The sequence below is a fragment of the Notamacropus eugenii genome, chromosome 2 (assembly GCF_028372415.1).
Source record: "Notamacropus eugenii isolate mMacEug1 chromosome 2, mMacEug1.pri_v2, whole genome shotgun sequence".
NCBI lineage: Eukaryota > Metazoa > Chordata > Mammalia > Diprotodontia > Macropodidae > Notamacropus > Notamacropus eugenii.
The window spans coordinates 473,378,319-473,450,407 of NC_092873.1; the positions used below are offsets into that span (position 1 = coordinate 473,378,319).

At 37.0% G+C, this 72,089-nt stretch overlaps 2 pseudogenes; both read left to right on the forward strand.

The window, feature by feature from the left end:
• Nucleotides 1–12,882: 12,882 nt before the first annotated feature.
• LOC140523188 (probable ATP-dependent RNA helicase DDX52) lies at nt 12,883–25,323 on the forward strand (annotated as a pseudogene).
• Nucleotides 25,324–26,006: 683 nt separating this feature from the next.
• Nucleotides 26,007–29,483, forward strand: LOC140523189 (probable ATP-dependent RNA helicase DDX52; annotated as a pseudogene).
• The last annotated feature ends 42,606 nt before the right edge of the window (nt 29,484–72,089 follow it).

Consider the following 72,089-nt stretch of genomic DNA (forward strand, 5'->3'; position numbering starts at 1 on the left):
GGTGTTTGGGGGAACTGAACACTGGAAACAAGAGTGGTAGAAGTTGGGAGGTGGGGTCTACTGCTTGGTCTTGAGTCTCTTGTCAGCAAGGCACCATTCTGGAATCCAATGTTATCTACAGGTATTTGCATTAGTTCAGGTTGTGACTTATATTGCGCTGGAGTTCATATGCAGTGTGATCGAGACAGGGATCAAGTAAAGACAAAACTAGGAGATCTCATCCAGTATAGCTCCACTGATTTTATTTATACCATCTGTGCTTGGTACCTCTAGCTCAAACTGAGAGCAAAAGAGGCAGCACTGGGCATCAGAACCGTAAGTGGACATTTTGGCATCTTGACAAAATTCAGAGGCAGGGACAGAGACACAGGGATACCCTGAGGACAGGGAATTCTGCCATCACAATTGATGGGGAGAGTGCTGCTCCTGGAGTCAATAAGACCGGAGTTCAAAACCAACATTAGCCACTTACTAGCTATGTCCCTGAGTAAATCATTTAGACCTCTGTTTGCCTCAGTTTCCTGAAATGTAAAACAGAGATCACAATAGTACCTACTGTTCAGGGTTGCTGTGAGTTTAAAATGAGATAGTATTTGTAAAGTACTTAGCACAGTGCCTGGCATATAGAGGGTGTTTAATAAACTGTTACCCCCATCCTCTTTCACATCTCATAGAGACCAAGCCAGATGACAAAGGCAGTCTACCCCAGACAGGTAATGTTGGTACATTGACACTGGTAAGGACACAGAGGCAATGGGACACCTTATAACACAATGCCATGGCTGCTAATCTGTGGTGTCTTGGTTACCACAGGTCTCCAGGTCAAGTGTGTGGTGACAGTCTTCTTTGGACAAGTACAGTCATGCCAGAGGGGGAAGGCAAATCTGAAGAGACAAGTGTGAAGGTGATAGGGCAGGATAGGATAGGATCCTTAGGGGGCAATAGTCTCAGACTAGGCTGAGGGAAGAAAGAGCACTAACTCATAAGAGGTATATTCCTTACTGTACAATCCTTCACAGACCACTGACATTGACCAGTGGTAGAGTAATGAGCACTTAAGAGTGCGTGAACGCTTCATGTTGGTTCTCTGGGGTCCAGACACCTCAGAGATAGTTCAGGTTGAGGACCTGAAAGCTTTCAGTGATTCTGAAGGGATCTGATCCAGGGCAAAGTCTGATCCCATATCCCCATATTCCCACACCCCCACCCATCCCCACCTCAGTCTGAGCTCTGAAAGCTCCTAACTTATGTTGCATGAATTTTCTTATTAAGTCAACTATCTGATGCCAATAAACCAGAATAAATCAGAAGAATAGACTTTATGACACTCAGTATATCACAGTCTACCAGCAGTTGATGGGGTGTATCATTCACATTTTGGAAAGATGTATTTATACATTATGTGAAACAAACGAGAAGGTGGCTCCTCTTTAAAGGAAGGTCTTAGTGTAATGCATGCTCCTTGAGGGCAGGAACTTTCTCTCTTTTTTGATTTATATTTCTAGTACCTAATGTAGAACCTTGGTACATAGTAGTTACTTAATAAATGTTTACTCACGGTCAGGAGGGGAGGGGAATGAATATGGTGCCTACTACATGCCAGTCACTGTGCTAAGTGCTTTACAAATATTATCTCATGTGAGCCTCACAACAACCTATGAGATCGGGGTTATCATGACTCCCATTTTACAGTTGTGGAAACTGAGGCAGAGGTTAAGATGTTTGCCTGGGGTTACATAGCTAGCAAGTGTCTGAGGCTGGATTTGAACTTAGGTCTTCCTGATTCCAGGCACAGTGTTCTTTCCACTACACCACCTGTTGCCTGACAATAAGCATTTATTAATCACCTACTATGTGCAAGGCAAAGTCCTTGCTCTCAAGGAGCACTTGGTCTAATAGGGAGACAGTTTTAAAACAACTTATGCAAACAAGATATATACAGGATAAATTAGAGCTAATGAATGGAAGGAAGACACTAACATTTAGGGATATCAGGAAAGGCTTCTCATAGAAGATAGGGTTTTTTTTTAATTGATTGATTATAAAAGACAATCAAAAGATCCCCAGCCCCTACTATAAATCAGCTTTGTATATTTAGCTACTTCAGTGAAGTGACTCAGGGTTTGGGCACCATGCCTAGACTGTGATTACACCAGAATTCTGGCAGACTGACAGGAACCTTAGGAATTGTATTTAAACTATTAATGTTTTATGTGTTACGACCATAATGAGAATCTGAGGTTGTGTTTTCTGGTTCCCTGCACGTTTGAAGGATAGAGCCCCATTGCCGAGACTGACTGATCTAAATATAGTGACAACCCTCAGTAGTTCTCAGGGGTTACCCTTATAATAGGAAAGTAACCCTCTGGCTAGCTGAATGGGCTGATGCTTGTCTCATAGTCTCTTGCCTGAAATGGCAATCTGGGACCCCATTTTCATTTGAAAACAGGTGGAAACAATATAAAGGAACTCTCCAGTTCAGTCTGGTAGGGAGGCTGTGGAATATCCTGTGAAATTACCAAAATTATGAAGACTCTTTCTCTAAATTCCTCCATCCCACCTCAATTAGTAGGGGAGTTTTCTTCTCCCATTGCTTTGGAGTCCATATGCAGTATGTACAAGACAGGGAACAAGTCAAGATAAAACTAAGACTTTAGTATAGCTCTACTAATCTTATTTATACCAGCTGTGGTATCAATTTGTAGACTTCAAAAACATTAACATTAATGGCCATGTATTTTGTTAGCATTATCAAGTAATAATCAATAAATATAAATGAACATTTAAAAAAGTATAGAAGCTGTGATTAGGCTCATAGCTGAAGTAATGTCAGCTCTTGTAAAGCAGGGAAAAGATTTCCTGACTATACTGTACTCTGACCCATTGTCACAGTTTCTGGTTCTACTTGGTCCAGTCCACCCCTCTGTCATATGTCTGTGTCTTATTTTCTGGTTCATCTGCTCACTAGCTTTCATCTCACTTGTCCTCCCTTCCTCCTCTTCTTGAGGAAGCTGCCCTCAAACTTGGGAATCCCAGAACAAACTCAACTGTCCTGAACAAAAGTTTGTTTAAAGTTCATGAATTCTCTTTCATTTAAGTAAATCCCTCAAAGTCTCTGTGATCCTATCAAAGTTAAAGCTTCATTGTAGCCCAGGGCTATAATAATATAGACTAATCAAGAAAAAAAATCTGTTTCATCCCATAAATGTATAGAAAGGAAAAGAATGTCAGTTATTAGATCCAATTTACATCAACCGAGAGATTAGACCAATTGTAAGTCTGGTTTATATATGAATATAGCAGAAATGATTGATTGAAAACTGAAAATATGACTGAAAAATTCAGATATACCATTTCAACCTTGCCTGTTCTTCAGGGCTATGCTAATGGAATTATCAGTTTAAAACTTGTATGTTTTTCTTTAAGAGTACATCAAGATGACTGAGTCATTTACTCATTTATCATTTGGATACATCTGTGCAAATAAGTATATGGTGTCTTTGCCTAGTCCTGAGTATAAAGTCTGGCATTATTAACTTCACATCTGGGGTGGAATGGAAACAGAGAAAAGAACATGAACTTAGATTTCCCAGACATATTTGTACGGGTGTGGTCTCCTGCAAAAATTCATGTCTGAGGGAAACCCCCATCCTGCTACCCGTTAAGACATAGCAAGTCAGATCAATGGAATCCAGGACATTATTTAGACCTCAACAAAGAATGTCTTGTAGGGGTGGCCTTCTTTGATGGTGACTGTGAGAAGTTAGGGATATATTCTTATCATCCTTATCTTTCCTTAATAACCTTTTATAGATTGATTGTCCACTTTTTTTGGACGTCTGTGTGTTTTCAGCTGGCACAATGCTCTATGTGCATATAATCCTCTAAAGCAAAGTGGAGCTTCTTTTCTGTTGTCATAAAATGCCCAAAGGAGCTCTTTCATGCTTTAAGGAATAGGTCATTGCCATGACTGTGAGCAGATTCTTTCCATCCTGGTTAGCCTTTTATTTTTAGAGTCTCTGAGCAAGAGAGCCTGCTGCTTTGGTTTTTTTTCACTTGCCCCCATGTATATGGGGACACAAGAAACACATTGAGGGCAGTTTTAACTAAGGTCCTCTTCAAAACAGTACCAGAAAAAGGGTGTGGTTTACTGTCTGAAATGAGCATATGCATAGCCAAAAGAACAGACTCAGTTGCCAAAATTGACAGTTGTGTTTGATGTGGTTGTTTTGTCATTTCTGTTGTGTCTGACTCTTTGTGGCCCCTTTTTGGGGAGTTTTCTTGGCAGGGAGACTCAAGTGGCTTGTCATTTCCTTCTCCAGGTCATTTTACAGATGAGTAAACTGAGGCAAACAGGGTTAAGTAACTTGCTAAGAGTCACACAGCTAGTTAGTGTCTGAAGCTAAATTTGAACTCAGATCTTCCTGATTCCAGCCAGGCCTGGAACTCTATCCACTGCACCACCTTAGGCACATCCCTAGACACCATCATATCATGGGCCTCTTTTCCCCCTTTCTCTACACTATCTCACTTAATGATCTATCAGCTTCAATAGGTTCAATTATTTTCTCTGTGTTGATGATTCCCAAATCAATATATTCACCCCCAGTCTCTTTCTTGATCTACAGTCACACATCTCCAATAACTTTTTGGATATCTAAAACTGGATATTAATAGGTTATCTGTCTTTTTTTAATTTATGGAATAAAACAAACCTTTCCATAACATAGTAAAATTAAAAAAAGATGATTGAACATGAAACTGCAAATCTATTAGGTGCAACTTGCTATTTCTTTTAAATGTATGTTATCATGTAAATTTCTTTTTTCCCCCTATTTCTTCCCTCCCCCTTCCTCTGCCCTAGAGATGGCTACTCAAAACAAAGTCAAGCACAAGTCATGTCGTCATTTCTCTGATGGTCTCCTTCGGGAACAAAGGACGAACACAACACCCATTTGACACAAATATGTATATTTTTGCAAAATCATTCTATTCACACTTCTATTTATCAGTTCTTTCTCTGTCCAAAATGGAACTCATTACCTCTCCCTCCAAATTCTCTCCTCTTCTGAACTCCCCTATTACTGTTGAGGACACCACCATTCTCTCACTCACCATGGCTTACAAGCTCCATGTCATCTTTGAGTCCTCACTCTCACCCCATATATTCAATTAGCTATCATTTCTAGCTTTACTACATTTCTGGTTTGCAGTCTCCTTCTCTCCATGAATATCCACAACCCCTAGGTCAGTGCCTGATCACATGCTGCCTTGACTATTATAACTTTCTAACTGCTCTTTCTCTTTCACATCTTTCCAGACTCTCATCCATCTGCCACCCAGTTGCCAAAGTGATTTTTCTCAAACACTGGTCTGAACACATAGCTAACTTCTTGCTCAGTAAGCCCCAGTGACAGCCCATTACTTCTAATATCTTATAAAAATTCATTTCTTTGACATTTAGAGCTCTTCACAGCCTGGTCCCTTCTTATCTTTTCAGTCTTGTAATTTCATGCTCTGTATGTGTTCTATGATCCGGCTACTTTCGACTGCTTACAGTTCCTTGGACAGGTCTTCTCTCAATCTCTGGTCCCTGTGCCTTTGCCCTTCTGATTGTTTCCCATTCCTGGAATGCTCTGCCATCTCACTTCTATCTCCTGGCCTCCCTGGTTTCCTTCATGACTTAGGTCAAATCCCACCTTCTGCCAAAGACCATTCCTCCTCACTTACTATTCCCAGTTGCTAGTGGCTTCTCCCATTCAGATTATCTTACATCAATCCTACCCCCGCCACATGTATAATATATATTATCTCTCCATGTTATCGATATATATCATGTATACATACATATTATGTACCTAGTCATTTACATATTATCTTCTCCCTTAGAATTAGAGGAGAAGGATTGTTATGCTTTGTTTTTATCTTTATTTGCATCTAGTGTATAATATGGCACATAATACATGCTTAGTAAGTGCTTGCTGGTTGATTAATTTTTGCTAGACCAATCCAAAGTGTTTGTAAAAGTGCACTGAAAAGGAAAAGGAGATGGGGTAGGATGAGGAAATCTCATCATTAGACCACAAAGGAATGTGTCTCCAAGGTTCAACATATTCTTGTGAAAACTCTGGAGATGACTGTTAGTCTAGAGCAGAGAAATACTAAGTCAAAGAAAGACTTAGTGAGTAGTCTGATCAGATACCATTTTTTTGTGAACTTATGTCTCACATATTTTTTCCCCCATCAATTGATTGTGCTCTTTTCCTTAGAAAGAAATATCCTTCCAGAATGCAAGTTAACTCTACTGTGAGAGTTTGTCTTTGTAGCCCCAGCACCTAGAATTGTACTTAAAAGACAGAGAGAGTGCTTGGTAAATAATTACTGAGTGAATGAATGAGTGTGAGGAAGGGGCCTGAAGGGCTCACAAAAGAGAAGATAGATGCTAACAGCTATTAGCATCTGAAGATAGAATGTCATTTAGCTTAAGAAAGGTTGTTGGGTTTTTGTTTTGTTTTGAGGTTTTGTTTTTTGTGGGGGGAGGTGGCAAAATCCTGAGAATTATTTGGTTGGGAAATTGAGACACGTTTAAAAGACTAGGAAAGAAATAGCTCTAAGACAGGACTTTCCCCTTTAGGACAGATCCCATCTTGTTCTGTGACAATTAGGAAAGAACTAATGGAACAAAGGGTCCCAAGCAAGTTCTCTCTTGGAATCTAGAAAAGTATCAGAGAGGAGCAAATCAAACAATGTAGGAGTTTGAAGGAATTCCCTAAGTCAAGACCTGGGAGGGATCATCGTTAAAATCTTTGTAGTTGTGAAGTATGCAGTTTAGATTTAGCATTTAAATCTTGGAATACAATCCAGAACTCAAATTTTTACCTCTTCTGAAAAACTTTTGTGACTACCCCAGGGTGAAATAATCCATTTCTTTCTCGTTTTTCATGTCCCTTCTTCTTGCTATCTTTCATTGCATATTAGTACCTTGTAATATCTTTATTTCCCTGTCTCAAAGTGTGATTGAAATATTTTATTTTCTGCTTAATCTGCCAAGGTTATTCTTTACTTTTTGTTCCTGTTTTTTCTTTTCCAATAAGATTGTGAGCTTTTTCAGGGTAAGAACCTTGAAGTTGGAGAATAGGGTAGTAATTTTAGTTGATTTTATTAATCATTGAATTTATTCAATTGTTGACCCAGTTAATTTACCATGAACAGAATCTGTTCCAAGATACATATATTGCTGTAGCTGTTTTATGTCCGCAAATCATACTGTGGATAATAGATATTTTCATCCATGTGGTTTTATCTGTGTAGATTGTTTTGACTTATTGTTGGATTTCTGTAACTAAGAACTTCTGCAAAGTTTCAAAACTGATGCACGCAATAGAATGACATTCTCAAACAGGAGCATCTGGAGGATTCCACCACATAGAGGGAATTCCATTTCCATTTGGAGGGTCATGTATATTGTTTAATATTGAAAAAACTGTTCATGTAATTGTTGATGTAATGATAGAAAATTACTATAACTGGTTGTAATATGTACTGACTAAATCTTTTAGTCATCCAAAGTCATAATTACAGAAATATCCTTACTTTCCTACCCTTAAGATAATGAGGGTAGGTTGAATTTTATCACACCCTATATTTCCCATATTCCCCTACCCAGGGATGTTGCCTTGTGGGGAGCCCAGCTCAAGCTGGATCTCAGCTTATAACGTCCTTGCCCCTTTTCATTAGGATTCATGGCATGAAGGGTAAAATAGCCAGAATGAAGTGGTTTTCCTTGCCTAGATTGCCAAGGGTCACTTGTTTCCTCATAATGTCTCTTCCCCCTTTCCTCCTAAAACTATAAATAGTTTTTCATGGGAAATTCACTGGACATTTTCCAGGGTGGCAGATGTGCTCTCCTGTTATCTCAATTAAAGACTCTTTATTCCTCAATTCAGAGTTTTGATTTATTTCAGGACTTGACAATATTCATAATCAGACAATTGTCCAACAAAGTTGGGATTGAAAAGGAAAACAGTGTCTTGTATTGCTTTTGGAAAATTGCACATCAGTTTCAGTGAACTAGCTTTTCTTTGAAATAAAATGCTATTTTTTAATCCAGTATTATTCTAGTGATACTACATTGCTATGCCTCATGAAATACCATGAATTCACTTCACTAATGGGGTAATGGAGAAATTCATGGTGGACATAAATAACTAATAGTATTCTATGGAAGCTCAAATGGATGCAAGAAAATGCTTAAAAGTGATCAGATATATGATTGGTAAAGGAAATGAACCAGACATATGAAAACAATGAAAAAAAGTGTATAGCCCATGTGCTAATTATTAGTACTGGACAGTGGATAAATTCAAGGTTCCAATCACTTACTTCACACAGATTAAGGTCAAGGGAAGTAAACAGGCTTAATGCAGTGACTAATAGAAGAAAAGATTTAAGAACAAGAATGCACACAATTCTCTAGAGGTCCAACATCTCGAAAGAAGTGACATGCGGCTCAGTAGCCTGGCTGGGTAGCAAGACATACTCTTGTCAATGGACCTTGAGTTGCCATAATCTATAGCTTATATACTACAGCTCTTTCAGGTTAGGTGGTCTTGTTGAACAATGAACACCTTAATTTCATAGTAAGATTTGGGGGACCAGGAACAAGGAAGCATACTATCAAGAAGAGGGGAGGATGAGGGAGGAGTTCTTTGTACTTTATTGTGCACTCAGCCCAGATGTGTGGTCAAAAGGTCAACAGTCACATCTGGATTCTGGCAATCACACAGGACTCAAGAGTGTGCTCATCATCCTCATTCCTCCCCCAAACTTATGTAATGTTGAGATTTAAAAGAAAATTTTCAGCATATTGGTTGACTCTTTGTGTAGGGTTTACAAGCAGTTTGAATGTATGTACCATTGAGGCAGGGGAGAATAATCACATTGAGGAGATAGCATATCTATGTATTATATATTAATTAAATTATAATTATTAATTATAATTATACACCTAATGCATATTCTCTATCACTTTAATGATTATGTCTAAAGCAGTTTTAGCTCTGTTGTTTTTCAGATAATTGACTAACTCTGCTGCCAAAAACTCATGTGACTTTGGTGAAGTTATGGCATTCCCATGAACCTCAAGGTTTGGTGGGGTTTTTTTAAATCTATAACATGAAGGGGTTGTATTAGCTGACATCTAAGGTGAGTTTTGTGGGCAGCTGGATGGTGCCATGGATAGGGCACCAGAAATGGAATCAGGAATATCTGAGCTCAAATCTCGCCTACTTACTAGCTTTTTGACCTTGGGTAAGTCACTTAACCCTGTTTACCTCAGTTTCCTCATCTATAAAATGAGCTGGAGAAGCAAATGGCAAACCACACCAGTATCTTTTCCAAGAAAACCCCAAATAGTTTCAAGAAGAGTCTGACATGACCAAAACATTGAACAACGAGTGAATATAACATGAACTAAGAACAAATAGACTTTGAGAAAGCAGCATAATGAAAACCTAGAAAACAAAAAGTATCTACGAAGATAAGGTGATCAACACTGCCAAATGATGTAATGAAGTTAAGAAGCATCAAGACTACAAAAGGGTCATTCAATTTGTTAATTCGAAGATCATTGGCAACCTTGGACAGGACAGTTACAGTCGATTGATAGGGTGAGAAGCTAGGTTGTAGAGTATTTAGAACAAGTAAAGTATTGGTGACCTTCCCAAGGAATTTTGTCACTAAAAGGAGGGAAGATAGAGGTTGATAGCTAGTGCAGATAGTAGAATTAAGTGAGGGATTTTTAAGGATGGGGAGACCTGAACGTCCTTATAAGCAGAAGAAAGGATCCAGAAGATAGGGAGAGAGAGAAAATAAGAGAGCAAGTAGGATAGTGAGGACATTTTACTGGGGAATTTTGAAAAAAATGGAATCAAAAGCATATATACTTTGGCATGAGAAGGACTTTTTCTATATCTCAGAACTGAGAGGAGAAGATTGTGGAAGGAAAATGTCTGAATGGTATGAAATGAGGAGAAGGAGGAAATAGTTTCAATTTTCCCATGAAGTCTGAGGCATGACCCTCAGTTAAGAGGCTGAGGTTATCAAAGGGAGAGAGAGGGAGAAATGAGAAAGAGACAGAGACAGAGACAGAGAGAGAGAGAGAGAGAGAGAGAGAGAGAGAGAGAGAGAGAGAGAGAGAGAGAGAGAGAGAGAGAGAGAGACTGTGAATTGGGCATTGAATTCATTGAGGAAGGAAAGAGAATATCCTGGGTGTCAATAGGTACCATTCACCAGGATCTGGATTAGGGGATAAATTTGGGTATCATGAACATCAAAAAAAAAAAAAAGAGAGAGAGAGAGAGGTTGCTTAATGAAGGTGATAGAAAGTAGTTTAAAACCTATTCTGACTCTGCCATAGCCACTGAGTAGGGCACACGTGAGAGAGTACAGGATATGGAAAGGGAGGTGAGAAAACAGTGTCATCAGAGGAAGCCACATCTCTGTGAAAGCCAGATGACAGATGGAGTGTAAAAGGAAGAGGAAGTAGGCTCTCAAGATCATGGTGTCAGATTTAGAACTGGAAAAAATCTTAGATGAGGAAAATGAGCACCCAAAGGTTAAGTGACTTTCCCAGACACCCATAATTATTAAGTGACAGAAACAGGATTTATATCCAGGTTCTTTGACTTCAAATCTCAGCACAGATGCTCTGAATTTAGTCAACTGACACTTTCATAGAGGGTGTCACAAATTTAGCCAATGAGGAAATTTCTTTTTGGAGGGACCTTTGATACCTTTCCCACATATTCCTTTATGAACACTGACTCCTCCTTGATTTGACATTGGCATCTTTTCCCTCACTCCAGGAACTGGTGTGGAAGGGAAAGATCATATAAAGATTAATACAATTTCCCCTTACCAAAAATCACACCACAAACCCATACATAAACACCACCCCATCCCACTTCATCCGAGGTTCACTCTACCTTTCTCAGAATTACATCTAGTGTAATTTGAATACTAGTTTAATTTTAGTCCATGAATTTTTATTTTAATATTCATTCTGATGATGCCAAGAACTTTATTGGGTAGTAAAAGAAGATATGACTGAGAGTCATAGAATTTTAAGACTCAAATAAACCTTAGAGTTTATTGAATTCAACCTCATTCATTTGACAAATGAGGAAAGGGAGATCCAAGGATTTTAAGTGACTCAGCCAACATTACACAGTTACTGGATGCCTTTGGAGGGAGGTTGGAATTCAAATCCTCTGACCTCAGGCTAGTGCACTCTCTAATGTGTTCTGCTATATGCTTCCCTAAAAACAAATCTGTCTATACTTCATAGATTCTCAGACCTTTAGCAAAAAATCATTTGTATGTTTTGCAGAGCATGGAGGACAAGTGGTACTATGACAATATTTCCATTGAGATAATGTATGAGAAACCTTTCCCAGATTTGAACATCTATACATAAGTAGTTATAGCAAATAAGTTCTTACTAAAGAGATTTCCTTCCATGTGTTATTATAACCTGTGAAAGGGTACCACTCCCTCTACCAGGATAGACCATGAAGCTTCTTAATGTTTTCTTCTTAGGAAATCTTTGTCTGTGTCTTTCCATCAAATGAGATAGTATATACAAAGTGCTTTGTTAAGCCATTTACAGTACTCATACATATGTATACATATCCATATATGCATATATTCATTATATAAATGTAGAATCACATATGGAAATATGTATTGTACATGTAAGGTTTACATATGCACATATATGTAATAACTCACTTGACTGTTCCTCAAACCACAAACTAAGGTATATGTATCTTTCTTCTACTTTGTTTTCTCAGAATCAATACTTAGACTAATCTTTTCTTTTAACCAAATCACTACAGATTTCATTTTCATTCCAGGACTCAGCAATCAGAACAATGTCTTTCACAAACAGTATTTAGAGATCCTCACCATCAAAATCAAGTCTTTCTGGTTGAACTCAGCATAGGGCATCATCTATGACACCAAAAAATATTTCAAATAAGCAGGTACCTCTCTGTTTGATATTAGTTCTGAGTGGTTTGTTGAAGAATCATTGCTATAATTTTAACAATCATAATATCATCTATGTGCATCCCACTTCCCACTCAGGATTTGTGAAGATAAGGGGCCAATAGAGGAACATTTTAAATGATTAGGTTTTAGCCGGGCTCTGATGCAACCTCACTAAAACTCAATTGTCCCATTAATAAAAGGATTTGTTCTGTAAAACTTGAACTCAATCCAAAGGCCACACTCAAGGGCCTAGAATGCCATATGTGGCCTCAAGGTCTCAAGTTCCCCACCCCTGAGTTAGTCCCATCAGCATGCCCCTCTGGAGTACACACTCGGTATTAAACAACTGATTATTGGTGTCAACAAAATGTATTTCCAATGAGTTACCCTACGGCCAGAAAAGATGAGAGAGAATGGACAAGGAAGTCATTAGTTACATGAAGAAAATCAACTACCACTCAGACGCAGTAGTGTTTGTTCTTGTTTCAGGTTGCAGTGGTGAAAACATGCTGGAGCCACATTCTAACATGTCTTGGTTCAGGAAAGTCACTCATAAGGATAGCAATGTTAATAGGACTGCTGGATTTGAATCTTTGAATTGCATAGCTCATCCAAGTGACAAGACCTTGCATCTACTCCTCTAAGATGTCTACAAGATTATTTTGGTGCTATACCCATTGGCTGCGTGGAGGCCCGTGTTTTAAAACCAGGCATGGGGTGACCTCTGTCCCAGTCAATGTTACAATTGAAGTAAAGTTTATCAGAATGCACCATGGAGCTTTTGAGTGAGGGTTTACCTGAGGACAGAATGTTAATTTCCATGTGAAGAACATGTCTGTCAAAGACGTCTGCTGTGATAATGTGACTAGTGATAGTAAGAATGATCCACCAATGGAAGCAGCTGGCTTCACCACCCATATCATTCTGTGGAACTGTCCAGGTCAAATCAGTCCTAGCTATGCATCAGCTCTAGAGTGTCCCACTGCTCAAGTCATTTGCAAGTTTGGTGAAATGAACAAGATTGATCATCATTCTGGTAAGAAACTGAAAGATAGTCTTAAATCTCTGAAATCTAGTGATGCTGCCAAGGTTGACATGGTTCTAGGCAAATCCAGGTGTATGGAAAGCTCCTGTGGGTCATTTTGTGGTTTGTGATATAAGACAGACTATTCAGTTGGTGTCACCAAGGCAGTTGACAGAAAGGCTGTTGGAGTGGGTAAGATCACAAAGTCTGCCCAGAAGGCTAAATGCATATTCTGTACCATACCTGCCAGCCCAGACTTCATCAGTAGTGGAAAAAAGGGTCTTAGAATTGTTTGTCTCAATTGGCCACTGAAGTTTGATAGTAAAAGATTGCTTAATGATTACAAACAATATAAAATAAAAGTTTCAAGAAGGAAAGGAATGATTTTGTGAACCATTTCTTTCATGGCAGTATAGGTTTAAATCAGTAATTTTTAAATGGAAACAATTTGATCAAAAATCTGATTTAGTACTGAACAGTTTACTGGGATAGAAATCAAAAGAAATATTTTGGAAATAGAACTGACAAAATAAGTAATTACTTGGTTGTGGGAGAATGAGAGACAGTGAGAAGGTGAGAATAATTCAGGCTGTGAAAATGGGCAACTGGAAGGATGGAAATAACTTCAATATAAATAAGGAAATTTTGAGGACGAATGAGGAAAATGAGATGCTTCTCTTTAGGGTACCTTCTGAACTCAATTAGGCAAAGAATTGGGGTGTAATAAATAGTTACTTAAGAGAGAAAGTTCAATCACATTACAGTCTGCCTAATTACACACTGAATTGTTCAGGCTTCTAATGACTCATCAGACAGAACGTTGGATTAAGAAATGAGGAATGTGATTGCTTGGAATGAGAAAGTATGGGAAAACACATGCCAGGGAAAAATACCAGATTTCGCACTAGGGATTCTGTAGAAGGAAATGGAAGCTTGGGGGAAAGGCTGGATATCTGTAACTGAAGGGATGATATGCTCATTATAGCTAACATTCTTTCCCAGGAGATAGGAATCTACCTCCCTGGAACAAGGAGTTTGGCACAGGAAGAAAAATTTCCCTACCGTTCTATCAGCTGCAAAATTGTACTTCCCATGCATAGTATATTTTTAGCTTATAAATGGAAGAAGCTAAATCATTTTTCATTAATATGTCCCCTTCCATTGGAAATGGAGGTTAATGAGCCACAAAATAAAGCAGCTTGGAATCCAGAAGACTTGAATTCAAATCCTTTCTTGGACACATTAGCAGTATGACCCTAGCTAGGAAAGTCACTTAAGCTCTTAAATTTTGTTATTGTAAAGTGAGAGGGTGTGGGGAGTAGGGGTGGGGGCGGGGTGGAACTCAATGTCTTCCTGGTCCTTTTCAGTTTTAAATCTATGCTCTCCATTGAATGGGGAAATGAATCAGAAATATCCAATGAGCAATATAACCCAATCAGTTATTATCTTGTGCAGTGGTTTTATAACCCTTACTGTATTCCTTGCAGAAAAGAATGAACTAAATGTTTGAGTCTTGTAAATATAGCATGTGACTTTAAAGAATTAGTGCCTCTGTATATCAAGTCATGCTATCAAGCAGGTCTTTTACAGAAAGCAAAAATAATGAGCAAAGCATCTAGCTTGGGTGTCTCCAATCTGGTGATACTGAAGTTGTAAGTGGTAAATTTTTAATTCCCTTGTTGCCCCTGAGCCTCCTTCTCTGGCTTGCCAGGATGCCCACAGGGAAGAGTCTCCACCCAAAGGGATGTTACCATCCACCAATCTCTCTTCTTCTCCTCCTACTCCCAACCCTGGGAATCTCAAACTTTCTGGGAAACAAAAAGTAGATTTTTACAAGTCAGGGACTCCTGACTTCCAAAGGATGGCCAGGTCCCACTTACACAAGTAAGATTCTCTCTCTCTCTTTTGTTTATGTACAGGGTCCTTTCGGATCTACTTTTTGATCAACTTTATTTATACTTTAACAGTTCACAAATTCATACACTCAAAGAGTTGGAAGGGGCTTGGATGTCATCTGTTCTGCTTCATAGCTGAACTATAGTCACCTCTATAAGAAGTGCTCACCTAGCTCCTGCATGAAGAGACCTTCCCGTTCCATTTTTGGAGAGCTCAAATTGTTATCATTTACTAAGTGCCTCCTAAGTTCCTGTCAGTCACTGTACTAAGTGCAGGGAAGTTCTCCTTAAATCAAATCTCAGTCTTTCATTCTGCAACTTCCACCAACTGTCTTAGTTCTGTCCAGTGGAATATCTATTTCACGTATTCCTTCCAGTACTCAAAGACAGTTAACATGTCTTTCTTGAATCTTGTCTTCTTCAAGCCAAACATTTCCCAGTCCCTTCAAAGAAACCTCAAATGGCACTCTCTAGTCTTCTCACCATCTGTTTCATTTTTTCTGGATATGTTCTGGCTCATCCATGCTCTGCTTAAGATATGCACACTCAACTGAATACAGTACTCCAGATCACATCAGAATATCATCTCCCAACTTCTGGAGCCTGTGCTTTTCTTAATGTAACCTAGGTATTTATCTACCTACCTCTCTATCTCTCATCTCTACCAAGTCTCCATCTTTACATATATGTAGGTATACATAAATCTATATGTATGTACATATATGTATAGAGGGTTGTCATGTCATACTGTTGTTTCATATTAAGCTTACAATCCCTTAAACCTCCCAGATCTTTTTTATATATTATCTCTCTATTTGTCCCCTATTCTATTCTTGATTATTTTTAAACCTAAAATGTTCTTTTGTATTTTAAAATTTATTTCTTTAAAATTTTATCTGATTGAATTTCACTTATTGAAGGAAGAAATTATCATTGTGTAAGAAAATAATTGATCAATTCTACTGCTCTGGGTCAAAAGAAGGAACTCCAACAGATACTAGTATAACTGAATTTCCCTTTCACTATATTATGATGTCTCACTCCCACATTTGTGATTTATTTCCCAAACTAAACCCTCCTCATTTCTCCTTCTGTTCTAGAGATCTACCAAATAATTCTACTAAAATATTATTTTACCTTTGTCTCTCCATTGATCCTTACCCAAGATGTCTCCATCTTGTTTTTTACCTCTTAGATTCACTTGTATACAAATATACATACATTATATATACATACACATACATATGTGTATATAGATATATAGATGTATATATAAACACACATCACAATATCTTTATATACATACATATACATATGCACATATAGATACATATACACACATACATATATACATGTGTATGTGTGTGTGTATACTTATATACATAAGCTCTCTATATATAGCTAAGTAGAATACCAGCACTGGAGTCAGGAGGATCTAAGTTCAAATCCAGCCACTCACTAGCTATGTGACCCTGGATAAATCACCTAACCCTATTTGCCTAAGTTTCCTCATCTGTAAAAGGAGCTGGAGAAGAAATGGCAAATCCAGCATCTTTGCCAAGAAGACTCCAAATGAGGCCACAAAGAGTCAGACGTGACTGAAATGACTGAGCAACAACATATATAATGCACATATATGTATATATAATATATACATATATATACACACACAAGTGGGTATGTGTGTAAGCATGTATGTGTGTGTGTTTGTGTAATACAATATTGTTCCATGATCTCTTTTATCTACAATGTTCCTTTTGAATAATGCATTCTCCTTCCTGAGTTGTAGGAGCTCAGTAAATGCTGATTGATTGAGTAAGGGATTCATGAGTCCCATCCCACCAAGGACCAGTGATTTCTATGAGGTTAGATTTGACTCTAGGCAATAATATCCTCAGTCCAGAGGTAACATAATGAAATGAACAAAGGGAAGGACTTAGATTGAAGAGAGAGCTGGATTCAAGTCTCACCTCTGCTTCTTACTAGCTTGATGACCATAGGCAAGTCATTTAAAGGCTCTGAATTTCATTTTATCACCTGTAAAATGACAACAATAAACCCTGTAGTACCTTCCTTCCAGGGGTGCAGTGAGGATCAGATGAAATCATGGATATCAAGTGCTTTATAATCCTGAAGGCACATTATATATGGGGGATGTCATTGCCCTTGCTGCTGGTATTATTTTATTCTCTGTTACACATGCTCAGTGAGTATCTACATAGATGTATACGTGTATGAGACCACTGATTTTAATGCTGACTTCCTGCTTGGATATTGTCTTCTGTCCATTGTGGTCTTTTCTTCTTCCTTTATCATGTTTGCTACATTCTCTGGTTTGGTAGATCCAAGGGTTTTTGCTTTGTTTTTCTTTTCTCTCCTCTTCTGTTTTAAATTTAAAGTGACAATGAGAAACAAAAGCCTTAAAGTAAATGTTTTTCCCAGTCTTGGTTCGATGAATGCCATTGTTTGCCAAGATCCCGTGATTTTTATTTTAAGGCAGTATGGGGTAATTGATAGGAAAAGGAATAAGCATTTACATAGTGCCTATTTTGTGCCAGGTACTATGCTAATCACTTTACAAATACTATCTTATCTGATCTTCACAACAACTCTGGGAATTGGGTGCTACTATTATCTCCTTTTATAGTTGAGGAAACTGAGGCAGATAGAGGGTAAATGACTTGCCCAGTGTCCTATAGGTAGTAAGTTTCAGAGGTTGGGTTTGAACTTGGGTCTTCTTGACTCCAGACTCAGCTCTCTATCCACTGAGGCACCCTGTTGCCTGGACTTATAGTCAAGAAGATTGGGAGTCAAACACTGTCCTAGGTGCTTATTTGCTATGTGACTTCAGGTAAGTCATTTAAACTTTGTAGACCTCATCTTCCTTATCTGAAAAATAAGGAAATTGGGTTTAATGTCTTCTAAGGTCTCTTTCATTTCTAAATCTAGGATCTAATACTCATGGTCCAGAAGTCCAAGTCCTATTCTCTGACATTATCTTTTTAAAGCATAATTAAAAAATTTTCCATTGACAATTCATATCTTCAGTATGGTAGCTAGGTAGTATAGTGGAAAGAGTGTTAGATTTGGAGTCAGAAAGACATGAGTTTCAATCCTGCCTCAGATATTTAGTATTTATTTGGCCCCAGGCAAGCCACTTAACTTCTCTCTACCTTGGTTTTCTCATTTATAGAAAGGAAATAATAATAATAATAGCATCTATCTCATAGGGGTTTAGTGAGGGCCAGCCTCAAGGTGATATATAATATTAGCTACTACTACTACTACTACTACTACTACTATGAAGATGATAATTATTACAGAGGTACCAAAGTCAATCCATATTTATCACCCAGTGAAGATTCTGGTGCCTATTACCTACCAACCTCCAGGACATTCTTTTTCCTACCTCCATGAGTTCAGTGCCTAGCTCACAGTCTTTCTGTCCTCCTCAATTTCTGCCCTCATATTAGGAGACTTTAGCATACATAGGGACACTTTCTCAAACATTTTAACCTCACAGTTCCTCAACTTACTCATTTCCCATGGACTACCTACTCCCCCGCTCTACTACAGCTAAATCCAGTGATGGTCATACCCTGAATCTTGCCATCACCCACAAGTGTTCTACTTCATGTTCATGAACTCTGAAATACCTTTATCTGATCACAATCTATTCTCATTCCACATCTCCTTCTTCCTTATAATCTCCAAACTTTGTTCTTCATCCTCAACATGACCTAAAACCCTTTTACCCCTTGCTTCTTTCCCAGGTCATTAGCCTGACATTGACCACATGTTCTATATTGACCCTTTGGTGATCCAGTTAACCTCTATACTAACCTCTTTCCTTGAGTCCTATACTCTCTTATCCTATCTAAAATCTTGCCATGCTAAAGCCTCAGTCTTGTTTTACTCCCATTATCCTATGCCTTTGCTCTTTTTCATGGGTTGCCAAATGAAACTGGAGAAAATAATAAAACTGTTGATGAACCCATGAAAAATGTATGTTATATAACCCAACTGAGTTTTTCCCTGCATCAAAGAAATCCTTTTATAACATTTGAATCAATTCATTATCTCACTCACTGTAGTGGCTTTTTAAAACCCTATCCTCCATCCTCAAATATCTCATGGATTCCCCTTTCCTCAGTCTCTCTGCTCAGAACTTTGTCTCATATTTTACTGAAAAACTGAGATCATTTATAATCAAGAGCTCCCTCTTCTCTTCCCCTCTTCATCTCATATCACCCAGATGACTTCTGTTACTATCTTTTCCTTCATTTGTATCTTAAATGATGAGGTAATCTTCTCTTAGCCAAGGCAAAGTCTTCTACACGTATAAACAATCCTATTCCACCCTGTCTTTTCCAAAATTTTGCTCCTTCTATCATCCCCACTCTGTTACTAATCTTCAGTTTCTTCCCATCTTATGGTAATTATCTCCTGTCCACAAATCTGACCTTATATCTCTCATCTCCAAAAAACTTTCCCTTGATCCATTCATCCCTACTCGTTATTGTACTATATCTCTTCTCCCTTTCCTGATTAAACTCCTTGAGAAGAGTCTACAATCAGTGCTTCTACTTCCTTTCCTCTTATTCTATTCCTGACTCTGAAATCTGACTTTCAGCCTCATTGTTCAACTAAAACAACTGCCTTCAAACTTACCAATCATCTTCATTGCCTGATCTAATGACTTTTCAGTCCTCTTTCTTCTTGACCTATCTACAGGTTTTATTACTGTCAGTCTCCTACTTGTCCTTGATACTCTCTTCTTTTGGGATTTTCATTACACTTCTCTTTCCTGTTTTTACTACCACTCATATCCAACCACACCTCAGTCACCTTTGCTAGATTTCCATCCAGGATTGGTCCTGCTAAGCATAGGTATAAGGCTGTGTCCCGAGTCCTCTTACCTTCTCCCTCTATACTATTTTACATGATTGTCTCATAAGCTCCCATGGATTCAAGGATTGTTTCTTTATTAATAATTCTCAGATTTATTTATCCAGCTCTAGCCTCTATCAACCTCCAGTTTCCAGTTTCTCCAAGTGCTTATGAGACATATTCAACTGAATATTCTACAGACATTTTACACTCAACATGGCTAAAACTGAATTCATTATCTTTCTCCCCAAATCCTTATCTCTTCTGAACTGTCCTATTACTATCAAAGGTATTACAATGCTACCAGTGACCTAGGTTACACTCCTGACTTTCCCTACCCTACCTCTTAAAACCTCTTTACCTTAGATGCTCACATAAGCCCTGAAATTCATACATTAGACATACCCTCCACTCCATAGCCTGTCCCTGTGACTGTTTTCTCAATGACCATTTCAGAAAGATGCTCAGGCCAGCCATACCTTCATTCCTCTATAGATTGCACTCATGACTTTTTACACCATGCTTCTACGCCGAATGCCTTCATCTCCTCTCTCCCTTTTTCATCTCTCCTTTATGTATTGCCTTTCCCAATTAAAATGTATGCTTCTTGAGGGGGTGGAGCCAGGATGGTTAGGAGCATAATGCAGTCCAGCATGCACCATGCTGGCACAGCACAGACAGAACCTGAGCAGGCCTCACGAGTGGGGCTTGGGGGACTGAATCTCAGCACCTGTGGAGATTTATGGATTTGAAAACTCCAAAACACCAGTGATAAATTGGAAGGTCAATGAAAAAAACCTGTGGGACCTGTGTGAGGGAATACAGTGGTCCAGCACCAGCGGCAGGGTGGCAGAGCCTGTGGCAGCCACAGCAATGGCAGGGGCAGTGTAGTGGCTGTTACTGGAGGTCTAGGCCCAAAATTGTCAGGGAATTGAGCAGCTGACAGTACACTCTCCCACCCCCACTGGAAGCAAAGAACTACCTTGTCAAAGAGCTCAAAAGTCAAGTAAATGACTGGGGAAATGAGAAAAAACAGAAAAAGAATCATACTATAGAATCTTACTTTTGGTGACAAGGAATAGCAAAATATACAAACAGAAGAAGACAACAAAGTCAAAACTCCTCCATCCAAAGCCTCCCAGAAAAATATGAATTGGTGTCAGACCATGGAAGAACTCAAAAAGGATTTTGAAAATCAAGAAAGAGAAATAGAACAAAAATTGGAAAGAGAAATGAGAGTGATGCAAGAAAATCATGAAAAACAAGTCAACAGCTTGCTAAAGAGGACCCAAAAAATGCTGAAGAAAATAATACCTTAAAAATTAGACTAACCCAAATGACCAAAGAGATCCAAAAAGCCCATGAGAAAAAGAATGAATTAAAAGGCACAATTAGCCAGATGGAAAAGGAGGTCCAAAAGCTCACTGAAGAACATAATTCCTTCAAAATTAGAATGGAGCAGATAGAAGCTAATTACTTTATCAAAAATCAAGAAATTATAAAATTATAAAACAAAGCCAAAGGAATGAAAAAAATTGTGAATTATCTCATTGGAAAAACAATTGACCTAGAAAATAGATCCAGGAGAGACAATTAAAAATTTTTTGGACTAGCTGAAAGCCATGATCAAAAAAAGGTCCTCAACATCATCTTTCAAGAAATTATCAAGGAAAACTGCCTTGATATTCTAGAACCAGGGGGTAAAATAGAATGGAAAGAATCTACCAATCACCTCCTGAAATAGATACCAAAAGGTAAACTCCTAAGAATGTTATAGGCAAATTCCAGAACTCCCAGGTCAAGGAGAAAATATTGCAAGCATCTAGAAAGAAACAATTCAAGTATTATGGAAATATAGTCAGCATAACATAAAATCTAGCAGCTTCTACATTAAGGGATTGATATTCCAGAGATCAAAGGAGCTAAGACTAAAACCAAGAATCACCTACTCAGCAAAACTGAGTATAATACTTCAGGGGAAAAAAATGAAATTTTCTATACAATGAAATAGGGGACTTTCAAGCATTCTTGATGAAAAGACCAGAGCTGAATAGAAAATTTGACTTTCAAACACAAGAATCAAGAGAAACATGAAAAGGTAAACAATAAAGAGAAATCATAAGGGACTTATTAAAGTTGAAGTATTTCCATTCCTACCTGGAAAGATAATGTTTGTAACTCTTGAGACTTCACAGTATTAGAGTAGTTGGAGGGATTATATACATATAGACAGAGGGCACTTGATGAGTTGAATATGAGGGGATGATGTCTAAAAAAATAAAATTCAGGAGTGAAAGAGGAATTTATTGGGAGGAGAAAGGGAGAAATAGAATGGGATAAATTATCTCACATAAAAGAGGCAAGAAAAAGCTTTTTCAATGGAGGGGAAAAGGGAGGAGGTAAGAGGGAAAGACTGAACCATAATCTCATCAGATTTGGCTTAATGAGAGAATAACATGCACTCTCAATTTGGTATGAAAATCTATCTTACACTACAGGAAAGAAGGGTGGAAAGGGATAAGCAGGAGGTGGGGATAATAGAAAGGAGGGCAAATGAGAGGAGGGGATAATTACAAATAAATACTTTTGAAGAGGGACAAGGTCCTGACTCCATGTTCAGTACTCTATCCACTCTACTACTCAGCTAAAAAGACTCAGGGGCATAGAACAGATGTCTTTAAGTATTTAAACCACTGGTATCTGGAAGAGATTAAAAAAAAATATTTTGTTTGTCCCTGGAGAAAAGTAAGAGCAATTGAGTGAAAATAACAAAAAAAGGAGAATTTGGGGTTTTTGTCAGGGAAAAAGGAAAAAAAAAACCCTGCTGAGTAATTAGAGCTTCCCATAAAATAAAATGAATGACCTTGGTAGAGAGATAGTGGTTTGTCCCTCATTGGAAGTTTTTGAACAAAGACTGAATGACTGTTTTTCAGATACATTATAGCATGAATTCCTTTCAGATATGGGCAAGCCTGAATGGCTACTGAAATCTTTACCTTCTCTAAATTTTTGTAATTCTTATTATGTTCTAAATGTGGGGGGTCAACTAACCAAAGACAAGAAGATGAGGAAAGAAATTTCCTTCATAGGGAATAACTAATAGATCTGGTTACCAGAAATGGAGAGTTCATGAAGAGGAGCAATACAAAATAATTCTGAAAAGGTAAATGGGGGCCATGTTGCAAAAGTCTTTAAGTGTCCAGCTAAGGTTTTTGTGTTTCAGTCTAGAAACAATTGGGGAACCAATAAAGATTTGTGAGCAGGGAAGTAAAATTTTTAGATCTGTTTTAAAAATATCTATTTTGCAGCTGTGTGGAAGATACATTAGAAGACAAGAAATTGGAAACAGGAGGATCAGTTAGGAAACTATTACAATAGTCAAGAGGAATGAGAAGCAGTTGGATGTAAGAGATGATGTGAGGGGTAAAATCAGTGACACTTAGAAGCTGATTCAGTATGGGTGTTGAGAGATGAAAGAGTCATTGGCAACTCCAAGATTTCAAACTTGAGTGACTGAAGGGTAGTGGTGCATTTACCAGAAAGAGGGAAGTGTGGAGGAGGGATAGCTTCCAAACTTGTTGAGTTTATGATACCTATAGGATATCTTTGTGCAGATGTCCAGCAGGCAATTGACAAATCAAGACTAAAGTTCCAGTGTGACAGCCATTATTCCAAGGTGTTTTTTTTTTTCCAAAAGCATGCCATTGATGCCTTTGCCTAAGTCACTGATAAAAATGCTAAATAGTACGGGTCCAAGCAGATCCCTGAAGCATGCATACCACTGCAGTGATGGTTTGAAACTGTCAGAAGTCATTTGGATCCATGTGTGGAAAATAACGTGAGAGATAAAGCTAGGTGATCCTCTTCGAGGTTAACAAACAAGATTTGACTATCAAATGATTGGATTTCAGATGATAAGTTGGCTCAGAAGAAAACTCCAACTTGAGTCCCTAATGTGTTTTAAACAAGAGCAGAAACAGTGGAATAAATGTATAGGTGTTCACATTTGCTATTTTGAGAGGCATAATGCAATAAATAGCATTTCAGACTTGGAATTAAAAATCATAATATAAATTCCTTTAGTATAAAAATTATTTTATTCTTTATATTTGTATCCCTACATACTAGCACATAGTAGCTGGAACATAATAGGTGCTACTAAATCTTTGTTGATTGATTGTTTAATTGGCTGGGTTTGAATCTTGACTCAGTTATGTGATTATAGGCAAATCATTAATTCAAAGGATTGTTGTGAAGATCATCTTCACAACAACCCTGTGAAATTAATAATATTTGTAAGGCACTTAGCATTGCACCTGGTATGTAGTAGGTATTTAATAAATACTTCTCTTCCTCCTCCTTCCTTTCATCTGTAAAAAAAGGGTAATACCTTTTGCAAAGGGTTGTTGTAAAGAAGTCTTAAAACACTATGATGCCTTTGGTTTTTCCCTAAGCTGAGAGGGGATGCCCCCACTGGACCTGTTGGGTAGATATGGATACTCACAATCTGTTCTGTTGCCATAGAGTGAAGGGTCATGTTTGATGAGAGATACTTCATGGTAGATGCAGTTTGATTCCAGAAATTTTAGAGGGACTAAGCCTCTTTGGAAGGAAAAAAACTTGTCTCCCCTGAAAATGCAACTTCATTGGATAATACCCTATCCAAAGGAGAGGAGAGACTACATCAAAAGCTGAATATGAGGATAACAGAATTAAAAAGAAGAGGAAATGGAACATAAAGAAAAAAATAAGCTTTCAAAGCCATTTCAGTCAATTCTAATGAGGAAGAAGATACTATACTGTAGAGATCCTCACTGAAAGCAAAGATTAAAGAAAAAAGGAAAAGAAAATAAACTAATTACATAGAAATTGCAATGGCTCTGAAAGGAAAAGATAAATCATTTCTTAAATAGAAACAAAACTCATGAGCAACAGATCTTCCTAACCACATTGCTACATTTTAGTAATACAACCAGGAATGTAAGATCTACTCTTGACTGCTCTAAAGCATCGGACCTGCAGGTTTCCATAACTTCACTCCAATCTAAATTCAAGCAAATCTCATCATGCTTCATGGTCATGAACTTCTGGCTTCTGCTCTTACTGGATCTGGAAAGAATTGGCTTTCAGCATTCCTGTTTTAATGCAGCTGAAATAACCCACAAATAAAGGTTTCACAGCACTGAGCATATTGCCCACATGAGACCTTGCCAGATAGATTTACTGAGAATTAGTAGAAACCTCTGAACACACTGGATTCAGAATACATGTGATATAAACAGTGACCATGGCAGCCAAGGAGTTTGGGCTTAAATCACCTAACAAATGAATATTCTTGTGATCCCTCTAAATTGATGGATTTATTTGTTGCAACAAGATTCTCTAGGAATAGATCTATTGGGATATAATTTTACACTAACCAGATTGACTAAAACAATAGAAGGGGAAAGTGACAAATGTTGAAGATGATATGGAAAAATTAAGACACTAATTCATTGCTGGTAGAATTGTAAAATGTTCCAACCATTTTAGAGAGCAATCTGAAATTATGTCCAACAAGTTATTAAACTACCCCTTTGACCCAGCAACACCACTACCTGTTCTATTTCAGAACATGAGTAGGGAAAAAGGAAAAAGTATTTATATGTCCTAAAATGTTTGTAGCAGCTCTCTTTGTGGTGGCAAAAACCTAGAAATTGTGAGGATCACAACTATCAACTGGGGAATGGCTGGACAAATCATGGTATATGATTGTGATGGAATTCTACTTGTGCTATAAGAAATTATGAGTTCAGGGGTGGAGACTAGATGGCAAAGAGAAGCCAGGAAATTGCCTAAGTTCTTCCCAGTTTCCCAAGAAAACAACATTAAATCAAGCCTCTAAATGGATTGTGGAGCAATAGGACCTACAAAAAGATAGAATGAAATGATTTTCCAGCTTAAGATAACTTAGAAAGACTTCAGGAAAAATCTGTCTTACTTGGGCTAGAATAGGTGGTATCTGGGAAAGTCAGCAGAAATCTCTTTGCTACAGCACAGATCAGCAACTGAGACCTCTCAGTTCTGGCTCTGCAGGCCAGCTGTGAGGCCTCCAGTCTCAGCCCAGAAGGCAAATTACCAGAACCAGAAACAAGACAACAGATGTGATGAAGCTGGGCCACTTCAGCACAGTGAGTGAGACTCCAGTGTACAAAGCCACTGACCAGGTCCCTGGCCTTCAGCATAAGAAGTCTGGGACAGTGCCCTAGCCCACAGAGCAGAGCTCAACTTTAAAAGCCATGAAATAGGCCAAAATATGAACAAGAAAAAAAAAAGAACCTTGACCACAAGGAGCCTCTATGGTGATATGGAAGATCAAAACACAAACTTTGTGTTTGTGATAACAATGTCATACTGCCTACACGTGAAACCTCAAAGGGCAATATGAATTGGTCACAAGCCCAAAAAGCCTTCATGGTAGAGCTCAAAAAGAATTTTTAAAGTCAAATAAGAGAAGTAGAAGAAAAATTGGGAAGAGAAATGAAAGATATGCAAGAGAGAGTCAACAGCTTGGGAAATGAAGGACAAAAATTGACTGAAGAAAACAATTCCTTCAAAAGTAGAACTGACCAAATGGAAAAGGAGGTACAAAAACTAACTAAAGAAAATAATTCCTTAAAAATTAGAATTGGCAAATGGCAAGTAATGAGTCTGTGAGACATCAAGAAGCAGTGAAACAAAATCAAAAGAATGAAACAATAGAAGAACATGTAAAACATCTCATTGGAAAAACAACTGAAAATAGATAAAAGAAAAAAATTAAGGAGCAAAAAAAAGGATTGGGCTGGAAGAAAAGGAAATGGAAAGGCACAATGGGATAAATTACATCACATGAAAAGGCATAAAAGACCTATTACAGCAGAAGAAAAGAAGGGAGGAGGGGTGATCATTGTTTGAACCATACTCTCATAAGGTTTGGCTCAAAGAGGGAATAACATACACACTCAATTGGGTATAGAAATTTATCTTAATTTATCTTAAATTTCCCAATAGGGAAGTAGGAAAAGCAAGGGGAAAGAAAAGGGAGGGGCTAATATAAGGGTGGGCAGATTCAAGGAGGTGGTACTCTGAAACAAAACACTGGTGAGGAGGGTTGGGGGAAATGAGAAAGGAAAGTATAAATGGGGGGGGAGTAAGATGGAGGGAGCTGCACAGTTAGTAATCATAACTGTGAGTGTGAATAGGATAAACTCTTCCCCCAAAATGGAAGTGGATACCTGAGTGGATTAAAAAGCATAATCCTATCATATGTTGTTTACAACAAACACATTTCAAGCAGAGGGATACACTCAGAGTAAAAGTAAAAAGCTGGAACAGAATATATTATGCTTCAGATGAAGTAAAAAAAAAAATAGGGGTAGCAATTCTGATCTCAGACAAAAAAGAAAGGCAAAAATACACTTAATTAAAAGAGATAAGGAAGAGAAACCACATCTTGCTAAAAGGTACTATAAACAATGAAGTACTATCAGTACTAAACATTATGCACCAATTGCATCCAAATTCTTAGAGAAGTTAAGTGACTTAAAGAAAGAAATAGACAGCAAAACTAAAATAGTGGGGAACTTCAATCTCTACCTCTCAGGAGTAGGTAAATACAACCACAAAATAAACAAGAAAGAAGTTAAGCAGGTGAATAGAATTTTAGAAAAGGTAAATATGATAGACCTCTGGGGAAAACTGAATGGGGAGAGAAAGGAAATATACCTTTTTCTCTGTGGTACATGGCATCTACACAAAAATTGACCATATCTTAGGGCATTTAAAATCTCACAATCAAATGCAAAAAGGCAGAAGTATTAAAAGCTTTCTTTTCAGATTATGTGTAAAAAGGGCCATGAAAAGATGAACTAAAAATTAATTGAAAACCAAATAATCTAATCCTAAAAGTGGGTCAAACAACAATAAGTAGAAACAATCCATAATTTCATCAAAGAGAATGACAATAATGAGACAAAATACCAAAACTTACAGGATACAATCAAAACACTTTTTATGGGAAATTTTACATTTCTAAATGATAAAGAGCTGGTTTTATGAGAAAACCAATAAAACAAATCAACCTTTGGCTAATTTGATTTTCAAAAAAAGAAAGGAGACCAATTTACCAGTATCACAAACTGAAAGGGTAAATTAATACTTAGGAGCTATTTTGCCCAATTACATGCCAATAAATTTGACAATCTAAGTGAAATGAATGAATATTTACAGAAATATAAATTGCCCAAATGAAAAGAAGAGGAAATAAAATACTTAAATAACCCAATCTTAAAAAAAAGAAATCGAATAAGCTGTCAATGAATTCCCTAAGAAAAAATTTCCAGGACCAGATGGATTTACAAGTGAATTTTACCAAACATTTAAAGAACAATTAATTCCAATACTATAAAAACTATTTGGAAAAATAGGTGGAGTCCTACCAAATTGTTTTTCTGACACAAATATGATCCTAATACCTAAACCAGGAAGAGTCAAAACAGAGAAAGAAAATTATAGAACAGTTTCCCTAATGAATATTGATGCAAAAATTTTAAATAAACTATTAGCAAAGACATTACAGCAATTTGTTAGCAGGATACTACACTATGACCAGGTGGGATTTATACCAGGAATGCAGGACTGATTCAATATAAGGAAAATTATCAGTTTAATTGACCTTATCAATAACAAAATTAATAAAAAACCATATGATTATCTCAATAAATGCAGAAAAATATTTTTGACAAAATTCAGCACCCATTCTTATTAAAACACTATAGAACATAGGAATAAATGGAGTTTTTCTTAAAATGATAGGTAGTATCCATGTAAAAGCATCAGGAAACATTCTATGTAATAGGGATAAGCTAGAAGTTTTCCCAGTAAGATCAACAGTGAAGCAAGGATGCTCATTATCACCTCTATTATTGAATATTGTACTACAAACGTTAACTTTAGCAACGAGTTCTAAGTTTCTACTTATATAATAATTTCTACCCTCCTGTCCTTGTTTGCATTCAGCCCATTAAAAGAGCTAAAGAACTTTTCTACAAACTCATTTATGACAGTATTAATCTGGATGTAATTCATATGGAGAGGATCCAGCAGCAGAGAGAAAACACAGTCCATAGTTTCGGAGCACGGAAAATCTGGGTCTTTATCTGCCCTGCCTTGCTAACAAGAGAAATTGATTTTAAAGGCATAAACTAAGTAATTAGAACTTTCCAACCAGTTCAATGGAATTTATTCGCATGATAGTTCAAAGTAGAAGAGCAGGGCATAAAGGAAATACTATCACATTCTTCAATAAAAATGGTAAACCATTGTTATGAAATGTTCCCAATGTGATACAGCAGGCAGAATGTCGAGAGTAATCAGAAGATTCTCCAAAGTTCCAAGTAAACAAAAGATGATTAAGAAGTCACTGGAAAAGGAGAGTGTTAATATAATACCATAGTATTTCTTGGAAAATGCTGAGTGAACAAAAAATTACTCATCGGAATGCCAGAAATAAGATCACACCTACTAAAAACAGACATAATAATCAGAATCTTCCGAAACTCTTCCAGAAATCTAATTCCATTGCCATAACTATGCCAATATGAAGTGCTATTTTCATGGAACACTTTGATTCACCTATTTTCCTAGATGAACTGAAACAAAACTCCAGGAAGCCATCTGTACAGAAAGTGATATGTGACCATGTGCATTTGTTACTCCTTATCAAATTTCAACTTAAAAGTAACTTTAGGAATAATATTTTGGAAGGAATAGAAATACTTTCAAGTTGAGTCCACAGAAATACTTCTTATGCAAGACTCTAGTGCAAAGACTGGCCAAGAAACACCTGAAGATAGTCATCTTTAAAAGTTTCCTTGGCACGTAGAGAGAGTGATCACTGTTGAATGGCACAAAGGAGGACATCTTTTCAAGATGCATCTTGAGTGATGCATCAGAAAACCCACATGCTATGTAGCTTACTGCTCTATGTATTTAAGATTCCTTAAATAGCATGTGGAAACCTTTGAGGAGAGTGCACAGCAAAGGGCCTCTAGTTCTACAACTTCTTATTGATGAATTTAAATTCTTGAAAATAAGCATCAACTCCTTTCTGTTGACTGCCCCCATACTCTCAGGGAAACCCCGAATTCCTTTTCCATCATGTTGCTATTAGATCACTACTAGCCTCTTGAAGGCTGCTCATTTTGCACTTCATAATATGTTGCCATATCCAAACTCTTTCCATACTCATTGGCTTTAGTTGATTACCCTTCCAAGTTTATATTGATAGGAATGAATGTTCATATTTCTCAATATTCTTTTGGTACCACTCTCAAAAGTCTGCCTTCCTAAAGGGTTGGGGTTGTGTTTTTGTTTGTTTTTTTTTTTTTTTGCCTTAATTTCATTTAGTAAGCAAGATTCTTGTCAAAAGTACTATATAGGGAGATGGAAATTATTTTTGGTGCATGTAAGCTTGGTGTTTTGTAAATGTTGGTTTTGTACTGTGAAACAAAAGCTTCTTATTATCAGGAACAACACACACACACACACGCACACACACACACACGCACACGCACACGCACACTCCAACCCAAAACATTGTGCTAGAGTGGAGAGTGAACTGGACATGTAGTGAGAAAAATCTGAGTTCAAATCCTATCCCAGATACTTATGAGCTATATGACCCTGGGCAAGTCAGTCACCCACTCTCAGCCTCAGTGTTCTCCACGTTTTGAGTGGGGATAAGAATAACATCCACCTCACAGAGTTAGCGTGAGGACTGGATAAGATCACATACACAGAGCACTCTGCCAGCTTTAAAGCACTACGTAAATGATAGCTATCAGCAGCAGTACTCTGAAGGACAACACTTATCTGCATGCTTGTTTTAACAAGTCTCACTTTGTAGATTCTGAAAAGCAGCCTAGCGTAGTAGAAAGAATCCATTTTAGAGTCAGAAGTGAAAGTTCCATCACTTCTAAACTTTGTGACCTTGGGTAAGTTATTGGACCTCTGAGTCTCAGTTTCCCAGGCTATTGTGAATATTAAATGAGTTAATATTTGTAAGGCATTTTGTAATTGTAAACATTCAATGCATAAAACCTTTAAAATGTATGTATATATGTAGGTGCATATGTATATACACTTGTGTGTTCATGTGTGTGTGTGTGTGTGTGTGTGTGTGTGTGTGTTTGTATAAAATCACACCTCCTAGCTAGAGGTTGTAAAGTATAGAGCACTGGGTTTGGATACAGGAAGACCTAGCTTCAAATCTGACATTTACTAGCTATGTGATGAAGACATCAGACAACTAACTCTCTAGGACTGACTAAGTCATAGAATGAGTTACCCATCTGGACTTCCCCAAACCAAGGAAAGCAAGGTTCTTCATATATTCCTGTACAGTCACATGTCACACCTGAGAATGTGCTAGTTGCTTTTGAAAGTGTAAGCAAGCATTAATATTTGCACCAGCAGTTTGCATAAGTGCCAAATGTGATTCAGACTTCACAAAGAACCTACTTGGACCTCTTTATTCTTGTAAAAATTATCGCAGAGGGAATGAAGAAATGCAATGGAACAGCAATTGTGATTTCAGATTAGTAAAAAGCACACCTCTGGGAAGTTGGTTCCCTCTCATAGTCTGAATTCAAACATAAATGGGACATGTAGCAGAATGGACAGGATGAGGGCAAGTTCTGTGGGACTTTCTGGCCATCTGAATAGCATACGAAGGGTGTAAAGAGAAACTGATCCCAGTTTAAGGTGAACTTACGGGGCTACATGTCTTCTTAATGAGGTTCTGAATTGCCCGATTTGGGCTAAAGAAACCACTCCTCTGCATGTTTTAATGAGTTGATTAAACTCTATGATAATTTATTGAGGGAAGGATTCAAGGTAGAACATTTGCAGTGAGTCAAACACTAAGCTCACTGCATTCCCCAACTCAAGGATCCACAGCTATTGGAACCACAGCAGTCCAGGATTAAGACACCATTAAGACACCTGGGAAATCTTAGGAATAATGAGGGACAAACCTTGAGAGGGACAAACCTTGAGTGGAACAAAGATTTAATTGGCTCTGAAGAAAATAACAAGGTAGTAATTTGTTGTAAGGTTGTAAGCTGTAGAGCTATGAAACAGAGAAGTTACTCTAAGTTAACCAGCATTTATAACTTTCACTATGTACCAGGCACTGTGCTAAACTTTGGGAACACAAGTACAAGCAAAAAGACTGCCCTCAAGAGGCTTACATTCTGAGGGGGAAGAAAACAGATAAAAGGAAGGCAGAAAGGGAGATGGGGAGAGGAGAGAAGGTATAGTAGAAAAAGAAGCCCAGAGAGTCAAAAGTACAACCTGGATAGAAATAAAGGAGTTAACATGGCTGGCCTGGGCACTTCCCTAAAATGGAGGTTCCAGAAGGAATTAACAAATCAGAGGAAGGAACTAAAGGAATGGAAGGATCTTCCTAAGTGAGAAAACTGCTTGTACTGATGGAGAAAAAAAATTACACACATACACATGAATGGAATAACAGACATATATATATACATACATATATGTATGAATATATGCCTATTTATACATGTATACATACATACAGGTATGAGTGTGTATATATTTGTGTGTGTATATACATACACAATCTTTTTATTTTTATCAAATCAGATAATTTTTATTGAACACTTTTTTCTCTTAAGTATTTTATTTTTCCAATTATATGTAAAGACAGTTTTCAACATCCACTTTTATAAAATTTTGAGTTCCAATTATTTTTCTCATGCACTCCCTCCCCTCCCCAAGCCAGTAAGCAATCTGACATAGGCTACAATGCACCATCATATTAAACATATTTCTACATTAGTCATGTTGTGAAAGAAAAATCACAACAAAAGGGAAAAACCATGAGAAAAAAAACAAAAGACAAAATAGCATACTTTCATCTGCATTCAGACTTCATAGTTCTTTCTCTGAATGTGGATAGCATTTTCCATCATGAGTCTTTTGAAATTGTCATAGATCATTGTATAAGTTTTAACTGATATCTCTTTTTAGATGACCAACTCCAGTATCTCTCTGACTCCTCCTCCAAGAGAGCCATCTCATATAAAAACTGATATTTTTAAAGACAAAAAAGAAAGAGGAAAATATTAGCATGATTGATTAATACATAGAAAAAGCAATGCTTGTGGACTTCCACAGGCAAAGGTGGGGTGGGAGCGCCTTCTCCTATCTCTTCTTTAAAACCATGCTTGTTCTGTACAGTTTTGCAACATTCTTTTGATTTCTGTGTGTGGTTATTCTATTTACATTGTTGTAGTCACTCTACATATTGTTTTCTTGGCTCCACTTACTTTGCTCTGCATCAGGTAATGTTGATCTTTCCATGCTTCTCTATATTCATTGCACTTATCATTTCTTACAATGCAGCAATATGTCATTAAATTCATTGCCCAAATTTGTTTGGTCATTCCCCAATCAATAGGCATTTATTTTGTTTCTTATTTTTTGCTATCACACAAAAAATGCTGCTATAAATATTTTGGTATATATGGGGACTTTCTTCAAATCAGTAATAACCTTGGGATATAAACCTAGTAAAGGAATTTTTGGGTCAAAGAGTATGGACATTTTAGTCACCTTATTTACGTAATTCCATATTCCTACCCAAATCATCATATTGATTCTCAGCTCCACTAACAATGAACCAGTGTGCCTATTTTCCCGCAACTATTTCAAGGTTGACTATTCGTATCTTCTATCATCTTTACCAATTTTCAGGATGTGAGGTAAAATGTCAGGATTATTTTGATTGGCATTTATTTCCAATTTTAAGAGGTAGATTTCTCTGCTAAAAAAATACAGTTGTCCCACAAAACTTATTAGTGATATGGAGCATTCTTTCATATGATTGTTAATTGTTTGCAATTCTTCTTTTGATTACAGTTTATTCATATTCTTTGACCCCTGCGTATATTATCTGTACATAACTGTCTTCTTTATTAGACTGGGAGTTCCTTGAAAGCAGAGGTTGTTTTTGTTTGGTTGGTTAGTTATTGCCTTTCTTTGTATTCTCAAAGTTTAGAAGCAGGGAAAACAGGTAAGAGGTCCAGGGAAAAAGTAAATGAGTGACCAAACCAAATAAGATGCAGCACATATATGGGATGAAAGGAGATATGTTGTGGGAACAAATCTATAGGATTTGATGGATTGATGGAAATAAAATTCACATTAGATTGTTTTCCCCCTTCATTTGTATCCACAATAATTTACATGGTACCTATCACATAGTAGCTGCTTAATAAATGCTTAGTGACTTGACTGTCCTTAGTTTCATCTTCTGTACATGAATATATCATTTATGCAAGTACACATGCAAAATGTATTTGTATCTGCTATACAATAGACATATGTATAGCAAACTGTTGGTGTGTTTGCTAATGTTTGTGCACACTGTCAAAAGCAAGTAATACACTTATATACATATATATTTAAATCTAATACATTTAGAAAGTTCTCTGTGCTTTTCAAAGACAAATCTTCATTGGAACTATTTCTCTTCAGAATTTCATTCTTGAGAGTTTTCCATCCCAGTTGGTCTAGCATCTCTATGAGGAGCGGAGTTCTGCTTATTATCACTTGTCTACAGTAGCCATGCAAGTTTCTCTTTCTCCCTTGATATGTATGGGAGAAGGTGGCCAAGACTGATGCAAGAAGCCATCTGCTTCAGCCTCTGGGCGATGTGGTTTTCATTTAACAATCTCACAACTACTCTCCTACTATTGCTTTGCATGGTAATAAGGGGTATATCACTACCCAGTGATTTTCATGTCATAAGATTGTGTCCTCTGAGGGGAGTTTAGCAGTTTCCCACATCTCGCCTGAGCAAATAACCCACTACCTACAAAGCCATCTGCTGGTGACAGAGAAGGAAGCTGATCTCACATTTGACTTCTCTGAAATTAGTCATCAATAGCTAAGTTTGAGCATTCCAGGTCTACCCGCACTCCTTCCTCAAATATATTCATGTTTTAGGAAGGATGCACACAGCTCACAGGTAGTTTATACTCAAAAGCTCCCTTGCCTCTCAAAACCAAAAATAAATCCTCATCACCACTAACTTCCATTTATCACTACTCCCAAGTGAGTAAACCCTGCTGGAAGTCACCAAACGATGTCAATCGACTTCACTACAAATTCATATTATCTTACCTCAAAGGGGTCCTTACCAGGACATAACAATCTTTGTGCTCATCTGTGGTGGACTCTCTACTAAACTCTTCACAAAGACTCTTCCAAATTTTTTCCTCTCTCTTCAAATGCACAGCCCCACTCCAATCTCCCTTGTCTCCCAGCAGATGGGCTTGCCTTCTACGTTACTGAGAATATTCACAGTCAGTGAGGTTCCTCAACTTCACATCTTAGAACCTCTTTATTCTTCTCCAATTCTCTCCTCTGGCCTCAAAGATCAGTTTTCCCTTGAACCCAGTGCTTCTTGTCTGTAGTAAATAGAGTGTTGGGTTTGGAGTCACAGGACTTGGGTTTGAATTATACATATTGACTCACTTTCTGCATGACCTTGGGAAAGTCACTTCCCCCTTCCTAGCATTAGTTTCATCATATGCAAAATAAGAGGTTTAGACTAGATGATCCCTAAAGTCCCTTCCAACTCTGTATCTGTGATCCCATGATGTTATGAAACCCAGGACCTTGCCCAGTTCATCATTCATTCTGTTTCTCTGATCTTTCATTTTTAGTATCTTCCTGCCATTGTCTGGAGTCTCATTGCATTGAATCCTTCCCCAGTGCTTGCAAATATGATCATTTTAAGCAGGTCTCCCTTGTCCTTACAAACTCTTCACTTGGCCCTTATATCTCCCTAAGACACCATATATAACTCTCTTCCCTTTAGGTGCCCACCCCCCTGAAGGAATTGTCTCTACTTTCTGCCCATACTTCTTCACCACCCACTCATTTCTCAAGTCTTTAAAATCTGCTTTCCAACCCCATTCCACTGCAATTGCTCCCAAAAGTCACCAATGCTCTCTCCTTTGCTAAATCCAATGACCTTTTCTCAGTCCTCATATTCTTTTACGTTTCTGGGGCATTTGACACTGTGGACCACACCCTCTTCCCTTGTATCTTTCTCTAATAGTGCTCTCTCCTGGTTCTCTGCACGATTATTCCTTCTTGGAGTTATCAATTATTGCTTCTCTTCCTTCCATGCCTTGGATGTGAGTATCTCTAAAGGCTCTGTCCTCAGTACTGTTCTTTTCTCTCTACAAACTCTCTCTTAGTGATTTCATCTGGTCTTATTAGTTCAATTACCATTCTAAAGAGATTACTATCAAGTGGAACCCCAACCACTACTCTGAGCTCCCATTGTTCATTGCCAGTGGATGTCCTGTTCGAAGCTCAACTTCATCATCTAATGCTGAATTCATCGTCTGCCCCCAAACCTGCCCCTCCTCATAAGTTCCTTATTTTTGTGGTTGACTCTAGCATCCTCCAGTAGACCTAAGCTCAAATACTCAGAGTCAAGTTGACTCTTCTGTCCTCATATTCAATTCAATGCAATCCAATTCCGCACATATTTGTTAAATGTCTGCTTTGTGCAAGGCGCTATATTAAGCATTTGGTCCTGTTCTAGTCACATTATCAAGCAATTATTAAACATTTATCATATGCCAAGCATTATGCAAAGCAGTAGGGATTCGAAGAAAGGCAGAAACAAATCCTGTCCTCAAAGACTAAGGCTGTGAAGGAATTTATTTCCAATAACTGACCTAGTCCAGATTCCATTTCCACAACAAATCTCATCTATCTCTCCCACACATACTGCATCTAATCTAGTTATGCCAATCATTACTTTTTTCATGGACTACTCTAATAGCCTCATAACTGATTTCCCTGCTTCTACTCACCCCTCTTTCTAAATAGTCTTTCACTTAATGGAAAGTAATATTCCTAATCTATAAATATAGGCATATTACTCTCCTCAAATGTTAAACGTTTCCCTATGGATTCTCAGCAAAAGTGTTTTTTTCAGACTGGTACTTAAGGTCTTTCCCTGTGTGGTCCAAATCTACCTTTCCAACTTCATTTCTTATTACTCCATTTCATATACTTCATGTTATAACCCAATTGAACTATGAGGTGGTCGCCAGAAAATCCTGAAGCGTGAGTAGAATTTAAAGAAGCAAAAAGGAGGAGGGAAACCACTGCAGCTGTCCCCTATTCCTTGATTGTTTGATTCAATAAAAAAAGTGTTCTTACCTAATCAAGGTATAAGAGCCAAATGAGGTGGTTTCAACTCCACTCATACCCAGAATACATTTCTTTCCTACCTGTGCCCATTGGTGTTTCAAGGCTCAGTCAGACACTACATTCTACATGGGGGAGCCTGGTGCTCCCAACCTCAAAATTATTTTTAATCTATTCTGTAGATAAATATGTATATATACATATGTGATGAAATGAGAGAAAAGAATTAAATAAATTTAAATTATTATTATTATCATATAGGTAAATATAAATTAATAGATGAAAATTCTTGTTGATAAGTCAAATTAGTCCTCCATCTAGCATCTCTGAGACAGTGTCCACATAAATGAGTAGGGAGAAGTAGCCCAGTCATCCTTGGTGTTCCAAGACCACATAGGGCCCACGTAAACTCCACACTGTCTTGGTGGGAACCAAGGTAATAACAGTTCCTAACCAGATACAGTAGTGTGTCTTTTGAGAGCAAGTTGCTGCTGCTGCTGCTGTTTGCCCTTCACTCTCAAAGAGGACCATGACACCAGGAAGGTGATGCCATAACATGCAAGTGAATTGGATTTAAGTGAGGGAGGGCTGTGTAAAGTCACCAGCCTCACTTTCACCTCTGGAGCCACCTAAGTCCAGTAGCCAAATATAGATCGGAACAACTGGAGGTTACCCAGGATGCAGTGGGGAACCTTGGCTTTTTCAAGCTAAGGTTTTTAACATGTTTTAGTTTGACCATTCCGTGATTAAGATTTAATAAGAAATGAGACAGAGAATGACCTCTTTAAATCTTTCAAAAAAAAAAAATCAATCCAGGAGGGACTTCTGGACTGAACAAGAGAATTATCCTGTTTTGGCTATCTTTCTCTCTAAGACTGGACATAAGACTTGCATACCAGAAAGAATGTGGGAAGGAAGTGGAGAAGTTCTTTTTTTTAGCAAGTCTGTATTCCCATGTCTAGGATTAAGAATGAAGCAGATTATTTACCAGCACGGATGGTCTATTCAAGGGAATTTCCAAAGAAGTCGACCTTTGACAATCTAGTCCTGTGGTCCCTGTATGTTGGTATTTCCAAGCAGAAAGCTCTGGGAATTGTGAATCTCAAATGGTCTTCCCAGCCAGTCCAACATAGTGTTGGAAACAACTGCTTTCCTAGAGAACCTTTTCTTTCCCTCCATCTATATCCAGAAAACTACTATCTTGGAACTAATCTACAAAATATGTTCCCCTCTACCTCCAACCTACTCTTGTGTTAGTAAAGATTATGTTTATACACATAGGTCTGATCAAAAATTCACTTTGAGCCCTTGAGTCACTGAGTTGGCCCTTCTAAAAAAATAACAACTGATTTTAACCCATATGTTGCCCTAGATTAAACCAATCTCCATTGTAGAGAAGCATTATGTAATCAAAGCAGAAAGTATGGTGTTATGAAAAGAATGCTGGCTTTGTAGTCTAAGGACCTAGGTTCAAAACCTGCCTTTTGTGACCTACACAACTATCACTTGACTTTTCTTTTCCCCACTTACCTCATCTAAAAAATGAGGAACTTGAGTTGGATGGCATTGTGCTGTGAGTGCCTACTGCAAAATCAGTAACTTCTGCTCTTAATCCACAGCACCCCTCCTTTTCTTCCCATCCCACTATTTACCTGAATGTGTTCCCATTCTCATGAAGGTAGATAAGGAGCAGTATTTCCTACATCCCTTCCCCCATTCTTACGCTATGTGTTTTTTGGGGGGCCAACTTGGTGTGACCTCCATTCTTTAACCTTGATGCATTTCCTTCGTTCTTTAGAAATTCCTCTTGCATGACAGTCCTTTGGCAGCCTTTGCTGACTAGTGTACAAGAACATAGGCTGACCTACACGGGCATGGCCCTGGGAATGCACATGGCCACAAGAGAGATACAGTTCAGCAAATGCATATGCAGAATAAAATGATGATGACATAAGTCCAAAACTAATTTGAGAAAAGAAACCTCTTTTTTTTCTCCTCACATTTTTTTCTTTGCTCTGAAAGAAATAGTGGAAAAACAACTCTATGAGGTAGCAGAACTTTGGGGTTTAAATCGTAGGTCTGCCACTTATTCTCTGTATGACTTTAGACAAATTATTTCACCTGAACAATGGCCTCTCACCAGGGTAGCAAAAGTCCCTACCCAGATGGAACAGCACATCTTTTATGAGCAACTGAGGAAGTACTGAAAAGAACTATCCCATACTGACCATATTTTTCTCTGAGGTTGAATATGAGACTGGCCTACTAGAAAGAATGTGGGAGGGGAAATGTCACTTGGCCTTTCTTCACCTCAGTTTCATCATCTAAAAATTAGGATATTGGACAAAATGGCCTCACTTTGTTCACCTGCAAAATGGACAGGTTAGATTGTATAGTCTCTGAGGTCCCATTTAGCTCCAGACCTATGATCCTATAATCTCTAAGTTCCTCTGATTTATGGTCCCCTATAGTTCATAAAAGGGCAAGTAATATCAGCACAAACTATTTCTTTAGTTTCTTTTACATCCATTAATGGGTGCTTTCCAGTTCTTTTGAGGTTTTGCACCAAATAAGTTGAGTCCAATGGGAGGAAGGTTCTGTTCCATCTGTCAGCCTCCACAGAATAGGGCAGCATTCTCAGTGGATACAAAAAAAAGGAAGTGAAGTTTTTAAGCATAGTCATGTAGGTAGAGAAAGAAATGACAGTTTGCAGCATGGTGGAATGAGGAGAGTGCTGCATTTGAAGTCAGCCAGCCTGGGTTCAAAATTCAGCTCTGTCACTTAGTACCTTTGACCTTGGGCAAATTAATTAACCTCTTTCTTCAACTATAAAATAAAGTTTGGGTTTGGACAGTCCTTTCCAGCTCTAGATAAATGATCTCTAACATCTATATCTATGTAAATGATCTGTATATACTAATAACAATGTGACTTTGAAGCCATCTTGAAGGACAAAGGTAAAGGGACTCAATGTTTGCTCTTCCTAGGTTGGAGTAAATTCAGAGCGTGAATTCAGATTGCTCAGCATAGTAACCCCTGTGTAGGTTTCTACACTGGGAAGAGAATAAGATCTGAACAGCTAATGAGTAGAATGATAAGATTTAGAGGTGGAAGAAATATTAGAGGCCATGTATTAATTTTTTATATGAAGATCTTAGAGAGGTTAGGAAATCAGAGCTCAACTTTTCCTGATTAATATAATATTTTAATTACTAGTTAGTAACTGTGACAGCCTACAAATCATAACAAGTCACAAATATGTCATGAGGTGACCAGGCATGTTCAGTTCCTTACTTCTTCCCCCACCCCTCACTCGACCTCAGAACCCATGAGATTCCAGGTAGGTATAGGGCTAGTGAGTTCCTATAAACATGCTTGTTTCAATTTAATTCAACAAATATTTATTAAGCCTCTACTCAGCAAAAGAACAATTAGCATCCTAGGAAGTGCTCATTTTATATGGGATATGGGATTTTCAATATGTTTGTTATACCTACAATAGAACATAAATTCTTTGAGGGTAGGGACTTTTGCCTTTATATTCCCAAAATCTATGAGAGGCAGTGTAGTATAATGAATAGAGAGAGAGCTAGCTGGGAAGACTTGAGGTAGAGTCCTTTCTCTGACTCATACTAGTGATATGACCCTTAGACAAATAATTTAACCCCTTGGTGTACTAGTTCATCCTTTAAGATTACAAATTGAGAAAAAGGAACTGACTGGAATTGGTAAATGGAGTTTCATTACCTGAGAGTTCTCTATACCAGTAAAACCACAGAGCTAGTCCATATCTCATATCCCAAATCCCATATCTCATACATCTCCCGTACCTGCTAGGGTGCTAATAGATCTTTTGTTGAGTAGAGCCTTAATAAATATTTGTTGAATTAAATTGAACCAAGAATGCTCATAAGAATTCACTAACTCTATGCCTACCTGGGATCTAGTGGGTTTCTGGGGTCAGAGGATGAGGGATGGAGAAGAAGTAAGGAGCTGAACATGCCTAGTCACCTCATGAAATATATATGTCTTATTGTGATTTGTAGGCTATGATATCAGGATTATTTAAATAGGTAGGGTGTGGAAAAGATCTCATAAAAAGGTTTTCAAGATTGATTGTTGACTAGCCTAGTTGAATGTATTCATCATCTTTCACCCATTACTCCATCTAGAATCAGAGGACTTGGGTTAAAATCCCAAGGCTGCCACTCTACCTGTGTGACTTTGTTCAAGTCATTCCAGTTCTCTGAGCCTCAGGATCATCATCTGTAAAATAAGAGAGGGCCTTTAAAGTCTCTTCCAACTCTAAATCTACAATCCTATTTCCAAACAAACACAGACTAAAAGATGCTCTTATAAAAAAAAAAAAAAGACCTGAAAATATCACAACGTCCCTTAAGTAAAATTTCAGAAGTCTTTTACTATTCAACTTAAATTAATGATATGTTTTCTTTGGCTCTTTTATAAGAATAAATAAATATGATTAATTATGTAAGTTAAACACAAAAATAAACTTAGTCACTAATTGAGTTGTCCTCCATTGGAGCAGTCAGAAATGCAGTGGCAAGTAGACTGGATAAGGAGCAGATTGGAGACCATGCTATGCAAGTATCAGTTGAAGAACAGTGGATTTTTAACTTAAAAAAGAAAAGACTTGGGATGTGGAGTAGGGAATGTGATAGCTGTCTGTAACTATTTGAAGGATTCTCATTTGGAGAAGGGGCAGCTAGATGACACCACGAATTTCTCTTCTTAAGACATACTTAGTAGCTGTATGACACTGGGCAAGTCACTTAACCCTATTTGCCTCAGTTTCATCATCTGTAAAATGAGTTGGAGAAGGAAATAGCAAACCACTCCAATATCTTTGTCAAGAAAATCTTAAATGGGGTCATGGAGTCAAACACAACTGAAAAATGGCTTAACAATAGAAACATGTGAAGGAGGGATTCAGCTTGTTCTATATGGCCCCATAAGACTAAACTAGAAACTATGGTGGGAAGAAAATAGTACCAAGAAAATTTTGATTCAATATAAGGAAAAACTTTCTACTAATTAGAATCATTTAAAAATGGAATGAGTTATCCCAGAAGGCAGTGGAGTTGCCATCAATGTGGGCAAAAAACCTCAGTGACTACTTGTAGAAGATATTATGGAGAAGACTCTTGCTCAGTTACGGGCTGAAATAAATTTCTTGGGTGCTTTCCAACTGCTTCTGCTATTCTCTGATTTTTAAGCTTTATCTAGAGGTCCCCAGTTCCTAGAAATCTTGACAGGTTCCAATACTGTACATTAGTCTGAAAATATGCTAGCCCCGTCTGTCTTGAACCTCATATTTTATGGAAAACTCCCCACTTCCAAACATAGTTTGTTCAAAAATTGATATTATATCCATGGTAGCTCAATAGATTTTCTTTAATGTGTTGGTAAAGGTGGGGAAGTTGAGAGAGGGATGGTTTCATCAGGGCCATTTACTGTCCATTGTTTCTAATGTTGAAAGATCAGTTCTGTGGTTTCACCATCTACCTTCTCTTTCAGTTCTGTATTTCTCCACTAAATAGCAATGGCCTGAGTTTGACCATTTAGAATGGGTAATATTCAGAGACAGAAAAGTAGATTAATGTATTTCTCTACACTTGGCTCAGAGGAAAGTACCAGGGTAGAAGGGGACTCCTTTCAAGGACAAGGACTTTAGGGTAGAACTTCCAAAATTATGGAGCCATAAATTTGGGAGACAAGGTGAGACAAGACCATGCTTAGATGTTAAGGTCAGATTTTTTTAATAAATTCTTTTAACTTTTATTTTTATATCATCTTCATTCCCAATTAAATTCCTCTCTTCCCACTCTCCCTAAGAACTATTCTTTAAAATAGAGGGGGAAAAGAATTCTATAAACTTGGCAGAATATTCAAAAAGTCAGACACTATTCTACAACCATAGTTTCCTGTCTTTAAAAAGAAATATGCTGTTTTCTTCTCATTTTTTCCTTTGGGGACAAGGTAGGCCATTATGATTTCACAGCAGCTGCAGAAAGATTAAGAAAGATCAAAATAGAAAAAATTATTTCATTGGGCAATGAAAACAGTATTGGAAGCAGTGTTAGTCATGCACCTGGACTATCAAGAAAAATGAATTTAATTGACATAAAAAATTGTAGTAGGAAGGAAAGATGGGACTACCACCTAGTGGTTATGGCACAGGAAGAGGGAAGGAAGACTCCTGACCTCTCTGTAGATCCGTTACTGGTGCCACTAAGTTAATGTTGAATAATACATAGATATCATGTTCTTATCCACGTAAACAGTGCACAGTATAAATGAATTATCAGTTACTTGGAGGTCTTTGGTGAAAGATATTCCAGAAATGCCAAATAATTATTGCTTTGTACAACATTTGCCTTCTAACTCTACCTTCTAGGGCTCTGACTAGGACAAAGCTCCCTCTTTACCACTGCTACAGCTTTTGAGGTAGTAGAGACATAGCCTAATCTTGTTATTTTCTATTATTGCAAAAGTTTATTTTCTTAATTATACTCCTTTTTCATAAACAAAAATAAAACCACCAAATTCTCATCTTTCTTTCTTTCATAATGAAGGTAGTAGATTTGATATAGCAGACTGTTTGATTTGTCTGTTGACAAATATTTCAGATAAAGTCTGATTACCTGAGGATTACTCTTAATTCTTCCCAGCTGTTACCTGACCTCAGCATATAACCAAGCATTTTTGTTTCATGGGAAAAAAAGTTTAACTGAGAATGCTTTGAGACCCAGTGCCAAAGGACGTTCAATCCTTGGTTGAATCCTTATCACAATCTCCTTATCACAAATTCTTTATCACTATTCTTTCGATCAAGGGAAAAACTTAAAATCATGGTGGTCAATAGAGTGGAGAAAAAATATTTTAGGAGATTTGTGGTGGACAAGGTTGGGGATGTAGGTAGCAACAGTGCAGTCTTAGAAGAACAACTCATCCCACATCTCAAATCTAACTCCATATTCTTTGTGCGTAGATTTAGATGAGTCTTTCAATCTATTTCTACCACTTTGGGGGTAATATAATATCCCTATTTTTAGTCAGCATTTCTTCATTTAAAGAAGGTGGGCAAATTTTCTTTGCAATTAAGCTAAAATTTCTAGAAGAATGCAATCAGTTATCATAACCAGAACCAATTAAATTGGTATTTGAGGAAAACTTCTCTGTTATACACAACAGTATGGAATGGATGTTACCCCATGATCAAAGCATTTCATTAGGCATAGGCAATTAGGCTATATGCTATAAGTATATGTGTGTTTTTATTTCACCCCAACTAGTTGTTTCTTATTAGACATATACTATACTTTTCAGTCCAGTTTAAATGAATAGTTCCTCTTTATTGAGGAGAGAAGGCTATTTAATAGCTCCTAGAATAGAACTAGAAATCTTTGATTTTTATCTTTCTACTCTGAAATCAATATGATAGGAAGAAAAGTCAGTTTGTTAATAGGCATTTGTAAAGGACTGAACTATATATCAGGCACTGTGGTATGGGCTGAGGATACAAAGAAAGGCCAAAAACAGTCCAGTCCCTCAGGGACCTTGCATCCTAACGTGGGAAACAATATGCAAATAAGTGTGCAAGAAAACTGCATGTGGTGGAAGTTGAAGGCTATCTTAGAAAGCACCAGAAATTGAGAGGACCCTAAAAGATAATCTTGCAGAAGGCAGGATTTTTGTTGAGTCTTGAAGGAGACCAGAGAAACACAGAAGTGAAGGGGCAGGGCATTCAAGGAATTGGGGGTAATCAGTGATGACAGGGAGAAAGGCATAGAAAGACTGGAAAGGTAAGAAAGGGCCAGGAGGTGAAAGGCTCTGAAGCCAAAGAAAGGATACTTTGTTCAGCAAACATTCATTAATGGCCCATCACATGCCAGGGACTGTTCTAGACACTACAAAAAAAAAAAAAAGAGAGAGAGAGAGTCTTGGCCTCGAGAGACTTACATGCATTATCTGTGAAATAAAGCAAGTACCAAGCAAGAAACCACAAGGTAATTTAGGGAAGAGGAGAAAACATCCTTTACTAATTCCCTGAACAGTTGCTCCATTTCTCTATGGAGAATGTCTGAAAGGAAGACAACTACTGGTTTCTAAAGCTCAATGCTCCTGGCATACTTTGACTGTTTCCAATATCCCATCAGAAAGGTAAAATCATAACTACGAGCTGTCAATTACTCAATCGTCCACATCTGACAATAGAGGACAATAGGAAGGCTAACTAGACATTACATAGAATCCCTTGTTGATTACATAGCTTCATCTTTCCATCTGAATATTTTTACATGTGAGAGACAGCATGATAGTGATACATCTATATAATTAGTTAATTAGGTTTTCATTATATAATTAGGTTTTCATTAAGGTCTTTATACCATGAACTATGCTAAGAACTGGAATAATGAAGATTCTGAATGGGAGAATCTGATCTTGAAACCCAGAATTACTATTCATGATTTTGTGGCAGTGAGCAAGTAGAGACATCAGTTTCCACACTTGTAAAATGAGGAAGCTGAACTAGATCGTCTCTAAGGTCCCTTTTAGCTCCACATCCTCTTATTCAAAGTTTTAAAAGTCTGGTTTGGGTTTCTTTCTTTTTATTCCTCATGGTTACTCTCTAGATATTTTTCTTATGATCCTAGAAATGGCTTCCAAAAATCCATACCAAGGAAGGAGAAAGGCAAAGCAAAGAGCTGTGATATCACCAGTTTATCCAAAGAAGTTGGCCCTCTTGGATTTCCTGTTTTGCTAAAAACACTGGTGAAGATTGATATGCAGGACTGGTTTTAGGTGAGAACAGTGATTTCAGTGTCCATATTCTGTCATACCCCAAATTCCCAGAAATGACTCGCAGTGACTGCTGATACTCAGACTTGACCACAGAGTGATATGAGTCTTTGTCAATTAAGGATGATATATAAATAAAAGATTTTGAATGGAAGAGACCTTAGACATCGTATGCATAGAAAAGACCCCCTAGGTTATCTTGTGTAGCCCATTTTTTTTTTAGATGAAGTTGAGCACCAGAGAAGAAAAAAATCACTTGCTCAAGGTTATGTAAGTAATAAATGACAAAACTGAGATCTGAATTCAGGTTCTCCAGCTACAAATCCATTGGTCTTTTGACTGTACCATACTGGAACAAATCAGATAATAAACTCCTTTCCCAACACAGCAATTGACTGTACATGATATCTCTTTCTTTGAGGACAGTGAGTAGTTAGGAATGATACCTACTGACCTAGTTCTCAGAATTGTAATCCCTAAGAGGTGCTGATATGTTTCCTAGGTAGTTTGTTTTTCATTGCTGAATATGATTAACCTTTATTGATGGCATAACTAAGTCCTGAATAATAAAGTTGATGCAGTGACTACTGTCAGAATTTTTAAGAAATCTGCCAGAAAGTTATTATTTATCTTCATGACTCATTGCACTGCTTACTTAAGACTTCTCTTGTATTGAGTCATTCAGTTGCTCCCTCCATCCATTTCTTTTTTTAGTAGTATAGATGGAACCTGATTTCAAGGAATTTTATAGTCATTACCCAAATGGACACCAAAAAATTGCACGAATTATCTTCTTAGAGTCTCTGCTAATAAAATGAAAATAAGAATATGCCATGATCCCAGCTTCATGGCAGCAAAACTTTATTGATTCCTCAGTTAATGTATAGGAAAGTAGATTGAGAGTTTAAAGGTGCTCAAAAATCATCTAATTTGACTCCTTCATTTTACAGGTAAGGAAACTGAGAGAGACTGCCAATCTAGAAAGGTTGAATCCCAAGGTCATGGGATTATTAAATTTGATATTAAATGACAGGTATTAAATGTCAATTGATATTTAAACTAAGACTTTTGGTAGTCAAATTCAATGTGCATTCCATTGCAAGATGCTACTAAATAAGTGGAAAGAATATCTTAAGGGTTTCTCAGTTTCTAATGCCTACTCCTCCAATCTTACACAGCCTTGTTGGATTAACCTTGATAGAAGCACAGAATTTTGAGTTGGAATGAGCCTAAGAGGCCACAATCTCTAAAAGAAATTTCTGCTCTAATATAAATAACAAGTTGCCATCCAGACAATGCTTGAAGACCTCCAATCATGGAGGAACCCCCTCTTTCCTAAGGCATCTCATTCCACTTTTGGATAGTTCTAGTCATTAGTAAGTTTTTCCTGACATAAAACTTAGATCTACTTCTGTTTAGCTTTCATTATTAGTAATCCTACACTTCAAGACCACATGGAATGAATCTCAATTCTCTTTAAAATGACAAAACTTCAAATAATTAAACCCAGCTTTCATGTGTTCTCTCAATCTTCTCTTTTCCATGCTAAATATCCCCCAATTCCTTCCACTGATACTCATCTGTCATGAGCTAAAAGGTCTTCATTTTCTTGTGCTTCTTCAGATGGTCTTCAACTTAGCAATGTCCTTCCAAATTTATGGCACTCAGAGTTAAACACATTACTCCAGATCTGACATGACCAAGATGGAATACAGGAAGTCTATAAGACTTTATTCCTTAAATCCAAGATTATATTAGCTTAAAAAAACAACAAATGCTTGTATCAAGAGCTGACTTCCCAAAGATCACTGTAAAGGAACTGCTATGCTACTTATGAAATCCCAACCCAGAAGCAGTTCATCTATGAATTTTTTAACATAATGTGCCCCATGAACGTATGCTCTGCTTGGGTTGAGAAGCAGCTACCATTTGTAGTTGCTCCCAGGTCCCTGGAGCAAAGCACATTAGCATTTTTTTGGTAACCATGTCAAACTGCTGTCTCATACTGAGCTGATATTCTACTAAAACTTCAACACCTTTTGAAGACCAACTGTTTAACTAAGACTTTTTCACTTTGTAGTTGTGAAGATGATTTTTTAAAACTTTATTATAAGACATTACATGTGTCCCCATTGAAATTCATTTGATTAAATTTAGCCCAAAGCCTTACCATGCCCATAATAAAAAAAATGCTAAATTATACAAAGCCAAACATAGATTCTTGGAGACCCCTAAACAAGTTGACATTGAACAATGAATGATTATTTTTTGAGTCTAGTCATTTGTCCAGTTCCAAATCCATCTAATTTCATTACCATCTAACACATACGTTACCTACACAAGCTGTGTTCACATCATTCTCCTGGATTTTCAATCTGGTAACTATCAAAGGAAACAAGGTTAGTCTAGAACTATCTGCTTTTCATGAAGCTATACTGGCTTTTCTATAATCGCAACTTCCCTTTTTAGATGTTAACTAACCAACTTGTTAAGGATCCATTATAGATTATTTCCTAAGAATAAAAGTAAAACTGAAGCTCATAGTCTCAGCGTACTTAGACTCTAATGCCTTCTTCTTCTTCTTCGTTTTTCTTCTTCTTCTTCTTCTTCTGTTGCTGCTGCTGCTGTTGCTCCTTAAAATGTCATTCATATGATGTAGGTGACGATGTCTTTGAGGACAGATAAATGCTCTCTTTTTCTTTTACTTATCTTGGCTAAAAACTGTTGGCATTTTTTGTTAGTCTATCATTTGCAGCACAACGGTCCTTCTCCTTGGCAGAGAAAAGATAAAATATGAATTGAAGAGGCTCAAATTCAATCTAAGTCAGTTTCAATCTGACACGCTTGTCAATACAAGTTTCACAAATGCTTTGGCTCCTTAAGAGTCTGGCCAATATGGTGAATCATTAATAAACTTTCTCTTTGGCTGAAAAAAAATAAGAATTGAAGAGTCCTGCTGTTACAAGTTGTTATGGATCTATGGACCCCCAACAGTGTTATGATTCTTCAGTCTTTTTCTCTATAAAATACAGCTTAAGCAAAAAACAAAACAAAATTAAAAACAACAACAATAACTTTTTGTCATCCCTAGCTTTCCTCACCAACCTTTATGTTATTCTGAACTTTAGCATTCCTGACACTAGTTTTTCAGGACTACACTGCACTTATAGTCATCCTCTATTATCTGATTTTGCTTCCATCTTCAATACATATATTTAAAGAATCTGAATTGGTTGGTGAATTCCCTGTGCATCCATATTGATTTCTTTAGGTAACTCATTTTTATTTCTCCTCACTGGAATTATTCTCTTTTATGTCTTCAGAATTTCATTCTTGACAATTGTCATACTTCTTGACCTCACTTCCTCTGCAGAATTCTAATCCACAAGATCCCATTTATTCTTCCCATGAACCTTATGAAATCTGCTTTCTCCAAATACATACTCAGTTTTCCTCTCCTCTACATCTTCAGATTTGTACTTTTTCTCTCTTACTCTATCACAGATGCTAGGAGAAAGTAGTCACTTAATGCTGTTTCCCATCATTTCCACTCTAACAACCTTCCTCACATTCCTCATTAGCTAGAAATAGATCCAGTATAGAATTTCCCCATTGTAGTCCATCCCCCTTTTGGAGGGTAAAATCATCATTAAGACAAGTTGAGAAGAGACCTGATCTCCTTTTTTTTGTCAGAAAGAGTGCTCTAATAGATGTCAGAATAATCAAAATCTCCCTTTATTACCATATCATTCTTTTGTGCAAGATCTATTTATCAAACCATTCATTTCCCTTTTCTGTCTATGCATTCCATAGCATACTCTGATGGCAAAATTACTTCTTCCTCCCAACCCCACTCCCCACCACCTCAATTTATCTTCTTTAAAATGCTTTCCAACATGATTCTCCACTTTGGTTCAAGTATTTCTTTACACAAGGATACCTTCTTAAATATAAGAAGATCCCTTTTTACATCTCCTGCTGCCTTTGTACAATGTATATCCTTCAAGAGCCGTTTGAGGGTAATGGGTTTTAGCCCACCAAGTCTAAGTGATAACTAGGAGGTCATATTGGGCTCTTTATGCTAAGATTCCTAGCTACTCTTACTTGTTACCTTATATCTTGTATTTAGTCTTCTGTGAATTTCCTGATGCCTCAACTACTTTTTTCTGTCTTTACTGTAGCTACTCTTAATGCTAGTGTCCTCCTTCTTTATTATCTCCCATCTATCCTATCACTTATGTGCATTTTCATGTTGTATACTGCATTAGATAGTGTGCCCTTTGACAGCAGAGACCATCTTTGATCTTTCTTTGTGTACTCAGTGCTTAACACAGTGCCTGGCACATAGTCAGTGCTTGATAAATGTTTATCGATTGATTGTCTTCTTTTGTTAGCTCCTTTAGACTGTCTTTTACCTCTCTTTGTATCCTCAGAAGTTAGTACAATGCCCAGCACATAATAGGGGCATAATAAATGCCTATTGACTAACTATTCTCTACATGATTTAGACTGGTGAACATATACATGCTGCTTTCTTCTTCCCCTTTCCTTTTTTATTTGAAAATCTTTCTTAACTTTTAAAAAGTTACTCAATTTGTTGTCTGAAAGCAACACAGAATATTCTTCTTTAAAGAGTGATGTTTCACAAGAAAAGAGGATCCTGTACTCATCTTTCATTACTTACAAGCAAATCAGGTCAATAATCAATTCTTCATTTTCTCCCAGTTGCCTATCGAATAAAGTCCCAATTCAGTTTGCCAATCAAGACTCTCTTTGATATGACCCCAAACTATTTTTCTAGCTTTACTTTCCATTCCTCTCTTACACTTTCCCTGGGTGGTGGTCATACTAGAAAGACTTTTGGTTTTAGAATGAGAGGGCTTGGTCTCAAATTCTGTCTGTTACTACCTGTACAACTTTTACCCTTCTGAGCCTTATCTGTAAGATGAAGAAGATGGATTAGATGTTCTCTAATTGCTTTTCTAGTGCTAAACCCTATGATTCTTGAATAAACTCTATGTTTTCCCATCACTATGTTTTTTTATGTTGTGGCTCATGGCTACAAAACTTTACTTGATGAGACAGAAAAGAGAGAGAGAGACAGACAGAGACAGACAAAAAGAGAAAGAAACACAGGAGAAAGAAAGAGAGAGCATGTAAGCATGTATTAAGCATGTATCAGACTGTAGATACAAATAAAAGCAAGAAAAAATATCCTGCCATCAAGAAAGTATTTTAATTTTATTGGAAGAACACATCATATAAAGAGGAGTAGTGAGAGGTAAGGGGGTGAGGAATAGATTAATGAGGGTAGTAGTTATGGTATCTAGATGTCAAATGAAGACCCAATTCCTGGAATAATCAGTCAAAAGCTCACCTTTCAGAAGTGAGAGACCTAGTAGTTGAGTCCAAGATTGCAGAGGGTAGGGTGGAGTGGCAATGAGGATGGTGTCTACAGTGTTGGCAGCATAGTTAGAAAATGGTCAAAAAGAATTAGTAGGAGCATATTGATGAGAAAGGTCAATCTAGATTGAGTAAAGAGTTACTTACAAGATATGATTTTAAAAACTGCCCTCTTTTTCCCAGTCTCTGAAATATGTCCTACTGGGCTGAATAAACAAGGTCTTAGAATATAGTCCACACTCCTAAAATGAGATCTTTTTGATTAGAGTATATAATACACTGAAACATAATTATACTAAATTGAAATTTTAAATATATGTTTAATGTAAAAGTTTTTATCATTCATTTTGATTCAGATAAAATGCTTTGGTCATTTTCATCATCACTTCTCACTTCAAATGCATTGCTTTCATGTCATTCTCGTATTAAGAACAAAATTATAGGCTGTACTTAAGTTGAATAAAAATTACATAGTGGGGGGAGAGCACTGCCTATATCTAGATTAATATAGTACCATACTTATTAATCCCTGAAAATCTATCTTTTTAGTATTTCATTTGTGAAACTAATCACTGCCTTCCCTCATGCCTGACTTTCAAAATACACAAACCCTTGCAGTAATATTAAATTCCTCTTATCTTATGTGAATGTGCTTAGCTAACAGCATTTCTCCCTCAGAGGCTACTTGAAGGAAAAATCATGGTGAAAGTAGAGATAGTGTGCTGGAAAGTCCAGTAGTGGGCTCTGAAGGTAAATTCTTCTTACTTCACAAGTTTACTATGACTAGACTTTATATGGCATGGTGATCCCTTATATGATGAATTCCTATAATCTCTGAAGCTTTATGTGAACTCTATATCCCAGGAATGGAAAGATTCTGCGGCTACCGTTCAGTCTTTCAGTTGCATTCAACTCTATGTGACACCCATGGACAACATGAAGTTTTCTTGGCAAAAATACTAGTGGTTTGTCATTTCTTTCTCTGATGTATCCTCATTTTTACAGGTGAGAAACTAAGGCAAATAGGATTTAAGTGACTTGCCCAGGGTCACATACAGCTAGTAAGTATCTGAGGCTGGGTTTGAACTCAGGTCTTCTTAATTCCATGCTTCCTAAAGCATAGGCTTAACCATCTCTCTTTCTGTCTCTGTCTCTGTCTCTGTCTCTGTCTCTTTCTCTCTCTCTCTCTCTCTCTCTCTCTCTCTCTCTCTCTCTCTCTCTCTCTCTCTCTCTCTCTCTCTCTCTCTCTCTCTCTCTCTCTCTCTGTCACACACACACACACACACACACACACACACACATTCAATAAACTTCAGTGGCTCCCTGTTTACTACCAGAATCAAATGTAAAATCCTCTATTTGCTTTTAAAGCCATCCATAACCTAGCCCATTCCTACCTTTCCAGTCTTCTTATGTTTTAATCTTCATCCCTACCTAGTACTCTGCCATCCGGTGACACTGACTTCTTTGTTATTTCTCACACAAAACACTCCATCCTCTGACTCTTGTCATTTTCACTGGCTTTCTCCCAAATCTGAACTCTCTTCCTCTTCATCTCTACCTTCCAGCTGCCATGGATTCCTTCAGGTTTCAGCTAAACCCCGTCTTCTTTAAGAAGCCATTCCCCATCTCTTTTAAGCCTAGTACTTTCCCTCTGTCTCAAAATACTATATATAGTTTGTGAGTACAGAGTTATTTACACATTTACTCTCCATTTGACTGTGAGTTCCTTGAGATGAGGGGTCATTTTCTATCTTCATGGCCTCAGTACTTAGCACAGTCCCTGGCACATAGTAGGTGCTTAATAAAAGCTATTTGACTGACCAAAAATCTAAGAGGATAGCTTACCCTAAGCAAAGTTAAGAAGCAGTTCTCACACTGGTGATGCTTTCACCTTTGGAAGTTTGGGAAATATTTCAATCTTGCACAGTTGAATTAACTGTACAAACACTGATGGATGTCTCTCTGTTCCCTGGAGGGTATCTCTCCAACCAGTGGGAGAACTTGTTTTAGATTTCCCACAGATTCCATTAAGGGGTGGGGATAGGAGAAGACTAAGGCAGGAGACACATATTCAGCAGAACTAGACATCATACTTCATGTGGATCAAGAAGATTTCCAGTTTTTTCATGGGGCTGGAGAACTGTGCGTAATAGCCAAAAGCAGTGCCAGGAAGACCTCTCCCTTCCCTCCACTGAGGTTAACTGAGGTTATGCAATTACTTTTTAGTACAGCTGCTGCCACGTGTCCAAAATCAAGTTCATCATTATTGCCAATTTCCAGTCTTCAGTCTTAGTAACCCTTAACCATATCTGTTTGTATGACACTCCACTTTCTAGTTTTGGTCATTTCCAAATTTACCACATTCTTTTGGGCACCTAAATGAGAACTTCACTTACTGACAAACATACAGATCAGTCTTGGCTTGAGGGCCGCTCCCATTGGGGAATTTTGTAACAATGGCCCTAGCTAAGTCAGTAGACGCAGAATGGACTTTAATTCTTCCAAACCAGAATTAATTACATTGCAAAAATGATCAGTGACAAGCTTTTATCAATTCAGCGACCAGTTCTGATGCCAGAAAACTGATAATGAAGAGTACTCCTTACTTCTTGAAATAAGTGACAAATTACAGATGGACATGATCAATATGGGAATGTATATTGCTTCATTACATATAATTGTTATGTGGATTTCCTCCAATGGGTGGAGGAGATGGGAGAGAAAAAATACTTATTAATTTTTGAAATGAAATTTAACAATAAATAAATAATATAATAATATTTAATAATAAATAAATAATTTAATAATAAATAAATAAACATAACTTCTGCCTGAAAAATCTTAATGTGGTCCCACCTTCATTGGAGTTCCAGATAACTAATATCTATTTAATTGTCTCAACTTAATAAATATTTTGGGAGTCCATTTTATACTGATCAGCACTAGACTATGCTCTGGGATGAATAAAAATAGGATAAAGTAGACGTCACAGTTTTGTCCCATTCATTCTTCTTTGAACTGGCTCATATGAAAACTCACCTAATTCTTTCTAAGGATTCATGAATTAAATATAGGATTTGGATTGGCAGATGGCAGGAGATATGGAGAGTGTTCCATATGATTATGAAAACATGAAAATTGAGTTATACCAATGACCTATTAGTCCTATCTCTGATGGAATCCAGGGATATATTATGCTAATAAATAGTTGTCTTCTTGGATTCATAAGGCTAGGTTTTGTTATTTACTCCGCCCACTTAAAAGTAATTACTTTTATTAGGCAAGATCACTTAATTGAATTCGGCAAATCAAGCAAGTGTGAACGGAGTTGGGACACCTCCTTGAATCAAACTCGTTACTTGAGAGATTCCTAACTTGTTTTCTTACCCTTAGGACTTTGTATAAATGCGAGGCGCTCTCTTAGAGCCACAAAGAGACCCTGAATCTTAAGGGAAGTTGGGGAAAGGAGTCAGAGCTGAGAAGAGAGAGCACTGCAGGTAGGAGAGATAGCCAGTAGGAATGCACACATTCTTCCACCAGCGCATACAGTGCCAAGAGACTCAAACTTAGAGAGTATATTTGATAAAGAGGTAACTTGCTTTGCGTCTTTCTCCATTGATCAACGAGGTATTGAACAACATTTTCCCAGCATTTTCCTGCAAAAGAGATCAAGAAAGTGCTGAACATCATCAGGATAGGTGTTGAAACAGAATCCCAAGTAGCAGATAAACAGTAGTAAATGAAATCATAGAACTGGAAGGGACCTTAGAGGTCATCTAGTCCAACTCATACCCCACAAGAAAATTGCCCACAAGTCAGCTGACCAATGGTCAGTCATATGGTCATTTTTTGAAGATTTCCAATGAGGCAGAACCTGCCCACCTTCATCTCTTGAGGAACTGTATTTCAGTTTTTAGATTGCTCTGTTTGAAAGGTTTCTTGACATCAAGCCTAAGCTTGCTTCTTTGCAGTCTCCACCCATTTTTCAACCTTCTGCCTTCTAGGGCCGAGTAGAACAAGTCTAATCTCTTGTCCACCCTAGAAATTCTCATGTACACAGCTATCATATTCTTATGTCTTATTTTTCTTTCTAATGTCTTATTTTCTTTCCCATCTATCCTCATATGGCATGAACTCATAATGTCCTTGAGCATTATGGTTGCCTACTTCTGGGACCACCTGAGCTGACCAATGCCATTCCTAGAGTGTGATGCTCAGAACTGAACACAATACTCTAAATGTGGTTGAACCTAGCTAGGCATAATATAATGGGATCACAAGGAATCTGCAAGTAGAATATTAAATAAGCATTTGACTAAAAGTCAAGAGACCTTATTTTTAACTTGCATGGCCTTGAGCAAAAAAAATCACATGACTTCATTGTGCCTCAGTTTCTTTCTTTATTGTTTTCTTTACTTATCAATGAATGATAATAATATTTGTCTTATTTATCTGGGAGTGCTCTGAAGATGAGATAAGATAATAGGAAAAGGACAAAGCTGTATCAATGGTAAGGTAGTATTATTATGGGTTGATCATTCTGTTCCAGGGGTGACCTTGTAGCTGTTAGTAATTGAGAGGTGCTTGTCATTCTTAAGAAAATATTTGTGATTTCTGTGTCACATGAACAATAAAACAGAGAACTAAATATTTTTTCAGATGCTCATAACTTCTCAAACCTCCCCAAAATAGTAATTATGTACCAGGGATAAAGTAATTTCAGTTTTATTCTCGCACACCAAGAACCCCCCCCCCCAAAAAAAAATCAATGAACTAAGAGTAGATAACACTAATTCCTACCTCCTCACATGCTTACTTAACACAATGTCCTCCAATACCCACCATTCTTTCAGCAGAAAGGCAGCACAAGCTGACCCACAGGCTTTTAGAATACCTCAACTCTCCCTTTCCCTCACTCCTCCCAGTAACTCCGATGATCCAAACAGCAGAAATTTGTTAAAAGCTACAAGAGCAGTGAGGAGCAGTAGCATTTATTTCCACAAGAGAGCTTGGCTGGTGAATTGAGGTGCAGAGCAAACTGGGGCAGAGCACATATGGATGAGTTTGTGTGACATTCCACTAAGCCTGAGGGAAGGAGAGCAGCAACCAACTGGGGATGGATCTGATCCCCCAGAAATTACTTGGGAAAGAGTCCAACCCTAATAAATAAAAGTTTTGTACAGTGTAGGAGGGAACAAGGCACCTTTGAGATTCAGTGCCCGAGGAAAGTGACATCAAAGGGGAGAGTCAGAAGCTACAACAGGAGAAAATAAAGAAAAAAGACAGAAATTACGAAAGATCTCAGGGGAGAGAAATTTTAATTAAAGTCCTTGAACAGAAACTTATAAGCCCAGAAGGAAGATATTAATAACAGAAATGAAAATGGCCTTTAGATTAGGGGAAAGGAGTTCAGATATCTATAAATAAATATTACAAGATAAATGCAAATAAATCAGTACTTCACAAAAAGCATGAAAATGCAACAGGATGTTCCTGCATGGTTTAAAAGAGAAATAAAAAAATTATGAAGCAAAACTAATGCCCAGTACAGCATAAATAACTGGCAAAATAGAAAAACTTGAATCTAGCGGCAATTCTCACCAAAGAAACAAAAGAGAGGATTAAATGACAGAGAATAAAATACAGATAATTGAAGGATAATAGAGAAAAAGAGAAGCAAAAAGCAATAACATTAAAAGAAAAGATAGACTTCCAATGCCAAAGTGGCAGAGTGAGAAAGGAACTATTTGAATCCCTCCCAAATTCTCCTCCCTCTAGGAGCAGGGAAACAGCTTACCAGCATGGCAGAGAAGGTCTGTCTCACTGGGGTGGGAGGGGAGCAAGGTCTAAGAACAGCAGCAGCCATGAGCCACACAAGAGGGACTGCAGCAAGTCTCCAAGCCTGGGGTAATCCACCAGTGAGATCCCACCCTCCTGTAAATCAGCAGCCCCCTAGGCAAGTAAGCAGTCTGTGCAGCACAGTAATTTTCAGACAAAGTAATCAAAGCTATGTATAGTCATATGATAAAAATGCTCTAAACCATTACTCATCAAAGAAATGCAAATTAAAACAACTCTGAGGTACTACCTCATAGCTATCAGATTGCCAAATATGACAAAAAAAAAAGGAAATTTTGCATTTTGGAGGGAATGTGGGACAACTGGGACACTAATTCTGTTGGTGGAGTTGTGAACTGATCCAACCATTCTGGAGAGCAATTTGGAACTATGTCCAAAAAGAGCTATTAGACTGTACATCCCCTTTGATCTGGAAATGCCACTGTTAGGTCCATTCCCAAAGATATTCCAAAAAAGGAGGAAAGGATCTATTTGTATGAAAATATTTATAGCAGTTCTCTTGTGGTGGCTAAGACTTAGATGTCATAAGAATGCCCATCAATTGGGGAATGGCTAAACAGGTTGTGGTAAATTATTGTGATGGAATATTATTGCACTATAAGAAATGACAAGCAGGATGATTTCAGAAAAATCTGGAAAAATTTACATGAATTGACACATAATGAAATGAACAGAACCAGGACAGCATTGTACACAGTAACAGTTATATTGTTCGATGAAAAATTCTAATTGATAAATGATATTCTCAATGATACAATGATCCAAGACAAACTCAAAGGACTAATGATGAAGCATACTGTCTGTCTCCATAGAAAGAAATGATATTGTTTAAATATAGATGGAAGCATGCTATTTTTCACTTTCTTGTATTTTTTCTTTTATATTTTCCTTCTTATACAAAATGACTAATATGGATATGTTTTACATAACTACACACACACACACACACACACACACACACATATCTGATTGCTTACCATCTCAGGGAGGAGAATGGGGAGGGAATGATAGAATTTGGAACTCAAAACTTTAAATAAATATGTAAAAAAAAAGAAGCTCTGTGGAGGGGAAAAGATAATCTCCATATTACTAAAACATGTCAATTTCAAAGGCAGGATGAGAAAACTTAAGGGTTACAGGTTTCACAGAAGAACACAAGTCAAAAACCTGGATACCCTAAAATAAGAAAACTTTGCAGAATTTCTGAACATAAAGGACAAAGTGTCAAATGAAAGAATCTACAGATTGCCTCTAGAAGAAGAAAAAAAGAAATAACTCTGTGCTGCAAAATTCAAGACACATAGTGATTAAATTTAACACTTCCACTGACAAGCAAGAAATTCTTCAACCAAATGGGAGAAAGACTTTTAAATACAAAGAAAATGAAAGTGGAATAGCACAAGACTATTCTGTACCCATCAAAAACATACAGGACACAATACAATGTTTATGTGTTACAGTAAACAAGGGAATTCAGTGTGCAGCCCAAAATGATTTACCCTGCAAATCTGAGTCTAACCATAAATATGAAAGATTGGTATTCAATAAAAATAGATCGTCAAAACAATCTTGGAAAGAAAACCAATCCTAAAGAAATTGTTTGCTTCTCAAGCACCCAAGACAAGAAAAATATAAGAAGCCTTAACAAATACAGTAACCAAGTGTTAAAAAGGATAACACAAAGACAAGAGATTTCTTTCTGAGTAGAGTCAAGATTGTGGAGTAGCGAGAAGAAATACAACCCAGCTACCCCATCAAACTTTCTCTATAAATATTTAAGACACATATCAGACTAAATTCTGATCAGGAAATCCAAGGAAAAGTCATAGTGATTCATTTTTTTCCAGTCCAAGGTGCCTTAAGGAGACAGATCCAGGGTCTAGCCTACAGTGTATTGCATTTGAAACACTATAACTCCCAGGAACTGAAGAGAGCTAGGGGACCAAAGTGGTTGGTGGTTGTTGTCCTGTGTCTTTGAGGAGGACCAAAATGACATCACCATTGTAAAGTGAAATTTCAGTGTGTCCAGCTGTATCTGATCAGACCAATATGAGCTCAGAATGCTCTATCACAGGTTGGGCACAGGTACTCTGTGTGAATATTTGGGGTGAATATCTCAAATTTGCACACCCTGCATTTACTTTGTGCTCTCTTAATTCTGCTTTTTTCAAAGAGCACAGTACCTTTTCTTATGTGGTCATGCCATGCTGAATGGTCCTGTGCCAGTGTCTCCCATGTTGCACAAATCCAAAATTCTTGAGAGAGACCTTGAGAGTGTCCTTGTATTGTTTCTTCTGGCCACCATGTGATCGCCTGTCCCATGCAAGTTCTCCATAAAATAGTCCTTTTGGCAAGCATACATTTGGCATTTGAACAATGTGGCCAGACCATCGGAGTTGTACTCTCTGAAGAATAGTTTGAGTACTTGGCAGTTCAGCTCAAGCAAGGACTTCAGTGTCTGGTACCTTGTCCTTCCAGAATCTTCCTAAGACAGTTCAAATGGAAACAATTCAGTTTCCTGGCATGGTGCTGGTAGACTGCCCATGTTTCACAGGCATACAACAATGACGTCAGCACAATGGCTCTGTAGACCTTCAGTTTGGTAGTCAGTCTAATACCTCTTCTCTCCCAAACTTTTCTTTGGAGCCTCCCAAACACTGAACTAGCTCTCTGGCAGTGTGTGCACCAACCTCATTGTCAATGTGTACATCCCTGGAAAGCACACTATAAAGGTAAATGAACTTATCCACAGCATTCAAAACATCTCCATTTGTTGTAATTGATCGTTCCATGTATGGATGGTGTGGTGGTGGCTGATGGAGCACCTGTGTTTTTTTGGTGTTAATTGTCAGGCCAAAATTAGCACAGGCAGCAGAGAATTGATCCATACTTCGTTGCATCTCAGCTTCAGAGGCTGCATTGAGTGCACAATCATCTGCAAACAGAAAATCATGCACCAACACTCCCTCCACTTCGGTCTTGGCTTGTAGCCTTTTCAAATTGAAGAACTTACCATTAGTAGGGTAGTTGACCTTTGTGCCGTGTTCATTCTCATTGAAAGTATCTGTCAATATGGCTGAAAATATCATGCTAAAAAGCATGGGATCAAGCACACAGGCCTGTCTCACTCCATTGGTGACTGGGAAGGCATGAGAGCTTTGTCCATTATCTAGAACCTGGGTAAACATGCCATCATGAAATTGACATACAATATTGATGAACTTCTCCAGGAAACCAAATTTTGACATAATTTTCCATAAGCCCTCATGTGTCAAAGGCCTTGGTCAGATCTACAAATGTGGTGTACAGACTTCTGTTCTGCTCCTGGCATTTCTTCTGGAGTTGTCAGGCAGAAAACACCATTTTGACTATTCCTCAACCTTTTCTGAAGCCACACTGGCTCTCAGGTATATGACCATCTTCCAAGTGAAGGATCAGCCTATTAAGGAGGACTCTAGCAAGAATTTTGCCAGCAATGACTAAGAGAGAGATCCCCCTGTGACTGTCACAGGACAATCTATTCCTTTTACCCTTATAGAGATGGACAATGGATGCATCCTTGAACTGGGGGATAATCTCCTCTTGCCATATAACCTGGAAAATTTCAGTCAGATTTTGAATGAGCAATGGTCCTCTACCCTGTAAATCTCAGCTGGAATAGAATTGGCACTAGGTGCTTTGCCACATGAAAGGAGCCTAATGGCCCTCAAAACCTCTTCTTCAGTTTGAAGTTCAGCTAAGGAGGGATTGACTTCGACCTGAGGTAAATGGTCAGAGGCCTCAGTGTTGATTGATGACGGTCTGTTGAGAACACTATGGAAGTGGTCAGCCCATCTCTCTAGGATCATGTCTTTATCACTAATCAATGTGGCTCCATCAGCACTGAGTAGTTGTGATGCACCATAGGTTTTTGGTCCATAAATAGCTTTCAGGGAATCATAAAAGTGCTTTGGATTGTTACTATTAGCATAAAACTGAATTTCATCTCCCTTCTTACTGAGCCAGGAATCCTGTATCTCTCTAAGCTTTGCTTGTACTTTGCTTTTGATGGAATTAAATGCTTCCTTCTTAAAGGTGGATGAACTATCCTGCTGGTAAATCCTGTGAAATTCTCATTTTTCATTTAGCAGCTTCTGAATTTCCCCATAATTTTCATCAAACCAGTCTTGGTGTTTGTGAGTGTTCTGACCCAGATGAGCAAATGCAGTGCTGTACACCAAATCTCTGAATGCTGCCCTCTCCTGTTCTGCTCCACTGTTGCCAACTGTGTGTGGGACCAAAGTAAGAAGCAACAGGGTAGGAAGAGTTACCAGGGGATCTCTTAACTAGCTTAAGGTGCAGGAATGGATACCATTTCACAACTCTGCTGCCCATTAGTCAGTCTCAAGTCTGAATGAGATGGGGAATCTATACATAGGGCTAGTGGAGAGGAGTAATCTTTAACTGGATACCTGTTGTATACTGAGCAAAGTACAAGTTGTTGTCTAAGTACCTCTGAACCTATAAAGTGGAATAAGCCGGACAGGAATCTCAGACCAAAGAGAAGTCTGCATTTCAGTTGGCTGAGTCCAGCAACAGTATACTCAAACTCCACACATAGACTGATTGACCAAAGCCTGAATTGGAAACTTACAGAGCTTGGATCAGGAGGATAGTGAGTAGACTTCACCCCAGATCACATCATGTTTGTATTGCTGAAAGCTTGTAGGCCCCCAAACTAAGCTATGATAGAAACAGAAGTATAAAAGAAAATAGAAGCCCAGGAAAGCTGTTCCCCTGGAAGTTTACAGAGCCCAGCATTAACATAAGGCCAAAGTAAAGAACTAGACTAGAAGACCGGACAAAGAAAATGAGAATCCCCTTATAGAAAGTTTTTATGATGAGAGGGGAGCTCAAGAAATAAGCCCAGAAGAAAAGAATAACTCAAAAATATCTGTGCGCAATGCTGCAAAGAAAATGCCACTTAAACACAAATTCAACCAGAATTGCTGGAAAGGTCAAAGCAAAAGTTTAAAAAGAGCTAAAAATGAGTTTAAAAACCAAATGAGAGCAGTAGAGGAAAAATGGGAAACAAAATGAAAGCTAGGGAGGAAAGTTACAAAGAGAATTAACAGCTTGGAGTAAGAGATACAAAATATTGCCCAAGAAAATAACTTCCTGAAAATTAGAATTGATCAAAGAGAACTTAATGACTCCATGAGAAAACAAGAAATATTAAAACAAAGTCAAATAACTCAACATAAGATAAAATATGAGGTATCATGGCAAAAATAACTGATTGAAAACTGATTGAGGAGAGGTAATTTAAGAATCAATGGATTGATTACCTGAGAGTCATGACAAAAAAAAATACAAAGTCTAGACACCATATCTCGGGAAATCATCTCTTGACAATATACTTCAAGAAATCACAAAAGAAAACTTCCCAGTTCTCTTGAAACTAGGAGAGAAAGCAGAAATTGAAAGAATCCCTGCGTTGACTAATAAACTCACCAAAAATAGTGAAGAAGATATAGCTGCACGGATTAAAAAATGAGATTCCAACAATATGTTGTTTACTAAAAAGACACTTAAAACAGAAAGATAAACACAAAGTTAAAATAAGGTGCTGGTGCAGAATCTATTATGCTTCAGATAAAGGGGAAAAAGGCAGAGGTAATAATTGTGGCCAAGAAAAAGCAAAAATAGACCTACTAAAAAAATGAAAAAAAAGAACAAAACTACATTTTACTTAAAGTTACCGTAGACAACGAATCGTTTACACAAATGCCTTATACGTATATATAGATATATGCATAAATACATATATAGACATGTATGTAAAAATCAAATAAAATATTAGCAAGGTCACAGCAATATTAGGAAAACTATAAACATGATTGATCATATTAATAACAAAACAACAAAAATTATATGATTATTTCAATAGCTATAGAAAAAAGCCTTTGACAAGAAATAATATATAGTCCTAAGGAAAACTCTAGAAGATACAAAATTAAATGAAAATTTCTTTAAAATGATGAACTGTATAGACAGCTAGGAAGTACAGTGGATAGAGCACCAGGACTGAAGTTAGGAAGACTCAATCTTCATGAGCTTAAATTCAGTCTCAGAAACTTACTACGTGACCTTGGCAAGTCACTTAACCCTGTTTGCCTCAGTTTCCTCATCTGTAGAATGAACTAGAGAAGGAAATGGCAAACCACTCCAGTATATTTGTCAAGAAAACCTCAGAGTCATGAAGAGTCAAACATAACTGAAACAACTATACAATATCTATCTAAAACTAAGAGTCAAAATTAGCTATAATGAGGATAAGCTAGAAGTATTTCCAGCATCAGAGATGAAGCAAGGATGGACATTATCACCATTATCATTCAATATTGTGTAGGCAAAGAGGAAACAAAATTGTCACTTTTTTTGCAGAAGAGATGATGGTTTGCTCGAAGAACCCTAGAGAGTCAACTAAAAAACTGTCACAATTAACACTAGCAAAACTGAAAGATTTAAATCAACCCACACATATCACTGGCATTTCTATATATTGCCATCAAAATCCAGCAGGAAGGTATAGGAAGAAAACTTCTATTTAAAATAACTACAGACAGTGTAAAATATGTGAGTGTCTATATGCCAAGACACACACAGAAATTACATGAACACAGTTACAAAATACTCATTGAAAAAATAAAGACATCTAATTAATTGGGAAGTTTTAAGTGCTCACAAGTAAGGTTAGCCAATGTAATAAAAATGAGATTATATACATTAATTACTTCTTCATTGCCATATGGATCTATCAAAGGATTATTTTATGTAGCTAGAAAAATTAATAAGAAAATTCTTCTAGAGGAAGAAAAGGTCAATAATATCCAGAGAATTAAAGGAAAAAAAGGGAAGGAAGGGGGCCTAACAGTACCAGAACCTAAAGGCTCACACTAAAAAGTTAATAATCAGTTCTTAGAACCTTGTTTGAGAAGGCTCCATCACAACACTGTACATGTCCATCCTAGCCACTTTTCTTGTATTTGCTGTATTTAGTACCATTTCTAGCTCTTTAATGAGCGCTTTTTTTTAATAGTCCAGGTAGAATGCCTCTTCTCTTCTTGATGACAAAAAAAAGAGTCTGTTATAAAAATTTTGGTAGGTCTGGTGTCCATACTTTATTCTGTTCACTATCTTCCTTCCATTTTGGGCCTTAAATGCCTTACGAATGTCTTTGCTCAGTTCTATCTTTTGCCAAGCTTTCTTTAAATGGAATTTAGCTAGCACTGCTTCTCTCTATTTAGTTATAAATAGACATTGATCATAAATTAATCATCCTTCTTCATAGGATGTTATAACCATGTTTATGTCAAAAACTAGCTTTGTTTCAGTCCATCATCTTCTCAGTTTTCAAACTAAGTCAAAGGTTTGCTAAGGAACTTCCTTGACTCCTTTGGTTTTCTTGTAGCAACTTTGCTATTGGTTCAAATTCTGTATAAAATTATTATAATTGTTATTGATTTCCTTTCTTTTGTCAATTACCCACTTTAATTTTTTCCAATTATAAGAATCCACGTTCTCTCATTCTCACCCATCCCCACTGAAATTAAGGAAAGAAAAACAAAACCATTTTTTAAAAGGCACACATAATAAAAAAAAAAAAAGATCTCACATTGACCCCCCCAAATATCTACACTCTAAATTCCTTCATCTCTATGTCAGGAGGTGGGTAACGTTCATTATGAGTCATCTGGAATTATGAAGAATCATTGCTTTGATTAGTGATTTTGAATGTTATAAAGTTTTGTATTTTTACTATGTGATTGTTATATAAATTTTTCCCCTGGTTTTGTTCACTTCATCCTACTTCAGTTCAGACAAAATCTTCAGAAGTTTCTTTAAACCATCCTCTATAATTTCTCATGGGAAAATATTATCCTACTATATTCATAAAACGTAATTCATTCAGCCATTCCCCAATTGACAGATTTATTTTCTGCTACAAAGAGAGCTGATACAACTATTTTTGTACATATGGGTCCTTTTTCTTCCTTTTTTGAGCCTTTTGAGGGACTATAGACCTAGTAGAGGTTTCACTGGGTCAAAGGATATGCACAATTTAGTAAATTTTGAAACATAGCTTCACATTGTTTTTCAGAATTCCTAGACCATTTTACAGCTACACCAATAGTCCATTAATGCACTAGATTTTCCACAGCTCCTCATTTTATTATCATTTTATTTTTTGGCAGCTTTTCCAATCTGTGGTGAAAATTCAGAATTGCTGTTTTTAGTGATTTGGAATATTTTTATATATCTATTGATAGTTTAGATGTCAGTCTCTGAAAACTACTTGCTCATGTCCTCTGACTATTTTGCAATTGGGGAATGACTTGCATTTTTATGCATTTGAATCATTTGCCTACAGATCTTAGAAATGAGACCTTTATCAGAGAATCTCACTATGAACACTTTTACTTTCTTCCCTTTTAATTTTAGCTGCATTGGTCTTGCTTAATAACTTTTTTTCAAAAATTTATAGTATAAAAATTATCCATTTTGTTTTCTGTGATTCTCTTTACCCTTTAGTCATGAATTCTACCCTACACATAGATTTAAAAGGTATTTTCTTCCTCAGTCTTCTACTATCACCCTCTTTACCTAAGTTAAGTGCCCCTTTGAAGCTTATCTTTGTATATGGTATGTAATATTGATATATACCTAGTTTCTGCCTGATATATGTGTTTTCCCAGAAGGTCTTTATCAAGTAGTGATTCTTATTCCAGTATCTGAGATCTTTGGGTTTATTAAGCATCATACTTCTATACTCATTTGCTTTTCAATACTATTTATCTAATCTGTTCTTCTAATCAATCTCTTTGTTTCTTAATTGGTATCAAGTTTTGGTATGAATTTTGATGATTACTACTATATGGTATAGTTTGAAATTTGGTGTTACTAGGTTCCCTTTATTCTTACTTTTCTTAATTATTTCTTTTGAGATTATTGAATTATTATGAATTTCATTATTAATTTTTATAACTCTATAAAGTAATCATGATTTAGCTTGATTGGTATAGCACTGAATAAACAAGTTAACTTAAGTAGTATTATCATTTTTATTATGCACACTTATTTATATAAAATATTTTAGCCATATTCACATAATTCATATGTGTATTTTTTTTTTTTGGAAGGTAATGGGGTTTAGGTGACTTTCCCAGGGTCACAGAACTAGTAAGTGTCAAAGGCTGAATCTGAACTCAGGCCCTCCTGATTGGAGGGCCAATACTTTCTCTACTGTGCCACCTATTTGCCCACATGTGTATCTTGAGCAGTAGACTAGCACTTATCATATTTAGGAGTAATCCATTTATTCCTATATTTAATAATGCGTGCGTGTTTAAAAAAAACTGGAATAGTGTAGCTTGCTCAATACATTTTTGTATCAATGGTATAATTAAAAGATTTTATTATTCTTGTTATTGAAATGATTATGCTAATCATTTTCTTAATATTATACCAACCCTGCCTTCTAGGTATAAACCCAACCTGATCATAGAATATAGTGTTTGTATATGTTTCTGTAGTATCCTTACTAGTATTTTATTTTTAAAATTTGCAACAATAATTATAAAGGATATTGGCCTATAATTTTCTTTTTTTGTCTTTCCTTAATTTAAGTATCAAGACTTTATTTGTATCATTTGTATCCTGTTTTTTCAAAGAGCTTATATAATATATTAGAAGTGATTGTTCCATAAATGTTTTGTAGAATTTGCTTGAAAATCAATTTGATTTTGGTTTCCCACCCTCACTTTAGAAGTTCGTTTAGGGTTTGTTCAATTTCTTTTTTCTGAGATTAGGTTATTTAATTTCCCTATCTGTTCTTCTATTAATCTTAGTGTTTTATAAATATTCATCCATTTCATTTAGATTTTCAGTTTTAATGGAATATAATTGGGCCAAATTATTTCAAATTATTTTTTTTATTTCTTCATTTGACATGAATTCACCTTTTTTATTTTTGACACTGGTGATTTGGTTTTCCTATTTTAAAAAAATCCAATGTTCTACTAGTTTACCTTTTTTTCTAAAAAAAAAAAAAAACTTCTAGCTTTTAGCAAGTCAACATGCATTTATTAATCCCTTGCTAAGTGCCAGGCACTGTGCTAAGTACAGATATAAAGAATAGGGAATACAAAGAAAGGCAAAAGATAGTCCCTGCTCTCAAGGAACTTGTAGTCTAATAAATGAAACAACAGGAAAATAGCGATGTAAAATAAGGTATATACAGGAGAAACTGAAAATAAGTAACAGAGGAAAGGTGCCATTATTAAGGAAGATCTGGAAAAGCTTCTTGAACAAGGTAGGATTTTTAGCTGTGACCTGAAGCCAAAACAGCCAGGATGGGGAGGGAAGGCAGAATTGAATTCTAGGCATGAGGAACAGTTAATGAAAATACAGAGATGAGAGATTAAGCATCTTATACATTGAACAGAAAAGAGGTCAGTATCATTGGATAAAGGAATACACAGAGAGAAGGAATGGAGTAAGGTGTAAGAAGATTGGAAAAGGGAGTCAGGTAATGAAGAGCTCTGAATTCTAAACAAAGGATTTTATATTGATCCTTGAAGTGATGCACAGTCATTTGAATAAGGTGGCAACATGCTATTCCTAAGCTTTAGGAAAATCATTTTGATAGCCCAATGGAAAATGGACTAGAATGGGGAGAGATCGTTTATGAACTCAATTTTTTTCTTTCAGTTTTGTTCATTCTTCAGTTTTCAGTATTTCTAGTTTGGTGTTTCTTTCTCAAAATTTGTTGGTTTTTGAGTTGTTGTAGTTTCATGCCTGATTCATTTATCTACTCTTTCTTTTACTGACAAAGGTATTTAAAGAAATACATTTCCCCTAAAGAGTGATTTATCTACATCCTCAAAATTTTCCTAAGTTTTCTCATTTTTGTCATTATCTTTAATATTATTTCTATGGTTTGTTCTCTGAATCATCATTCTTTAGGATTGAATTCTATAGTCTCCTCTTAATTTTCAATAATTTCTTCAATAGTCCTTCATTGAATATAATTTTATTGCATTGTGGTTCATGAAAATAACTAATATTTCTGCCTTTCTGAATTTGTTATGCACTAACATATGGCCAGTTTTTGTGAAAATGATGTGAATCGCTGATATTTATGTCTATATGTGTGTATATATGTAATTGTCATAATTATATATGTTTATGTATATATATTCACCTAGGTCAGAAAGGGATAAATAGAAGTCCCCCACTATTGTGCATTTACTATTTCTTTCTATAATTCATATAGTTTTTCCTCTAAATATTTAGATGCTCTGTCTTTTGGAGCATACATGTTTAGTATTGATGGAAACTGTCTATGATATATTTCAGCAAAATGTAACTTCCATGTTTATTCTACCCATATTTTAACAAGGCTCTTTTTGTCATTGCCTTGAGATCGTGATTCTCATCCCCTGTCTTTTTTTACTTTCAGCTGAAACAAACCCCTTATTTTAGCTGTGTGAATTTTTATATTTCAACTGGGTTTCATGTAAACAATATATTGTTGGATTCTTCCTTCTAATCTATTTTTCTATACTCTTCCATTTTATGAATACCTTCATCCCCCCTGACAGTTATGATGACTAATTGTATATTTCTCTCCATCCTATCTCCTATACTTTTCCTTCACTTTGATTCCTTCCTTCTCTCTGTAAAGAGGATGGTGAGCAAGAAAAAATGCACTGAGCACCAGGGCTCTAGGTTTTATATAATCTGTTACCCTGCCCTCTTCCCTTTTCTTCATCCAGAGCCCAATCATAGATTCTTACCTTTTTTTCCTTTTAAACCCCTCATTATGATCCATCTTCCATGGTTAAGATTGATTTTGCCTATGACTAATTCCTCCCTGAAGCTACCTCTCTCCTACTTCTCCCTCTCCCATTTCCCTTCTGTTTTTCTGTCAAGTAAAATGTATTTCTGAATCCAAGCATGTGTTTGTGTGTAGTCTTTCAATTTTGTCTAGTTCAGATGAAAGTAAGTTTCAAGTGTCATCACTCTACTTAACTCTTCCTCCAAGTTAATATAATCATCTACTTGCACAGCAAAATTATGAGATAATTTTCCTGATCCTTCTTTTCCTTTTTCCCCACCCTATTATATTTCTTTTCCACTCCCTTTATTTTCATCTAAGACTACAAAACGGTGACATTTCCAGGCTCTTTTTCTTACTTTACTATCACTACGTCCCACAAATTACAATGTTTCTAAAGAGGTGCATGTATCATCTCCTACTAATAGATTATAAATACTTCAGTATTGTTGGTCCCTCACTCATATTTTTCCTTGACTCTTGTGTTTCTAGAAATTTCTACTCACGTCTTGTCTTTTACATCAAGAATACTTGGAAGACTTCTATTTCATTAAGCATTTTTTCTCCTGTAAGGTATACTCATTTTTTTCTGGGTGTCATTCTTGGTTGTAAGTCAATGTTTTTTCCTTTTAGAAGATCCTTCTTGAGAGTAGTAGTTGCTAAATCTTGTGATCCAGATTATGATCTGAATTCTTTCTTTATGCAACTTGCAGAATTTTTTTTTAACTCAGAAGTTTTCGATTTTACCTATAAAATTTTGGGGAGTTTTCATTTTGGTTTGTCTGAGGAAATGACCGGTGGATTTTTTTTTCTTATTTTTCATTTTGTTCTCCCTAAAATATCTGGTCTGGTAGTCCTTCCAGTGGCCATACTGAAAGCTACCCAGGAATATAGAAGGCCTTCCCTCCTCTGAACTCCATTTTTAATAAATTTTTCTTGTTACCTTTTTGTGTGTCAAGTTCATCTCTAACATACTTGGTGTCCAATGTGGGGTCCCCCCAAAAGAGACATGCCCCCCTAAAAGGGGCACCCAACTTGGTGCCTTGGAGGAAGTCAAATTAAGTTTATGGGATGAACACTCCTGTAAAAAAAAAAAAGTATTTTTTATAGTCTCTGTAATTTAGATCTGCTCCAGTCCAAGCACGTGACATTGGACCATGGGCAGGAGTTAAGAGGAAAGAAGGGAGAAAAATTTGCCAGCAGACCAGAAAACAAGCCACCTTCCACTGAAACAGATGGTGATGGAAGGGCCAGTGCTGGCAAGCAACACTTCACCATCACCTTCCAAAGTATGCACTAAGATAGTACTGATCAGAGTACTCAAGAGACATCAGAGACTCAAGTTTCCAGAGGATACATGGACCAAGTCCTCAGCTGGATGGCAGACCAAGTGAATGATTTCTTTTACAGGGCACAGAATTACGAGTAACTGAGACAATGATCCACATTCAGGAAGGACATGTACAAATAGGGATGGTAAACAGCCTAGAAACCTCAACCTCTGAGGAACAGATGAAAGGTGGAAAGTCATGTGGTGGAAGGAGCCCTGAATGTATAACCAGAACCCCAGTTGGAACTCCAGCTCTACTCCCTACTGCCAGTGAACCCTTGGACAAGTCACTGAACCTTCCTCTTGAGGCCTGTTTCCAGTAGTTTAAGGGAAGGGAACTGGACCTGGACAGTTCTAAATTCCATTAGTTGGTAAATGGGTGGGATTTCATTCTGAAAAGAGAAGATGGAGTGGGGGAGGAGGTGGGTGGCATTGATAGCTGTATTCACATATCTCAAGGACTGTCACTGGACAAAAGGATTACACGTTGAAGTGACTTCATAATGGAAATCTAGAATCATAGGAAAAAATAAATTGCTTGTTGCATAGTAGGTGCTTAATAAGTATTTCTAAGATTGAAAAAAAAACAAAATATCTGGTTAATTTTCTTTTTAAATTTTCAAAATATGATGCCCAGACTTTTAATTTGGTCATGATTTTTCAGGTAGGCCAATATTCTTAAATTATCTCTCCATCTGCTTTTTTTAGGTCAGTTATATTGGATAGGAGATATCAAGATCTTTTGACTTGAAATCCAGCATTTTCTCCTATATAATTCTATCTCCTACACTACCTGCTCCATAAAATTGTTGCCTTAATGCTGCTGAGGGGCCAAACTAGGTATGCTTCTGATGTATCATGGAATAGGGTAGATGGAGTGGTTTGAGATAATACCCTTCCATCTGTATCTGTGTTCTCTGTTGATTGGACAACTATACCTCATGTAGTAGCTGAAGTGTATAGAGCTATCAGACCTTCACACAACTGCTGGAATTCTGTGTCATGGAGGCCTTGGGAAATCTAGTGAAACCTATGGATCCCTTCTCAAATTGTTTTGAAATGTAGAAGGAAGAATTATATTGAAATATGATTATAAATTTTTTTTAAGTTCAAGATTCCAGGTGAAAAACCCTTGTTGTACCACATGTCCCCAGTCTGGGGTGTGGGGGAGGGCATCTATATGAGAAAAATGTCAATTAATAAGAATCTTAATTTGGGGATAAAGGAGAGGCTTCTCATTATAGTCACTGACATCTTAGCCACCCTCTGCACCACATCTGAGTAATTCCATCTTGATATAAATGAATTGAATTACAAGTTATCTAGGAAACTGGAAAAGTCCTAGGTAATCCCCTCCCAGATTACCTTCTGTCTTCTCTATCTGGGTTTTGTGTGTAACTAGTTATTTACATATTGTTTTCCTTATTAGAGTGGAAGTTCTGTGAAGATAGAGATCATTTTTTCATCTCTCTTTGTATCTCTAGACTTTAGCAAAGTAACTAGGGTAAAGAAAATGCCTAACAAATGCTTATTGATTTGACTTAATCCATAAGATCGAATTTCAATCTGGAGAAAACTTTACAATCATCTAACTCAAACCTCCTCATTTTACAGATAAGGAAACAGATGCCTAAAGAGCTTAAGGGA